Source organism: Myxine glutinosa, chromosome 2, assembly GCF_964187855.1.
Source record: "Myxine glutinosa chromosome 2, kmMyxGlut1.1, whole genome shotgun sequence".
Lineage (NCBI taxonomy): Eukaryota > Metazoa > Chordata > Myxini > Myxiniformes > Myxinidae > Myxine > Myxine glutinosa.
In genome coordinates, this window is record NC_136262.1 from 48,236,559 (window position 1) to 48,308,647 (window position 72,089).

The window sequence follows — 72,089 nt, forward strand, 5'->3', positions numbered from 1 at the left end:
CTTTCCAACTTCATCATCCCACCACCATGTTTCCGAGTGCCTCGGTGGTCCTTTTGTCCATCCACATACCTCACCAACGGCTCCCAACAGACTAGCTTTCATTGACATCCAACCACTTTCAAGCTCAACCACATCATCCTCGACCCTACTCAGCCTCTCTTTTAATGCCTCCCTTACTGTCACCTCTTTCAACCTCCACACCTTCATTCTCGGTTGGTACTTCACCTGCCGATCTCTCCTCGCACCTTTCACCCTTACGTCGCAGACAACCAAGTGGTGCTGTGAAACAGCGTCCTCCCCCGGGATCACCTTTGTGTCCCGGAGGTGCCCCCTATCTCGCCTACGCACCATCAGGTAGTCAACGGTTGTCATCGACCCACCTGACGTGTATGTAACAAGCTTATTATCCTCTTTCTGGAACTGAGTATTACAAATCAACAAATCAGCTCCATCAGCAAACTCCAAAATCCTTTCACCTTCTCCATTTCTCACACCATATCCATAACCCCCATGAACTCCATCAAAACCATCCATACTCCTTCCCACATGTCCATTTAGGTCTCCTCCTACCACAACAACTTCCTCATCTTTCACGTTTTCCATCAGCTTCTCTAACGCACACCAGAACTTGTCCTTCTCTTCATCGCTTCGACCAACCTGCGGAGCATATCCTGAGATGACATTCACCAAGAGCTTTCCAATTATCATTTTCACCATCATCAACCTATCACTCACTCTAGTCACACTCACCACACTGCCTACAAACTCCTCAGAAAACAGGACACCAACACCATTCATGCCCTCCGGGCACCCTTGCCACACAAACTTGTATTTCTGTCCCTGCCTACCCTTCACCATTCTCACACCACTTCCCTTCCATCTCGTCTCTTGCACACAACATATGTCCACTCTTCTTCTGACCAATACTTCCACCACTTCTCCTGATCTCCCTGTCATTGTTCCTACATTCCATGTCCCAAACCTCAGAAACCGATCTCCACTTCGGGCTGTACCCTGCCCACATGTAGTTGTAATTGTCATGGTTCTCTTTTTGAGGCAATGTTTTTATGGCCGGATGCCCTTCCTGACGCCAACCGTCGTAGTCGCCTCTTATGACACGCAGGGATACGGCGTACCTATTCTTATCCAGGGTACACACTGGTAAACACAGGTACACAGGTAACATCATTAAAGGTTAAAGGTTGCACCCCATAGTTAGACCACATGCAACACGTAGGTCACCTTAGAACGTTAGTTATTTCTTAGTATATGTGAGATAAGGCCATTTCCAATAGTTGCATCTGCGTTGTGTAAAACAAATAAGAGTAGGCCCCGTTCATTTTGCAGCCTCCCTCCAACCGACTCCATTGAGCACTATCCAGTCTGCACCCCATTGCCCCCGCAGTTTGTTACGCGTTGGGCCGGTAGCGTTCGCTGCCCATGGGCTTTCGCTCGAACCAGCCCAAATGCCACGAGGTAAGGCCGAAAAAGGGGGTGGAGCGCAAGGGTGGGGGTGTGGCCACGTCAGGCAGTCATCAAGGGCAGAGCCGGTAAGACCCCATCAACCAACCAGGGCTCGGGTGAGATCGCCTGACAGGGTGTGGCTAGAGATTCGAGAGGGTTCGCGAAGCGGTGCTATATAACCGCGAGCGCAAAGCCCTCTGAAGGACTGACGCAACTGCAATCATTGGTGAAAGGACTGCGCGTTGTAAAGGACTGACGCAACTGCAATCATTGGTGAAAGGACTGCAGCGTTGTAAGGGACTGACGCAGCGGCACGCATTACGAAAGGACTCGTGTGAAAGGATTGTCACGTTTGGCATTCGTGCAGAAGAATTGGGAAAGGCGCTTTGGTGACATCATTGTGGGAGTGGCGCATTGTACTGAGCGATACCGGGAGCGCGTATAAGGCGCCGGTACAACTATTACATATGCGAGTATAATCGCCAGCCTACCATACCCCCAGTATAATAGTCCGGTCCGCGCCACTGACACGGGACGATCTCGCCTGCCGTCTACCATCACCAGCTGCTTCGTGGTATGAGTCGGGGACCAGAGCAAGCTGTGGACGCCATCGGTGGACCCTCAACCCGACCATCTACAACCCCGTGTGAGTGAGTCTGAGAGTGAGTCTGAGTGTGCGAACGGGCCCGTGTCCAGGGATAAGTATAAGACTGTATAAGGCTGCCCTGTGTATCTGCTTCTTCCTCTTCATTGTGCATTGCTTTTTCTTCCTCTTCTTTGTACAAAGTGTGTACTTCCCTTCCTTCCCATACAATTGTAAATAAATTACCTGTTCTTCCTATTTTCCTCTTAATTTGACTGTCTTAGTGATTTATCCATTGGGTACGCGTGGCACGATCACAACCGCTCCAATCGGGTTAGTTCCTGATAACGGCCCGAATGGCGGCTCGCTTCGCTCGGCGTGTCCACTGAAACCGTGGTTCGGGTGGGGTTATTTCCTTGCTTTACGGCCGGTGTTAGTACTTAGGTAATAAGACTAATTCGGCTTACAACCCTATTTAACACCGACCGGAAGGAACGTGATAGCCCCGGATCGCGTCGGCTAGTAAAAAGACAAGAGGATTAATCCCCCCTTGATAAGGGGGAGGCCGACGTTTGGAGATCCGCAACAATTGGTGTCAGGAGTGGGATTTGGAACCTGGGACTAAAATTTTTAGACCAAATTTTGGACACCAATTTTGCACATTGGCCGCAACAATTGGTGTCGGGGAGTGGGATTTGACCCGAAGTGCGCCTAACACACTCAAAATTACGAGCGGCCGAAATTGTGTCGGATGCCGGTGGGGGTAGATGAGGAGGAGTTAGAATCGACCCAGGACCCCCAGGAAGAATTGGGACAATTGGGAGAAATGGAAGAAGAAATTGGAGAGGGTGCAGCAGTAGGGGTTGCAGGCGATCAAAATGGCGGCACCTCGCACATGGTGATGAGGGCCGCACCCGCTGCGCAAATGGGGGTGGTCGACATGCAAGCCTTCATGGTGCAATTCATGGCGGAAATGAAAAAAAAGAATGACAGTATTGACAAAATGGGAGAACAATTGGAGCGAATGGAAAACAGAATGGGGGAGCAATTGGGAAACCAAATTGGGGGATTGAAAAATGATATGGGAAATCAAATTGGGGGATTAGAAAGCAAAATTAACGGGGCCTACTCTTATTTGTTTTACACAACGCAGATGCAACTATTGGAAATGGCCTTATCTCACGTATACTAAGAAATAACTAACGTTCTAAGGTGACCTACGTGTTGCATGTGGCCTAACTATGGGGTGCAACCTTTAACCTTTAATGATGTTACCTGTGTGGGTTCTCAAAACTGCAACAATATATATATATATATATATAATATTTATTGGTTTTTTTATTATTAATAATCGTAATACAATTTGCGATATTCTTCTTTGGTATGGCAAATATATTACGAAAATAGGGTAATATGGACCCGTTATTAAGGACTTTTCCCAATTCCAACCTGCCGTGAAGTTGGATATTGTGGCGGACACAAAAGCCCACTGGCGTGGTGACATCATTCCACGCACCAAGTGGGCGGTGGCCACGCCCGAGGGGTAGGCGTGGCCTCATGATATACACCGGGCGACCAGCCCGGAGGAGTTCAGTGTTACAGTGTAGTCTTACAATAAAGACGTTTATATGTTACCGCTTGTCCGCTTCCTCCTTGCTCACAAGCAGCGCGCGTAACGCCGCGCTTTACTGGTGACCCTCGACGTTGGATCTGCTGGAGCGATCCTTCCACACGCGACGCCATCGCCATGGCCGACTTCGTCAAACTTCCGGAATTTTGGGAGGCTCAGGCCGAAGTCTGGTTCGTCCAGGCCGAAGCCCAATTTCAGCTTCGGCACCTCACCGGCGATGACACGCGCTATTGCCATGTTGTCGCCTCCCTCGGGCCCGGCACGGCCGCTCGAGTTGTGTCCGTCCTTCGCCACCCACCGAAAGGCCACAAGTACGAGGCACTCAAGCGGCTACTCCTAGCCACGTTCAGCCTCACGGACGACGCACGGGTCGACCGCCTCCTGGATCTCCCCGAGCTCGGTGAGACGCGCCCGTCGGTCCGAATGGACCATATGCTGTCACTGTTGGGCGACGAAGCTCCCGGTTCGCTATTCCGGGCGCTTTTCCATCGCCAACTTCCAGCGCAGGTTCGCCTCGCGTTGGCCGGGACCGGGCTAACGGAACCCCGAGCATTGGCGGCCGAGGCGGACAAGTACTTCGCCGCTTCGGACACGCGGGCGAGCGTCGGCGTGGCCGTCACGGCCTTCGACGCTGATGTTCAGCAGCATGTTCCACAGCATCATCTTCTACAGCACGCTGATGTTCAGCAGCACGCTGATGTTCAGCAGCATGCTGATACGCACCTCGTGAACGCCGCCACGCCCCGCCCACCGCCGCGGCGAAAACCGCCACCGCGGGGAAACCCGTCGACTCCACCGGCCTGGCGGAGCCAGCCGCGCTCCTCCAGCTCCACCACCTGGTGCTGGTTCCATGCCAAGTTCGGCCACGAAGCTCGGCGGTGTCATCCGCCGTGCTCCTTCAACGGGTCGGGAAACGCCCGGGCCGGCGCTCAATAGTGGCGATGAGCGCCGGCCGTTCGAGCAGCCTGCTGTTCATAACGGACACCTTCTCCGGGCGCCGTTACCTGTGCAACACGGGAGCAAAGGTGAGTGTCATTCCCGCCGGCACGTCAGACAAGCACGCCGCGGGTGGGGGCCCCGCGCTGCTTGCCGCGAACGGGACGCCCATCCGTACGTACGGAAAACGCTGCCTCTCTCTGCGGTTTGGAGGGCAGGTTTTCCGATGGACGTTCGTCACCGCCGACGTGCCCATGGCACTGCTTGGCGCGGACTTCCTGTGCGCTAATGGGCTCCTGGTCGACGTCAAGCGCAGACGGCTTGTCCAGGCCGAGACGTTCAGCTCGCTCGCTTGTGCGTTGCCCAGCTCAACGAGCGGCTTGCCAATCGGCTTGCCGAACGATTCGATTCCGGCCACGTTGGTCTGTACGCTTCCGGCAGCGGACGCATTCACCCGCCTCCTCGCCGGCTTCCCGGCCCTCACGCGGCCCACCTTCTCGGCGGGGGCCGTCAAGCACGGGGTGGCCCATCACATCCCCACCGTCGGGCCACCGGTCTACGCCCGGGCACGCCGCCTTGAGCCGACGAAGCTGGCGGTGGCAAAAGCGGCGTTCGCTACCCTGGAGCGACTCGGCATCGTTCGGCGCTCAGAGAGCGCTTGGGCGTCGCCGCTGCACATCGTGCCGAAGCCCGGCGGGGGATGGCAACCGTGCGGGGACTATCGCCGTCTCAATGACGCCACGACTCCCGACCGCTACCCCGTCCCCCACATTCAGGACTTTTCCGCCCGTTTGGCGGGCAGGTCCTTCTTCTCGAAGGTGGACCTCATACGCGGCTACCATCAGGTCCCCGTCAGGCCGGAGGACGTCCCGAAGACGGCGGTCATCACGCCATTCGGACTCTTCGAGTTCCTGCGCATGCCCTTCGGTCTGAAGAATGCGGCTCAGGCGTTCCAGCGACTGATGGACAGCGTCCTGCGCGACTTGGATTTTGTCTACGTCTACCTGGACGATATCCTCGTCGCCAGCGCGTCCCGCGAAGAGCACCTACGCCACCTCCGCACGCTCTTCGAACGCCTGGGCCAGCATGGCCTGATTGTGAACCCCGCAAAGTGCCGGTTCGGCGCCGCCACAATCGATTTTCTGGGGCACCGTGTCACCAGGCACGGAGCCGTCCCCCTGCCGGCCAAGGTGGAGGCGGTGAAGGGGTTTCCGCGCCCCCGCACGATCAGAGGGCTGCAGGAGTTCATGGGCATGGTGAACTTTTACCATCGGTTCCTGCCCCGTATCGCCCAGCTCCTGCGCCCCCTGCACGAAGCTCTCCGAGGTAAGCCGGGCAAAGGCGACGTTACCTGGACCGAGCAGATGGACACGGCGTTCACGGGCGCGAAGCTCGCCTTGGCTAACGCCACCATGCTCACGCACCCGGCGCCCGATGCACCGATCGCCCTCACCACCGATGCCTCGGACTACGCGGTGGGCGCGGTGCACGAGCAATGGGTGCGTGGAGCTTGGCAACTGCTGGCGTTCTTTAGCCGGCAGCTTCGCCCGCCCGAACGCCGTTACAGTACCTTCGACCGCGAGTTGCTCGGACTTCACTTGGCGGTCAGGCACTTCCGCCATCTGCTCGAGGGCCGGGCGTTCACTGCCTTCGTCGACCACAAGCCGCTGATCTTCACGATGAGCAAGGTCACCGAGCCGTGGTCGGCCCGGCAGCAGCGTCATCTCTCGGCCGTGTCCGAGTACACGACGGACATCCAGCACGTCGCGGGGAAGGACAACCCGGTGGCGGATTGCCTTTCCCGGGCCGTCGCCCACGCAGTCCACCTCGGCATCGACTATGCCCGGATGGCAGCGGACCAGGCCGCTGACCCCGACGTCCAGGCCTTGCGGACCGCCGTCACGGGCCTCCGCGTCACCGAGGTGCCGTTCGACGGCGCGGGCACGGCCCTCTTGTGCGACGTCTCCCTCGGGCGTCCTCGCCCCATTGTGCCCGCGGGCTGGCAGCGCCAGGTGTTTGACGCCATGCACGGCCTGTCCCACCCGGGCGCGAGGGCCTCCCAAAGGTTGATCGCCGACAAGTTCGTCTGGCATGGCCTCCGGAAGGCCGTCCGCGGCTGGGCCAGGACGTGCCTCGCGTGCCAGCGCGCCAAGGTGCACCGGCACACCCAGGCCCCGTTGGCCCCGTTCACGGTGCCGGAACGCCGGTTTGACCACGTCCACGTGGACCTGGTGGGACCTCTGCCCCCCTCGCGGGGTTTCACCTACGTCCTCACCATGGTGGACCGCACCACCCGGTGGCCGGAGGCCGTGCCCTTGGCGTCGACAACGGCGGCCGATGTCGCGCAGGCTTTCATCGCCACCTGGGTCGCCCGGTTCGGCGCCCCCTCAGACATCTCATCCGACCGCGGCCCCCAGTTCACCTCGGAGCTCTGGGGGGCGGTTGCGCAGGGGCTCGGGGTCCGGCTGCACCGAACCACGGCCTACCACCCCCAGGCTAACGGCCTGTGTGAGCGATTTCACCGCTCATTGAAGGCCGCGCTCCGGGCCACCCTCCGCGACGGCGGCTGGGTCGACAGGCTCCCCTGGGTCCTGCTGGGCCTCCGGACGGCGCCCAAGGAGGACCTGCGCGCATCCGCGGCGGAGTTGGTCTTCGGGCAACCGCTGCGGGTGCCGGGCGAGTTCCTCCCCGACTCCACGGCACCATGGTCCGCGGCACAGCAGCGCTCCGCTCTGCAAGAGACCGCCCAGAGGTTCGCCCCGGTGCCAACGGCATGCCATGGGCACCCACCGACGCACGTCGCCCCGGAGCTTCGCACGGCGGAGTACGTCTTCGTCCGCCACGATGCCCATCGGACACCACTGCGGCCCCCGTACGACGGGCCTTTCCGCGTGCTGGAGACCGGGGCGAAGCACTTCACCCTGGACATCGGCGGTACTCCTGACCGCGTTTCGGTAGACCGCCTCAAGCCGGCCCACCTCGATGTGGACCATCCACCGCCAGTGGCCCGACCCCCACGTCGGGGCCGCCCTCCTGCGGGCAGACCCCCGGCACCGCCCAGCCCCGCCGCCACGCCGCCCCCCGGTCCTGCACCCATCCCAGGGGCAGCCAGGGGCATCCCACCTGGCATCCCTGCACCCTGGACGCCGCCGATCGCCAGGGGGCGCTTCGGCCGGGTCATTCGTCTGCCCCGCAAACTGGCCCTCCAGGTGCGCGGGAATTCTGGGGGGGCGCGTGTGGCGGACACAAAAGCCCACTGGCGTGGTGACATCATTCCACGCACCAAGTGGGCGGTGGCCACGCCCGAGGGGTAGGCGTGGCCTCATGATATACACCGGGCGACCAGCCCGGAGGAGTTCAGTGTTACAGTGTAGTCTTACAATAAAGACGTTTATATGTTACCGCTTGTCCGCTTCCTCCTTGCTCACAAGCAGCGCGCGTAACGCCGCGCTTTAATATCAAAATAAAGTACAAGGTGAGTTATAGGTCCCAGAAGTAATAACATATTACAGTAATACAACAATTAAAATACCTCTTATAGACATCGAGTGCATCCGAATGGTGTCTGCCTTTGTCACGGCACAAGATAATTTTTCTCCATGTGCGGTATGAAAACCCAAAGCAAAATTCCATGTATTATGGTGCCAAATGCTTCCTGAATGCGTTGGTGCAGTTCATCAACAGATGCCATCCGATGTTCGGCAACTTTGCGGTAAAACTTTAAAAGAAGGCAAGGCTGAAGGGAAGCATCATTGGCTGAGAGCGCGGCTGTGCTGCTGATGCAATGCCCCCTGCTGGTTAGAACAGGAATTTGTAATTTGGCCAGGGTGCCGGAAATGGCTCTCCGACTCTTCGAGAAGGACACCATGGGATCTTTAACGTCCACACACGGATATTGGCAAATGGGGAATCCATTTAACATCCATCCGAGGGACACACACACATTGATACCTCGCCCTGCGTGGCAAAGTGAACCGGCTGCATCGACCCTGCAGGACCTCGGTCCTCAGACCCGTGGTTAAAGAGCAATTAGGCTACCCATTAAATGATCAAAACACACGTTATGATCTCTCTCTCTCTCTCCCTCTCTCTCACCCTCTTTGTTCCCTCGTTTTCCCTAGTGTTTATACTTACTAAAACTATTATCTATCTATAATTCCACTAATCTCTGTCTGTGTGTGTGTATGCGACCGCTGTTTCTCGACAACTACCGGTCCGATATACTTGAAACTTGCCAGGTATATTGCTGGGGACCCGAGGATGTGCCTTTTCAAGGTTTCATATTAATCGGACAAGTAGTTACCGAGCTATGTCCAAAAAACGATTCAACCAATCAGAGAGCAGCGAGTTATCACGTGTGCCGAACGTGGCGAACAGACTCTGCCTCGGACGGCACATTTGAGAGCGTATTCATTTATTTCACGTTGGCAAACTATGTTGGCGTTAAACTATGTTTTAAAACTAATTAAAACTACTTTGCGATTCATCGTAACTGCGATTCGTAACTGCCGTTCGCTTTGGCTTTGCGAATGGACCAAACCATTTCATGTAAATAGAGGGGGGGGATTGTCACCGGACTCGCAAGCCGTTCGCTTTGGCTTTGCGAATGGACCAAACCATTTCATGTAAATAGAGGGGGGGGATATAATTTTAGATATATATATAGTACGGGCATGCCCTAGTACTTACAACTTACGTTGTTCCCTATGTTCCCCAGTAGGTCCCTCTAATCCCCAGTAATCACTCCAATAGGTCCATCCATCTATCCCCAGTAGGTGGTCCCTGCTGAACGTTCCACTCCAAAGAGGTTCAATGGAAGTCTCTCCGGGATCGCAACGAGTCTTTGAGTTTGATCATTCAATCTAGTGAGGGAACATGAGCAGTAATACTGTAATAGTATTAGTAAGCATCTTCAGTATAATAGTATTGGAAGCATCAAAAGTATAATAGTTTTAGTAAGTATAATAGTATTCGTAAGCATAATAAGTATGATAGTTTTAGTAAGTATAATAGTATTCGCAAGCATCAGACGTAAGCATAATAGTATTCGTATGTGTAACGGTATGAGTAAGCATCGTATGTATAATTTTAGTAAGCATCATAAGTATAATAGTTTTAGCAAGTATAATAGTATTCGTAAGCATCATACATAAGTATAATAGTATTAGTAAGTGTAACGGTATTAGGAAGCACCATACGTATAATAGTTTTAGTAAGCATCAGAAGTATGATAGTGTTAATAAGCATTGTAAGTAAGTATCATAGTGTTGGAAGCATTGCAAGTATAATAGTTTTTGTAAGCATTGCAAATATAATAGTATTCGTAAGCATTGTAAATAAGTATAATTGTATTGGCAGCATCGTAAGTATAACAGTATTAGTAAGCATTGCAAGTATCATAGTATTGGAAGCATCATACGTATAATAGTATTAGTATCATAGCATTAGTAAGCAACGTACCAAATACAATATTATTAGTAAGCATTGTAAGGAATATCATAGTATTGGAAGCATCATAACTATAATAGTTTTCGTAAGTATCATAGCATTAGTAAGCATCATAAGAATAAGTGTTATTAAATATTGGGAGAAATGTAAGTTGTAAGTATTATAGTATTGGTAAGTATTGTCGCGCGAATCCCTCGGTTAACACCATAGGACCGCGGATGACCGAACGGGTTTTACTTGAGGCGATGATCAATGGCGGATTTGACTAACAAGCACGGGCGGAAGAAGGAAGAAGAAGAAGCGGCAAGCACGTACCTGCAGAGGGAATGAACTCAAACGGGAATCTGGGGTAAAATGTACAAAAATAAACACGTTTATTGAACGGAACCCAAGAACAAGGAAACGCGACGATAAAACCGAATTCTAAATTGGGACGTCCCCACACAGACTTCAAATACGACACAAAGGAAATGAATTAATAAAATAAAACGTCCGTCGTGTATTTGTGTGAGATGTGGTGCATCTTAACTGTCCGCAGTGCTGCGTCCATCGTCCAACGCGGCCCCATCCGGCCTCGACGCCAGCGCGAAGAAGCCTCAGTCCGCCTCGTTCGCGCGCTCCGCCAGGCCCTGAGTAACCCGCTCAGCGGCACGCCCCACTCCAAGCTCCTCGTCGGTCGCACACGAGGTCCGTTCGCTTACAGCACCAAAAGCACCGAGCACCAAGAAGGACCAAAAGCACCACAAAGACTCAGGGAAGATACCAACGACCACGCAGGGAAGAAGAACCAAGAGATCTCCAAGAGTCCAGCGCAGAGAGAGCTTCAAGCACGAAGGGTCCAGCGCAGAGCCACACAAGCACGAAGGGGGCGATCTCCAACACGAAGCACGAAGGGTCCAGCGCGAAGGGCGAAATGCCTGCGAACCAGACGTTTCGTCACGCGCGGTGTGACGTCAGTTCTGGCGCATTACCAATCAGAGCCTCGATTCTTCGTGGTGTTTCCGACGTCAGCGGCCCTCTTCCTCCAATTAGCGACCCCCTTCTAAATGGACGTTTGGCGCCTTCCGTGCTGATTGGCTGAAGGTTCGCGCCTTCCGCACCAGCCAATCACACGTTCCCTGGGCGTGGCGATAGCCCGCCTTGCATGATGCTTGATGCCCACGCCGGCGTTGTACGTGGCTGCTTCCTGCTTGTCTTTCTGGTGCGTCTTTTTGTAAGGAAGGGGATTTAATTAATGTGTGCACTAAGGGACATATCTAAGTGTCTAAATGAGTGCGTTGCCATAATGGACACTGGATTGGCGACAGAGGGAACGACAAACAAAGGAATTTTATCCATAATCCCTGTACTAATTAGCATGCCCAGCCCCCCTCACGGCGGGGACACAGATACGACATGTACCGACATCTGGGCTAAACATAGAACTTATTACAGGTAGATTCCCTATCATGAAAGTCGAGTACCTACCTATGCAGATCTATCTGGCTCTAGATATTCCTCTACCCAAATTCATAACAGTATCGTAAGTATAATAGGATTGGTGAGTATTGTAAGTATAGTGTCCGTAAGTATATTTATAATTAGTAAGCATTGCCAATATAATAGTATTAGTAAGTAGAGTATAATTAGTATGCATTGTCAGTATAATAGTGGTAGTGAAGGAGCTGCGCTCCAACGCGAGTCGAAAGAATTGACGCGACCAAAGACGGAATTCGTCCGAGTTGCTTTATTGAAACAAAACAGCTCAGGTATTCTGAAAAGCCCGTTTATCGGGCAGCAATATATATACACATTTATGCCGGGGCGTTTGCCCGGGAAAACCGAGACCGGGCATGCCCGGGTGTCAAGGGCGAGTCCTGGAAAGGCGAGTCTGGACATGCCCGGGCATCCTGGACGTGGCCTGGCAAGTCGAGGCTGGGCGTGCCCGAGCGCTCTGGGCGAGCCCTGGAAAGGCGAGAGCGGGCATGCCCGGACGCTCTGGGCGAGCCCTGGAAAGGCGAGTTTGGACATGCCCGGGCGTCCTGGACGCGGCCTGGCAAGTCGAGGCTGGGCGTGCCCGGGCGCTCTGGGCGAGCCCTGGAAAGGCGAGAGCGGGCATGCCCGGGAAAGTCGAGACCGGGCGTGCCCGGGAGGTTCGGGCATGCCCGGGAACAGCGAGTCCGGGCATGCCCAGGAGAGGCGCGTCTGGGCCCGTCCGGACGAGCCCGGCATGGCGATCGCGCCCTGGCCGCGTCCTGGCAGGTGCAAGGCAATTGTGTACATTCAGCGGGAACCGTTACACACGCCCCTCCAGAATCGACCTGCACCGGCAGGGTCAATTTAAGGGGGGTCCGGATGACCCGGCCGAAGTGACCCCTGGAGGGTCCTGGGGGGGGGGGGTCCGAACCGGTGGTGGGTGGTCGAGCGGGGGGAACTGTGGACGGGGGGCGGCCTCGCCGTGGAGGAAGGGCCAACCGTGGTGGTCGGTCGACGTCCACGTGCGCCGGTTTGAGGCGGTCCACAGAGATCCGGTCCGACCGGCCACCGACGTTGACGACGAAGGACTTGTCGCCCCGTCGCAGGACCCGGAAGGGCCCGTCGTACGGCGGCCGGAGTGGCCCCCGGTGCGCGTCATGACGCACAAAGACGTACTCCGCTGTGCGAAGCGCCGGGGGGACGTAGGACTGGGGGCCACCGTGGCGGGACGTTGGGACGGGGGCAAATCGTCGGGCGGCCTCCTGGAGGTCCGAGCGCTGGTGTGCGGCGGACCAGGGACTGGTAGCATCGGGCACGAACTCGCCCGGGACGCGGAGCGGCTGGCCGTAGACAAGCTCGACGGCGGACGCCCGGAGGTCCTCCTTTGGGGCCGTGCGGAGGCCCAAAAGGACCCACGGCAGCCGGTCGGTCCAACCGTCGTCCTGAAGGCCGGCCATGAGTGCGGCCTTCATGGAGCGGTGAAACCGCTCGCACAACCCGTAGGCTTGGGGGTGGTAGGCCGTGGTGCGGTGCAGCGTGACCCCCAACGAGCGGGCGACCGCGCCCCAAAGTTCGGACGTGAACTGTGGGCCGCGGTCGGACGAGATGTCCGCCGGTGCGCCGAAGCGCGCGACCCAGGTGGCAATGAACGCCTGCGCCACGTCGGCGGTGGTGGTGGAGGTGAGGGGCACGGCCTCCGGCCACCTGGTGGTCCTGTCCACCATGGTGAGCAGGTGGGTGAACCCCCGCGATGGGGGCAGGGGACCCACCAGGTCCACGTGGACGTGGTCGAAACGCTGTGCAGGCACGGTGAAAGATGCTAGCAGGGGCCTGGGTGTGGCGGTGGACCTTGGCCCGCTGGCAGGCCGTGCAGGCGTTGGCCCAGTCGCGGACGTTCCGTCGAAGGCCGTGCCAGACGAAACGCGCCGACACCAGCTTCTGAGAAGCTTTCCGGCCCGGGTGAGAAAGGCCGTGGATGGAGGCGAAGATGCGGCGCTGCCAGGAAACGGGCACGATGGGGCGAGGCTGGCCCTGGGAGACGTCGCAGAGCAGGACGGTGCCCGCGAAGGGGATGTCGGCCAGGCGGAGGCCCGTGTCCGCCGCCCGGAGGGCCTGCACCGAGGTGTCGGTGGTCTGGTCGGCCGCCATGAGCGCGAAGTCCACGCCGAGGTGGACTGCGTTCGCGCTGGCCCGAGAAAGACAGTCGGCCACGGCGTTGTCTTTGCCGGCGACGTGCCGGATGTCCGTGGTGAATTCTGACACGGCGGAGAGGTGGCGCTGCTGGCGGGCCGACCACGGCTCCGTGACTTTGGCCATTGCATAGACCAACGGCTTGTGGTTGACGAAAGCCGTGAACGGGCGGCCCTCCAGGAGGTGTCGGAAATGGCGAACGGCCAGGAATAGACCGAGCAGCTCGCGGTCGAACGTGCTGTATTTTAACTCGTTCGGCCGGAGTTGCCGGCTGAAAAAAGCGAGTGGCTGCCAAACCCCGTCCACCCATTGTTCATGAACGGCGCCCACCGCGTAGTTGGAGGCGTCCGTAGTGAGGGCGATGGGCGCGTTGAGCACCGGGTGAGCCAGCAGCGTTGCGTCGGCGAGGGCCCGTTTTGCGCTCGCGAAGGCCGCGTCCATGGCCGCGGACCAAACGATGTCATGCTTGGCCGGCTTGCCCCGGAGGGCCTCGTAAAGGGGCCGCATGAGCTGAGCAGCGCGGGGCACGAATCGGTGATAAAAATTCACCATGCCGAGGAACTCTTGTAGGGCCTTGATGGAACCGGGACGCGGGAACGTGGTGATGGCCTCGACCTTGGTCGGCAGCGGCACGGCCCCGGTCTTGGTGATGCGGTGGCCCAAAAAGTCAACGGTCGTCGTGCCGAAGTGGCATTTGGCCGGGTTGACAATTGAGCCGTGCTCGCTGAGGCGACCGAACAGTGTTCGGAGGTGGAGGAGGTGCTCGGCATGGGACGTGCTGGCGACGAGGATGTCGTCCAGATAGACGAAAAGAAATGGCAGGTCACGCAGCACGCCGTCCATTAAGCGCTGGAACGCCTGGGCCGCGTTCTTGAGGCCAAACAGCATCCTCAAAAATTCGAACAGGCCGAACGGCGTGATGACGGCCATCTTCGGGACGTCGGCCGCCCGGACAGGTACCTGGTGGTATCCCCGTATCAGGTCAATTTTGGAAAATATGACCCGTCCCGCCAAACGGACGGAAAAGTCCTGGATGTGCGGGATCGGGTACCTGTCGGGGGTGGTAGCGTCGTTGAGGCGGCGGTAGTCGCCACACGGGCGCCATCCGCCCCCCGGCTTTGGCACGATGTGCAGTGGTGAGGCCCACGCGCTATTGGAGCGCCGCACGATGCCGAGGTGCTCCAACGCGTCGAACTCGGCCTTTGCCATGGCGAGCTTGGCCGGGTCGAGGCGGTGGGCCCTGGCATAGACCGGCGGGCCCGTAGTGGGTATGTGGTGCTCGATCCCATGCCGCACTGCGACGGCCGAAAACGTCGGCCGCGTGAGGGCTGGGAATTCTGCGAGCAGGCGAGCGAACTCGTTCGCCGTCGGGAGGGTGCACGCCAGTTCGGTCTGCGCGGAGCTGCTCATCGTGCAAGCCAGGGAGCTGAAGGTCTCGGCATTGACAAGGCGACGTCATTTGACGTCGACCAGCAGCCCGTGCGCGCAGAGGAAGTCGGTGCCCAGCAAAGCCATGGGGACGCAGGCGGTCACAAAGGTCCACTGAAAGCGCTGGCTGCCGAAGCAGAGGGTGACGTCGCGCGGTCCGAAAGTGCGTATGGCCGAGCCATTAGCAGCGACCAAAGAGGGGCCGCAAACGGCGTCCCGCCTGTCCTGATCGGAGGCGGGTATGATGCTCAGTTGGGCGCCAGTGTCACAAAGGAAACGCCGCCCGGACGCTTTGTCCCGAATAAAAAGCAAGTTGCCCGAGTGGCCGGCGCTCATGGCTGGGAATGAACGCCGGCCCGGCCGTTTCCCGACTTGCCGAAAGTGCACGGGGGTCGGCACGTCCGAGCCTTGTGTCCGAACCTGGCGTGGTAATAACACCACGCCCGGTCAGGTGGAGGCCCCGGCCGTCGTGTCGGAAGCGGTCGGCACGGCGTGGCAGCCACCAGTTGCACCGGCAGTTCGGCCTCCAACCGCGCAGGGCGCTCGGGCGTCGCCTCGGACGGCGGCAGGCTCCAGGTAGCCGCGCCGATGTGTTGGCCCGCCGAGGAGATCTTATCGGCTTCCCTGGCGAGGGCGCGGGGATCGGTGTTCGACGTGCCAGCCAGGGCGAGGCGTACCGGGTGAGGCAGCTGGCGAAGGAACAGCTCGCAGAACAGAAAATCCGGAGAGTGCTCACTGAGCAACGAGAGCATATAGTCCATGCGCTCGGACGGGCGCGTGTCGCCGAGCTCGGGCAGGTCGAGCAGGCGCCGTGCGCGTGCCGCCGGTGAGAGGACAAAAGCGTTGAGGAGGAGCGTCTTCAGTTCGTCATACTTGTCGGCAGCCGGCGGGTGCTCGAGGAGGCTCAGGGCACGGCCGCGGTGGCGGAACCGAGCGCTGCCACGACGTGGTGGAAGCGGGTGTCGTCCGCGGTGATGCCACGTAGGGCGAACTGGGAGTCCGCCTGGGCGAACCAAACAGCCGCTTGAGCCTCCCAGAAGGTAGGCAGTTTAAGAGTCACTGCCGTGTCCATGTCGGTAGGTCACCAGTGAAGGAGCTGCGCTCCAACGCGAGTCAAAAGAATTGACGCGACCAAAGACGGAATTCGTCCGAGTTGCTTTATTGAAACAAAACAGCTCAGGTATTCTGAAAAGCCCGTTTATCGGGCAGCAATATATATACACATTTATGCCGGGGCGTTTGCCCGGGAAAACCGAGACCGGGCATGCCCGGGTGTCAAGGGCGAGTCCTAGAAAGGCGAGTCTGGACATGCCCTGGCGTCCTGGACGCGGCCTGGCAAGTCGAGGCTGGGCGTGCCCGAGCGCTCTGGGCGAGCCCTGGAAAGGCGAGAGCGGGCATGCCCGGACGCTCTGGGTGAGCCCTGGAAAGGCGAGTCTGGACATGCCCGGGCGTCCTGGACGCGGCCTGGCAAGTCGAGGATGGGCGTGCCCGGGCGCTCTGGGCGAGCCCTGGAAAGGCGAGAGCGGGCATGCCCGGGAAAGACGAGACCGGGCATGCCCGGGAGGTTCGGGCATGCCCGGGAACAGCGAGTCCGGGCATGCCCAGGAGAGGCGCGTCTGGGCCCGTCCGGACGAGCCCGGCATGGCGATCGCGCCCTGGCCGCGTCCTGGCAGGTGCAAGGCGATTGTGTACATTCAGCGGGAACCGCTACAGTAGCACATATATTATAGTTAGTACACATCGTAAGTATGATAGTGTTAGTAAGTATATCATTAGTAAGCTTTTTGAGCATAATAATGTTGGTAAGCATATCATAATTAGTAAGTATTGTGAGCATAAGTGTTCATCAGTATAGTATACTTAGTAAGCACTGTAATTATAACAGTTAGTATGCATATTATAACTTGTAAGCACCATAAGTATAATAGTGTCAGTAAGCATAGTATAATTAGTAAGCATTGCAATTATACCAGTGTTAGTAAGTATTGTTACAGACGTGGCTTAGATGTTAGTTTACCGAGCGGTTTTGGTATGACCACGTCTGCACAAGTTACCGATTATACTCGACGTTGACGAAGCCGCGCCACGCTGGCTCAATAAGAAAAAGAAGACACCCGGCTGGGTTATAAAATGACGACACCAGGGATACGGTTCTCAAGACCTCCGGAGGAGATTATATTCGTTACGGAAGGTCAGATTACAGGGACGAGAGGTACAACATAGAAAGACAAGCACTTAGACACAATCTTATATTATTCCCCAACAGACGACAGGCAAACGGGACAACGGCTGACTCACACGGGGGTTGATGGAAAGGACAGGCGGGTAGCGATGGCTCCAGGTGCACCTGTGCTCAAAGGTTAGAATCGACCCGGTCCGGTCCAGAGATGCGGGAGGTTTCACAGCGCTCGGAGGGGACGTTCTTTCACAGGCGGGCCTTTCTCTCTCAGCGCTCGCAGGTCCTTCTTTCTCCAGCTCGGGGCGCATCTCTCGTCACATCCGGCGCGGGGCCGCGTATATCCGGCGGGGAGTGACACGCCCTCGGCTCGTTAGCGCCGCCCCAGATGGAATCGGCACGTTGCTTCTCATTGGGTGCGTGCGGGGGGGTTTACCAGGCTCCGCCCTTGACGAGGAGCTGACAAGGAGCCCCTTCGTGGTAACCCCGTGGAGCGCGTGGTCAATGGCGCTAATCGAGCCGGTGTGAGGACGCATCCTCCCCCGCTCCGCCGCCATCTCCTCTGTTGTTGTTGTAATTGTTGGGGAAGAAGATGGAAGGAGGTATGGGAAAGGTCCTAAACTCACTACTGATGCCATATAATCACATTCTGGTGCAACGAAGAGTCATAATTAATGGAGACGAGGCCTTAACTGACATAGACTAAGAATAACTAGGAAGATGTCCGAAAGTTGTCTACGTGTGGTGCGGTGGACCTGGGCACGACATTTAATGGGGGAATAAGGGGAAGGTCGGCTCTACTGATTGTTATTTACATGCAATGGGACTAGGGAATGGGGGATTGGGGAAAGTTGGGGAGTATTGGAGAAAATAGGGGAATATTTACAAGCGGATATGGAGGCCAAATTCCATATTCGCAACAGTATATTATAATTAGAAAGCATTGTAAGTATAATAGTGTTAGTAAGTATATTATGATTAGATAGCATCAGAAGTATAAAAGTGTTAGTAGGTATATTATAATTAGTAAGCATTGTAAGTATAATAGTGCGAGTAAGTATATTATAATTAGTAAGCATTATAAGTATGATAGTGCAGGTATGCATATTATAATTAGTAAGCATCGTAAGTATCGTGTAAGCATCGTGAGTATAATAGTGTAAGCATCATAAGCATTGTAGGTATAATAGCTTTGGTAAGTATAATAGTATTACTATAAGTAAGCATCACAAGTTTAATACTAATAGTATTAGTAAGCATCAACAATTCTTATACCACAGTATTAATAAGTACTGGAAGTATAATAGTATTAGTAAGCATCATCAGTACATATAACAGTATTAATAAGTACTGGAAGCATAATAGTATTCGCAAGCATCATCAGTACGTATAACACAGTATTAATAGGTACTGGAACAATAATAGTATTGGTAAGCATCAGCAGTACGTATAACACAGTATTAATAAGTACTGTAAGTATAATAGTTTTAGTAAGCATCATCAGTACTTATAACACAGTATTAATAAGTACTGTAAGTATAATAGTATTCGTAAGCAGCATCAGTATGTATAACACAGTATTAATAAGTACTGCAAGTATAATAGTATTAGTAAGCATCATCAGTATGTATAACACAGTATTAATAAGTACTGGAAGTATAATAGTATTAGTAAGCATCATCAGTACGTATAACACAGTATTAATAGGTACTGGAAGCATAATAGTATTAGTAAGCATCAGCAGTATGTATAACACAGTATTAATAAGTACTGTAAGTATAATAGTTTTAGTAAGCATCATCAGTACTTATAACACAGCATTAATAAGTACTGTAAGTATAATAGTATTCGTAAGCATCATCAGTATGTATAACACAGTATTAATAAGTACTGTAAGTATAATAGTATTAGTAAGCATCATCAGTATGTATAACACAGTATTAATAAGTACTGTAAGTATAATAGTATTAGTAAGCATCATCAGTATGTATAACAGTATTAATAAGTACTGTAAGTATAATCGTTTTAGTAAGCATCATCAGTACTTATAACAGTATTAATAAGTACTGTAAGTATAATAGTATTCGTAAGCATCATCATTACTTATAACACAGTATTAATAAGTACTGTAAGTATAATAGTATTAGTAAGCATCATCAGTATGTATAACACAGTATTAATAAGTACTGTAAGCATAATATTATTAGTAAGCATCATCGGTATGTATAACACAGTATTAATAAGTACTGTAAGTATAATAGTGTTAGTAAGCATCATCAGTACTTACAACACAGTATTAATAAGTAGGGCCTACTGTAAGTTTAATATTATTAGTAAGCATCAGTATGTATAACAGTATTAATAAGTACTGAAAGTATAATATTATTAGTAAGCATCATCAGTATGTATAACACAGTATTAATAAGTACTGTAAGCATAATATTATTAGTAAGCATCATCAGTATGTATAACACAGTATTAATAAGTACTGTAAGTATAATATTATTAGTAAGCATCATCTGTATGTATAACACAGTATTAATAAGTACTGTAAGTATAATATTATTAGTAAGCATCAGCAGTATGTATAACACAGTATTAATAAGTACTGTAAGTATAATATTATTAGTAAGCATCATCAGTATGTATAACACAGTATTAATAAGTACTGGAAGTATAATAGTATTCGTAAGCAACATCAGTATGTATAACACAGTATTAATAAGTACTGGAAGTATAATAGTATTCGTAAGCATCATCAGTACTTATAACAGTATTAATATGTACTGTAAGTATAATAGTATTAGTAAGCATCATCATTACTTATAACAGTATTAATATGTACTGTAAGTATAATAGTATTAGTAAGCATCATCAGTACTTATAACACAGTATTAATATGTTGTGGTGCTGTGCACACACGACTCGTTTGCCAGAAAGGCAGTCCACAACGCATGGATACAAACGAAAGCACTTTAATACAAGCTCGCACATCAGCACTGGGCGGGCTCGACCTTAGAGCCCGCATATATATCCCGAGGCCACGCCTTGCCCCCGGGCGTGGCCGAACGGCCGAAAGGCGGGGCATGTATCTCAGTTCCACGCCGGACGCTCGTGCCACCCACTGGTGCACGGAATTATTGACCATTGTGCCCGCCACACGCGCCCCCCCAGAATTCCCGCGCGCCTGAAGGGTGAGCTTACGGGGAATCCGGATGACCCGGCCAAAACGCCCCCTGGTGATGCGTGCAGGGCTGAGGGGTAGCGGGACAGTGGGGCTGGGGGGTCCTGGGGGCCTGACCGCCGGGGGGCCGCCTCGACGCGGAGGCAGAGCTGCTTGCGGGGGGTGGTCCAGATCGAGGTGGGCCGGCTTGAGGCGGTCCACGGAGATACGATCCGGGGCACCGCCGATGTCCACAGTGAAATGTTTGTCCCCGGTCTCCAGCACGCGGAAGGGCCCGTCGTACGGGGACCGCAGCGGTGCCCGGTGGGCGTCGTGCCGGACGAAAACGTACTCCGCCGTGCGAAGCTCCGGGGCGACGTGGGAGGACGGGCAAACGTGGTGTGCCATCGGCACCGGGGCGAACCTCCTGGCGGTCTCCTGCAGGGTGGAGCGCTGTTGCGCCGCGGACCAAGGAACCGTGAAGTCGGGGATAAATTCGCCCGGCACCCGCAGCGGTTGTCCGAAGACCAGCTCCGCCGAGGACGCGTGCAGGTCATCCTTGGGCGCTGTCCTGAGGCCCAGCAGGACCCAGGGGAGCCTGTCGGCCCAGCTGCCATCGCGGAGGCTGGCCCGGAGCGTGGCCTTCATCGAGCGATGAAAGCGCTCGCACAGGCCGTTGGCCTGGGGGTGGTAGGTCGTGGTGCGGTGCAATTTGATGCCGAGCCCTTGCACCACCGCTCCCCAGAGCTCCGAGGTGAACTGGGGGCCGCGGTCGGACGAGATGTCCGAGGGGGCACCGAACCGGGCAACCCACGTGGCGATGAAGGCTTGCGCGACGTCAGCCGCAGTGGTCCCCGCCAATGGCACAGCCTCCGGCCACAGGGTGGTGCGGTCCACCATGGTGAGGAGGTGGGTGAACCCCCGCGAGGGGGGCAGAGGTCCCACCAAGTCGACGTGAACATGGTCGAACCGACGCTCGGGCACCGTAAATGGGGCCAACGGGGCCTGGGTGTGGGGGTAGACCTTTGCGCGCTGGCACGCGAGGCACGTCCTGGCCCAGTCGCGGACGTTCCTCCTGAGGCCATGCCAGACGAACTTCGCCGCGACGAGCTTATGGGAGGCCTTCGTGCCCGGGTGGGACAGGCCGTGGATGGCGTCGAAAACCGGGCGCTGCCAGCCAGTGGGCACGATGGGGCGAGGCCGGCCGAGGGAGACGTCGCACAAGAGGGCCGTGCCCACGACGTCGAACGGCACCTCGGTGACGCGGAGGCCCGTGACGGCGGTCCGCAAGGCCTGGACATCGGGGTCAGCGGTCTGGTCCTCCACCATCCGGGCATAGTCGATCCCGAGGTGGACCGCATGTGCGACGGACCGGGAAAGGCAATCCGCCACCGGGTTGGCTTTACCCGCGACGTGACGGATGTCCGTCGTATACTCGGACACGGCAGAGAGCTGACGCTGCTGCCGGGCCGACCATGGCTCGGCAACCTTGGCCATCGCGAACACAAGGGGCTTGTGATCGACGAAAGCCGTGAACGGACGGCCCTCAAGCAGATGGCGGAAGTGCCGGACCGCCAGGTGGAGTCCGAGCAGCTCGTGGTCGAAGGTGCTGTAGCGGCGTTCGTGCGGGCGAAGCTGCCGGCTAAAAAACGCCAGCGGCTGCCAAGCACCACGCACACACTGCTCGTGCACCGCGCCCACCGCGTGGTCCGACACGTCGGTGGTGAGGGCGATTGGTGCATCGGGCGCCGGGTGCGCCAGCATGGTGGCGTTGGCCAAGGCCAGGTTTGCACCCGCAAACACCATGTCCATCGGCTCCGTCCAGGCGATGTCACCTTTGCCCGGCTTCCCCCGGAGGGCCTCGTGCAAGGGGCGCAGGAGCTGGGCGACGCGGGGCACGAAGCGGTGGTAAAAATTCACCATGCCCAGGAATTCCTGGAGCCCCTTGATCGTGCGGGGGTGCTGGAAACTCTTGACGGCCTCCATCTTGGCCGGTAAAGGGATGGCCCCGTGCCTGGTGATGCGGTGCCCCAAGTAGTCGATGGCGGTGACGCCGAAACGGCACTTCGCGGGGTCGATGATCAGGCCATGCTGGCCCAGGCATTCGAAGAGCGTGTGGAGGTGGAGCAGGTGCTCCTCCCGGGACGCGCTCGCGACTAGGATGTCGACCAGGTAGACGTAGATGAAAGGTAAGTCGCGCAAGACGCTGTCCATGAGCCGCTGGAATGCCTGGGCCGCATTCTTCAACCCAAAAGGCATCCGCAGGAACTCAAAGAGGCCGAAAGGGGTGATAACGGCCGTCTTTGGGACATCGTCCGGTTGTACGGGGACCTGGTGGTAGCCCCGGATGAGGTCCACCTTAGAGAAAACGGTCGTGTTTGCCAACCGGGCGGAAAAGTCTTGAATATGCGGGACCGGGTAGCGGTCGGGGGTGGTGGCATCGTTGAGCCGGCGGTAGTCACCACACGGCCGCCATCCGCCACTGGGCTTGGGCACAATGTGCAGAGGAGAGGCCCAAGCGCTGTTGGAGCGCCGTATGATGCCCAGCCGTTCCAGCATGGTGAACTCCGCTTTGGCCACGGTGAGCTTCGTGGGGTCGAGGCAGCGCGCCCGGGCGTAGACCGGTGGGCCGACGGTGGGGATATGGTGCTCCACCCCGTGTTTGACGGCCACCGCTGAGAAGGTGGGCCGCGTGAGTGCCGGGAAACTGGCGAGGAGGCGGGTAAACTCGTCCGCTGCCAGAAGCGTACAAACTAATCTCGCCGGGACGGATCCACTCAGCAAGCCGCTTGGCAAGCCGCTCGGTGAGCCGCTCAGCGAACAAGCGAGCGAGCTGAAGGTTTCGGCCTGGATGAGACGTCGACGCTTAACGTCCACCAACAGCCCATTCGCACAAAGGAAGTCCGCACCGAGCAGGGCCATTGGCACGCTGGCGGTGACGAACGACCATTTGAAAAGCTGCCCTCCAAACCGCAGTGAGATGAACAGACAAGGTGTCCGTGATGAACAGGAGGCTGCCGGAATGGCCGATGCTCATGGCCGCAAGTGAGCGCCGGCCCGGTCGTTTCCCGACCCGTCAAAAGAACACGGCGGGCGGCACGTTCTAGCCTTGCGGCCGAACCTGGCATGGTAGTAGCACCAGGTTTGCGGCGGCGGCGGCGGTAGTGGGCGGGGCGTAGCAGCGGCCACAAGGGGAGTAGGGGGCGCTGGAGCCTCCGCACCGGGATCCACTACGGCAGCACCGTACACCGACCGCGTGTCGCAGGCCGGGAAAAATTTGTCGGCCTCTCCGGCCAGGGTGCGGGGTTCCATTATTTTGGAACCGGCCAGCGCGAGGCGCACCTGTACAGGTAGCTGGCGGAGGAAAAGTGCTCAGAACAAGAAATCCGGGCGCTGGTCTCCAAGCAGGGACAGCATAAAATCCATCCGGACAGATGGTCGTGTGTCGCCGAGGGCGGGAAGGTCCAGGAGGCGGTCGGCGCGTTCGACCTCCGTGAGCCCGAACGTGGCGAGGAGGAGACGTTTGAGCGCCTCGTACTTGTGGTCGCCCGGCGGGCGCCGAAGGATGGACACGACGCGGGCGGCAGTGCCGGGCCCGAGGGCGGCGACCATGTGGTAGTACCTGGTATGGTCCGCCGTGATGCCCCGGAGTTGGAATTGAGCTTCGGCCTGCACAAACCAAACGTCGGCTTGCGCTTCCCAGAACTCCGGGAGTTTGATGGCGACGGCGTTGATAGCCATGGCGCGTTCGGGGGTCAGCAACGGCTGAACCAGTCGGGGTCACTAGTGTGGTGCTGTGCACACACGACTCGATTGCCAGAAAGGCAGGCCACAACGCGTAGTTACAAACGAAAGCACTTTAATACAAGCTCGCACATCAGCACTGGGCGGGCTCGACCTTAGAGCCCGCATATATATCCTATCCCGAGGCCAAGCCTTGCCCCCGGGCGTGGCCGAACGGCCGAAAGGCGGGGCATGTATCTCAGTTCCACGCCCTTACGCTCGCGCCACCCACTGGTGCGCGGAATTATTGACCATTGTGCCCGCCACAATGTACTGTAACTCGTAAGTATAATCGTATTAGTAAGCATCATCAGTATGTATAACACAGTATTAACATGTACTGTAAGTATAATAGTATTAGTAAGCATCATCAGTACTTATAACAGTATTATTAGTATTAATATGTACTGTAAGTATAATAGTATTAGTAAGCATCATCAGTATGTATAACACAGTATTAATAAGTACTATAAGTATAGGCCTAATAGTATTAGTAAGCATCATCAGTACTTATAACAGTATTAATAAGTGCAGTAAGTATATTATCATGAGTAAGCATCTACAGTATGTATAACAGAGTATTAATAAGTACTGTATGTATAATAATAGTAAGTGTTGTTGGCGGAAGTACAAGGCGAAGTTCCCGCCAATACGCGACTCGAAGCGCCCTCTAGGGACCGGAAGTGGCACACGAGGTGGTGACGCGCCCATGCTGATTGTTGAGTGGAAGCTGCGAGGGAAGGACGAACACGCGGGCACGCGCGCATCGGCGACACCGACAGTACAGACACGACGCGGCAGCCATGGGTGTGGAGGTAGAGACGATCGTTGCTGGAGACGGTAAATGGCTTCGGCGGATTGTGGGGTCCCTGGGTATCGACGACTCGTGTTCGGAATGTTTGTGAATTTCTTCCTGATGCTCCGGTCTCTCCGCAGGAAAACACTTCCCGAAGAAAGGCCAAAAGTGCACTGTGCATTATGTCGGTGAGGTCTCCTCGTGTTTCTTAGGCCTTAAAGCCTCCATTTTATTCATCATTCTCTCTTCGTACTCAGACCATATAAATCGAGTCTTGTCCCTCCACCCTCGTTGCTTTTCCATCCCCACCATTGGATTGTTAATCATCACATCCTCCACTTCCACTATCCATTGCAAAGTTAATCTTTCAATCCCCCACCCTACCCTGCCGGGCTCTTAAACCCCCACCCCACCCTGCCGGGCTCTTAAACCCCCACCCCACCCTGCCGGGCTCTTAAACCCCCACCCCACCCTGCCGGGCTCTTAAACCCCCACCCCACCCTGCCGGGCTCTTAAACCCCCACCCCACCCTGCCGGGCTCTTAAACCCCCACCCCACCCTGCCGGGCTCTTAAACCCCCACCCTGCCGGGCTCTTAAACCCCCACCCCACCCTGCCGGGCTCTTAAACCCCCACCCCACCCTGCCGGGCTCTTAAACCCCCACCCTACCCTGCCGGGCTTTTAAACCCCCACCCCACCCTGCCGGGCTCTTAAACCCCCACCCCACCCTGCCGGGCTCTTAAACCCCCACCCCACCCTGCCGGGCTCTTAAACCCCTGCCCCACCCTGCCGGGCTCTTAAACCCCCGCTCCACCCTGCCGGGCTTTTAAACCCCCGCTCCACCCTGCCGGGCTTTTAAACCCCCGCTCCACCCTGCCGGGCTTTTAAACCCCCGCTCCACCCTGCCGGGATTTTAAGCCCCCGCTCCACCCTGCCGGGCTTTTAACCCCCGCTCCACCCTGCCGGGCTTTTAAACCCCCGCTCCACCCTGCCGGGCTTTTAAACCCCCGCTCCACCCTGCCGGGCTTTTAAACCCCCGCTCGACCCTGCCGGGCTTTTAAACCCCCGCTCCACCCTGCCGGGCTTTTAAACCCCCGCTCCACCCTGCCGGGCTTTTAAACCCCCGCTCCACTCTGCCGGCCTTTTGATCCCCTACCCCACCCTGCCCGGCTCTTAATCCTCCCCCCTCCCCCTGCCCTTAAATCCCCCCTCCACCACCCTGCCCCTCTTAAACCCCACCCTGTCCCTACTAAACCCCAGTTAACCCCTTTAACAACCCATGCTCTAGCTTTCCCCTTCTTCTCGAGCACCGTTTCATTTTCGTTTTATTTTGTCCTGTTTCATACCCACTTGTTTCGTTTCATCTCCACCACTAATCCACACACGTCATCATAACCATAATCCATTACTTTTGACATGGGGTTGTACTAATAATTTGTAAACTGTTATAATACGAGGAATTGTACATCCGATTGTGATGAACTCACAGTTTTAACCAAAGACGATCCGGTTCTTATCAATTGCGCTCTTGTACAATGTCGGTCCATTCATTAATCGATCTCAAGTCAAAACTTTTCTCTTTTTTTTATTTTATCCTAATCAATTATATTCTCAATCCATCTCGGGTTTTCCTTTCAAAGGCTTTTGTCGTTACTTAGCAAATTTATTCCATGTTTTTTAATTTTTCTGCCCCTTTTCACCCCCATGCCTCTTGACCACACCCTTATACCTTCCATCTCATGCAATTCCAGGTCATTCCATGCATTCCTGTTTCAGCGAAACATGAATGGGCCACGCACCATGTGCGGCGCAATTTTGTATTTCTGGATTCGGTTGGCACGGCTTGGCAGACAAACACGTGATTGATGTGTTCGAGCTCTGTTTAATGACCGTACTGGAAGTGATCTCCCTCCGAGTGAGCCTTGGGAAGACAGCTGTAGGATTCATCGCCGCGAGACGCAGGATCATTGGTTGCATCTCAAATTACGATTACCCAAGTTGTACAGCTTTTCTGTTTTGTTTTGCGTTGGGGTTGTCGTACTCGATCTCGCTTTTAAAATTACAAACCATTGGCATCAAATGATCACCACGCTACTCGAGACCTATTGTTGCCCGTCCGAATGGAATGTCGGGATGGAAGTGAAGCCCATTGAAGCTTTGGTGCATTTCAAAGCGGTATGGTTTCCTGTCTTTCACCTCCCGGTGCCTTCGGCCCCGACAAGGATATGTGGGGGCTGTTGGATTGCCACACCCTGTAAAATAACAGTGAATCCACAGCTTCAGGAAAAATAGGACCATTGCACTTGGGCTCACCTGGTAGAAGCAGGTAAGCACGAGTCGGCGTGCATGACCCATGAAATATGAAAATTACCCAGTGTTTTGAACAAACTTGTGAAACCGCCATGTCGAGATTATTCCTACCAAGTTGCATCTAAATCGGGTGAATGCTTCTTGCGACGGTCAAAAGTAGCGATCCCGGAATCGTAATGACTTTTGACCTTCAAATTGACCCACTTAAAATGCAACTTTTTGTGGGATTTGCAACGTATCGGGAACCTTGGTACTCAGAAGTTCTTTGCTGTTTGCTGAAAATAGGACGATTCATCCTAGCATTACAGGTGATGAAGTTTCATCGAAATCGTGTGTGTAGTTGTGGAGAAGATCAGAGTGTTTACATACTGACTGACTTACTATCAACAGTAAATTTCCTGTTTGGAATGATTTTTAATTTTGTTTGACTGCTAGACAGGCAGACAGAGTAAAATAAAAATCGCACCGTGTCCGAAGGAAGCGTTCAATTTGGCATTTTAAATATGAAATAGGCAAAGCCTAGAAATGAACAAAACCCATTAGAATACCCTTAAGAACACTTTAGAATTACCCGTTAGAATTACCCTTTAGAATTACCCTTTAGAATTGCCCTTTAGAATTGCCCTTTAGAATTGCCCTTTAGAATTGCCCTTTAGAATTGCCCTTTAGAATTGCCCTTTAGAATTGCCCTTTGGAATTGCCCTTTGGAATTGCCCTTTAGAATTGCCCTTTAGAATTACCCTTTAGAATTACCCTTTAGAATTACCCTTTAGAATTACCCTTTAGAATTACCCTTTAGAATTACCCTTTAGAATTACCCTTTAGAATTACCCTTTAGAATTACCCTTTAGAATTACCCTTTAGAATTACCCTTTAGAATTACCCTTTAGAATTACCCTTTAGAATTACCCTTTAGAATTACCCTTTAGAATTACCCTTTAGAATTACCCTTTAGAATTACCCTTTAGAATTACCCTTTAGAATTACCCTTTAGAATTACCCTTTGGAATTACCCTTTGGAATTGCCCTTTGGAATTGCCCTTTGGAATTGCCCTTAAAACCCATTAGAATTACCCTTAAAACCAATTAGAATTACCCTTAAAACCCATTAGAATTACCCTTAAAACCCATTAGAATTACCCTTAAAACCCATTAGAATTACCCTTAAAACCCATTAGAATTACCCTTAAAACCCATTAGAATTACCCTTAAAACCCATTAGAATTACCCTTAAAACCCATTAGAATTACCCTTAAAACACATTAAAATTACCTTTAACACCCATTAGAATTACCCTTAAAACCCATTAGAATTACCCTTAAAACCCATTAGAATTACCTTTAAAACCCATTAGAATTACCCTTAAAACCCATTACAATTACTCTTAAACCCCATTAGAATTACCCTTGAGAACCCTTTTGAATTAAACATGTTGGGTTAGAAAGGTTCTTCCTCTTCATTTTAGGTGGATGGATGGAAGCAAAGACAGCTAAATATTGAAGTGGCTTCACTACTTAAAATTATCTCACTCCTCTCTGCAAATGTGCGGTCGGACAAATTTGGAGACAAAATACTGTTCAATGACAGATTTTTTTTGGATCCACGTTCCGATTCATGTTCCGATTTAAAACATTAAACTTAAATGAAGTTGTTCCTCGTTCATAAACTGACATTTACAGACAGACAGATGAAAAATCACTCGTAGAGCGACACTTGGCAAAACGGAACAAAGTAGAATGGCACTCAGTAGAGCATCCTTTTGACCTCAAAAAATAATTAGTGGTTGAATTCAGTGACCTGATATGCAAATCGTCTTCAAAGTTTAAGTTTATCTGATGAAAATTGACTTTTAGAAATTTGGCCTATGTTGACCTCAAAAATAGTTAGTGGTTGGTTTCAGTAAGCTGATATGCAAATCCTATTCAGATTTCAAGTCAATCGGATTGAGGATTTTAGTAATTTCAAAAAAGTGGTTGACCTTTGGCCTATGTTGACCTTTTGACCTCAAATATATAGGATTTTGTCGGACCACGAACTCGACCATTTGGTGAAGTTTCGTGAAGATCGGTTTAAAATTGTGACCTGCAGGCAAGTATAAGTGAGCGGACACACAAATGAAAAATCGCTCGAAGAGCGACACTTGGCAAAAGAGAACAAAGTATACACAAAGAATTAAGTTAAGCACCCCCTAATATATATTCTTTGTGTATATGTATACATTGGCATATATTCTAAGGTATGTGAGATCAAATAATGATTGGTATGACATTAGTTATTGACGTTATTGACGTTATTGACGTCACTTACACGTTATTGACATTACACGTTATTGACGTTATTGACGCAAAGATCGCTAGAGGTCTTCTCAGAACAATGACTGTACGTTAGAAAACATAAACGTCATCCACACTGTCCGTGATGGACCTATAGCTCCATACTTAAATTGAGGTGAAAATATGCCTAAAATTCCCAAAAAATTTCACCTTAAATTATTCAGAATAAAATATTGAAAACGGCATGATTGTTATGTTTTTATGTGACCATAATATCACTTCTCCAGAAAATATAGCAATATCATGGGTATATTACACTGTTTTGACGACAACAAACTTGTAATGTGCGAGGTTGTAAAAAAACGGGGGGGGTGCTTAACTTAATTCTTTGTGTATATAATGGCACTCAGTAGAGCATCCTTTTGACTCCAAAAACAATTAGTGGTTGAATTCAGTGACAAGATATGCAAATCGTCTTCAATTTTTTAGTTAATCGGATGAAAATTGACAGTTTTAGAAATTTGGCCTATGTTGACCTCAAAAAATAGTTTGTGGTTGAATTCAGTTAGCTGATATGACGATCCTATTCAAATTTCAAGTCAATCAGATGAAAATTGAAGATTTTAGGAATTCGAAAAAAGGTTGTGACCTTCGGCCTGTGTTTACCTTTTAGCCTGTGTTGATCTCTAAAATAGTTTGTGGTTGAATTCAGTTAGCTGATATGTGAATCCCATTCAAATTTCAAGTGAATCGGATGAAAATTGAGGATTTTAGAAATTTGAAATTGCTGTTGACCTTTGGCCTATGTTGACCTTTTGGCGTATGTTGATCTCAAAAATAGTTGGTGGTTGAATTCAGTTCGCCGTTATGTAAATCCTATTCGCATTTCAAGTCAATCAGATGAAAATTGAGGATTTTAGAAATTTTGAAAAAAGTGGTTGACCATTGGCCTATGTTGACCTTTTGACATCAAAAATATATAGGATTTTGTCGGACCATGAACTCTACCATTTGGTGAAGTTTCGTGAAGATCATTTTAAAATTGTGACCTGTAGGCAGGTATAAGTGAGTGGACAGAAACACAAACCGGAGTGATCAACATACTTGAAAAATATATATATATTTTGCGAAGTAACAAACCAACGGACGGTCATGAACCGAATTGCTTAACCCCGCATTTCACTTCGCGTGTGTGGTGTAAATAGAACAGCACTCGGTAGAGCGCATACCTCCGCCAGGCTGAACAGTTTGTTTTGTATCCCACTGATAGGCTGAATCTGGATCCGGACCTGAACCAAAATCGAATCGGCGTATTCTTGTCACCGAACCAACTCGTCCACCAAGTTTTGTCATAATCCGTCCATAACTTTTTGAAATATCATGTTGTATATCATTTTTGGCCACATTTCTCAATGGTGACAAATAACTTTATAAGTTAAAAAAAATTATCTTATCCGGATCGTCACCAAAATCTCATCAATTTGTCCTTTCCACCAAGTTTTGTCGGAATCATATAATGGTGGGGATGCCGAACATCTCTCGGTCTTTCATCAGAACCGTGTCCTCCTGTATGATTGCAATAGGTCGCAAAATGGCATCCACTGGGAAATAGCAGAATCTGACATTGGGTGTTTTCCTCGATCATGGATTTTCAATTCTCCACCAGTGTTCCAATGCACGAGTGAGACATGAACGACGACAACGGTGTCTGCAGAAGGAACAATACCACTTTTATTGTGGTTAAACCTGTCAGAACTGCCATCTAAAGTTTATCAAACCTACCACCGCCAATGTATGTGCGCACATTGATGTCTCACCGTGTCTGTGAAACACCAGGCTGACAGTTTATAGGTGAGCAGGAATACGACCCAGACTAGACGTTTCATCGATAAATTGTCAGATAAAGTCGGTGTTCTGAATAAAACAATTATCAAAATGGTTGTGTTTAAGTTTCTTGTGTTGTTATCTTTCTTGCACAGGCACCCTGTTGAACGGGGAAGTATTTGACTCATCCCGTAAAAGACAGAAGCCCTTTTGCTTCACCGTCGGTCAGAATGAGGTCATCAGGGGTTGGGATGAAGGCGTGGTTCAGGTACACACAGTGTCTACGAGTATGACCGGTTTGGGCGAGAAATGCCATTCTCGGATGTCTTGCGTGTTATTTGTAAATGATGTCAAGGTAAATATCCAGGTACTTGAAGGAATGTTAAGTTTTTTAAAAATCAAGTGTAAAGTTTTATTTTTGTACTTTAGGCTATTTTTGTACTTTGAATGAATGAATGATCGTTTTAAGGCCATTTTCCCCGCTAGAGCAGGGGTTAGCCTTGCGGGCCCCATGACAATCGTGGTTCCCTGTTTGTGGCAATGTTTTTATGGCCGGATGCCCTTCCTGACGCCAACCCTTAGTCGCCTCTTACGATGTGCAGGGATACGGTGTACCTATTCTAAATCGGGGTACACACCGGGATCATTCATCTCAGCAAGCTGGTACTCAATTTGCCGACCTCGGAAGGATGACAGGCTGAGTCAACCCCCCTGGTGTTAATTCAGCGATCGACCGGGATTCGAACCCAGGATCCTAGGATCCCAAGCCGGCACCCTAACCGCTAAGCCAACACCAACTTTGTACTTTGTTCCCCCATTATCCCTCCTCCCCACCTTTTCCCATCCATTTGTAAAATAACATATGTCTCTTTAGGGATTTGTGCTTTGTGAGGAGGAGTTGGAGTTGGAGTTGGAGTTGGAGTTGGAGGAGTAGTAGTAGTAGGAGGGGGAGGAGTTGGAGGAGGAGGAGGAGTGTTAGTAGTAGTAGGAGGAGGAGGAGTTGGAGGAGGAGGAGTAGTAGTAGTAGTTGGAGGAGTAGTAGTTGGAGGAGTAGTAGTAGTAGTAGTTGGATGAGGAGGAGTTGGAGGAGTAGTAGTATGAGTTGGAGGAAGGAGTAGTAGTTGGAGGAGTAGGAGGAGGAGGAGGAGACTGCATTCAATTCATCATTCTAATGTAAATAAAGGAAAATGGATGGGTCTGGTGGAATTCTGTTACTCACCTTTATTCGTCCAAAACAGGACTTATGGATTGTGTCTCGTCAGTCCGTAACCATATCTCAGAGATGTATGGACAGATATTGTTCATACTTGCCACAAAGATGATGCATGATAACATACATCTGCACATCCTTTTGTTTCGCGATGCGATCAAAGATGGCCGACTGGTGGCCATTTTGGTTGTAAAAATAAATAAATAAATAAACCCTGATATTGAACACGTCCTCAACCATTTCTCGGACATGCTTTTGCTGGTCTTGTTCAAACTTGGCATGCAGATAATGAATGATTGCTTACTTATGCTCGTCATTTCGTTTCGAGATCAGATCCAAGCTGGCCGACTGGCGGCCATTTTGTTATTTAAACGTGTCCTCAACCATCTTTTGAACATGCATGGTCCGATTTTGTTAAAATTTGGCACAAACACAGCACATGACGGCATACACATGCACCTCACTTTATTTTGCGATATGATTAAAGATGGCCATCTTGTAGACTGGGACATTTTCGTTGTAAAAAGCCCGATATTGAACACGTCCTCAACCGTTTCTCCAACATGCATTTACTGATCTTGTTCAAACATGGCACACAGAAAATGAATGAGGGGTTACATATGCCCATCATTTTTTCCCGACATTTGATCCAAGATGGCCGACTGGCTGCCATTTTGTTACTTAAACGTGCCCCCAACCATTTATTTACATGCATGGACCGATTTTGTTCAAACTTAGCACAAAGACATTACATCAGAGTATATGTATGCAGAAGATTTTGTTTTGTAATCCCACCAAAGATGGCCGACTGACAGCGTTTAGCTCCGTACAGCAACATTATTAAACCTCGCGGGCCATGACATGTTATGTCTTTTTCTTGTTTTTTTGTTTTTTTCATTCTGCAGATGAGCAAAGGGCAACGGGCCAAGCTGACCTGCTCCCCAGATTTTGCTTATGGCAAAGAAGGCTGTGCTGGTGTCATCCCTCCAAACGCCACCCTCACCTTCGATGTAGAGCTTATTGACATGGTTTGAACCTGAGTACAGAACATTTATCAAACTGATAAAATCTCACCGGTGTTGTCGGCCATTTTTTTTTTCTTTCACAATTTCTTAAAATGATATTCTCACTTCGCATTACATTGAATTTTCTCATCGACTGTAGTAATTTGAATTGTCCTGTGATGGTTTCTTTGGTGGGTTTGTATTCTGGATAATCATTTAATTTACGCAAACATCTTTGCCGAGGTATGTGAAGTGAGTAAGTTTTCATACGCATTTTGAATACCTTGTCCATTTTGTAAGGAACTCCTCTTTGGCTGTGGTCTTCTGAATACACTGAATGGAAATGATAATTATTATGATGACTCTGTTCCATAAAAAAACCTCCACATCCAAGGAAAGACGTTGCTGGTGATAGCATACTTAACATAAATCCATATGTAGAATGGCACTCCCCAGTGGGTGGGGTTTCACTTTACTCCCTTCCATCCACCCTCCACACCCCATAGGGTGTAGTTAAGCATTCTGAACACCCTGGCGGCCATCAGTCAGGTTGGTTCATGTCTGGCAATCGCACTGTGGGTGGAGGACCGATGGAGTATGTCATAGCTGTAAACTCTATGCAAGGTAATTAGCACTTCTTGATCTTGATTTTGAGTGATATACAAAATCCATCCATGAGCAAGATAAACAAGAATCCTAATCCTAGCCCAACAGCAAATGAGGCAATGACAGTTAACCAGCAGAATGTTGTGGTGGTAACACGAGATAACTGGTCTGCCAGTCACCACAATTAGCCAGTAGGCATGTGCTCCACAGGTTGAGAGAAATAGCCAGCATAATGCAGTGACCCTTTATGTAGTGGAGGACCATCAGGTGGATCTTGTCAGCAATGACTTGATCAATTTAGAACATCAGATAACACCCAGCAACCCATGAAAGTTTGCACTAAATCCCAAGCAAGCATTCAAACATTCCTCTCTCATGCCGACTCTTTCCTCAACAATATGGCTGCACTAGACATGAACGTTGATGCAGAAGATCTAGATATTGCGATTGTAGAAATCTCATCCAAATCAAGCAAAGCAAGAACAATATTAGTATGCATGGGTACAAGGTGTTCTTAAATTTGGACAGGGAAGTAAGTACAAGGTAAAAATGCGGGGGGTTGCCATCTATATAATGTGATATCAATGCTACGGAGGTTAAATTGATACTGAATTTGAAGAATTTGGTTCATGCACGGTAAAACTGGGAAGAAATGTCCACCCACTGGTGGGTTGAGTTTACCATATCCCATCCAGTGATCAGAGATATTGTGAATTTTAAACCTCATTCATCGAGCAGGTGTCTGCCACCAACAACCAACAGATCTTAGTTGGTGACTTCAACTACCCAGAGATTAATTGGGCATACGGGCATGTTGGCTCTGCTACCGACCACCCAGCTCAACGTTTTCTAACTCGATTTCTTCCTACATCAGTATGCCAGCAGCTGTACAAGACAGAGTGGGGCAGGACCCGAGTCTCCTTGACCTTATCTCCTACGAACCCGAATCTATATCGGATATAGACGTTAGTCCTCCCATTGGACGAAGTGACCACTGCTGTCTGAATATTAGTGTCAATATGAACTAGAAAGCATCTCGAGACACAAAGTCCACGTCTGCTTTGTACTGAAACTAAACCTCATGAAAACGACAGCTAAAAATCATATTTGAAAAAAAAATTGGACATTTTATTTCGTTAGTGTTCTCCATATTATCATAATAATGGTTTGTTGAAAATTTTATGCCAAAAGCTCGAATGGTAAAAATGTTATGGCCTGGACACGCACTGAAGATCAATGGTAAATAAATATAGAAACACAGAAGCGATTTTTTAATTTTTTTTGAAAATCTCCATCTCGCACATCACAATAGCGGATGGGCAGATAAGACTTGTTTCTACTCGCTGTGACTTTTCCCTTTGACATTTTGACCCAATTATTAATTGGTCTTCTCCATATTCTAATAATACTGCAAAGGTTGAAAAATGTATGTCAAAAGCTCAAATGATAAAGTTATGCACCGGACACACACACACACACACACACACACACACACACACACACACACACACACACACACACACACACACACACACACACACACACACACACACAGACACACACAACACACACACTGTAAAACCCTTTCTCCTGCTGCAGTCGGACGGGCTAATAAAAGCAAGTCCAAAGCCAGCTAAAATAAATCGATGCAACTATAACAAAGGAAGGCACAAGAACATTAACGCTCATCTTATGAGCATTAACTGTGAAGGGAAGATAGCCATCTGTAACTCTATTCAAGCCTGGGACCTCTTCAAAAATGAGCCAAAGTGTACAACATTGCTGTTCATCTCACCGAAACCTGGTGTTGGCTTGACGTTTGAGGTGGCTGGACTATATCTTAGGGTCTTGGGTTTGTGCTCCTGCCATGCTATTAAATAACACCAGGTGGGTTGACTCGGCCTACCATATGACTCGGCCTGTCCTGAGGTCAGCAAAATGAGTACCAGCTTACTGGAAGCAGGCCGCACTGCATCAGCAGCATAGCTGCGCTCCCAGTAATGATGCACCAGCAGCCACAGGCCACATATGAAATAATATAACCCTACAGAAAGTCAATAAGCCGTGTGGGGAGTTGGCCATGGATGCCATAGCCAGAGCATTTGGAGAGCAAGGGGGATGCCCGACTGTGTCAAGAGCACGAAATATGTCCCGAGAAACGGCCCTGATCTCATGTCTGACATTGAGCACCTCCACCAATTGTTGGAACAATAGAAGCAGCATGTCCAAGGGAGAGTGACCTGGTCTGACACCAAGTCAGTGATCTGAGATGATGTTGGCTAAGAGGAACGATTTCATATCAACTGAGATGATGAATTCCATGACCTTTCTGATGATTGGAAGTAAGCCGATAGGTCTGTAGTTAAGGGGATCAGTTTTTGCACCTTTTTAAGTGGTGCAGTGATGTTGGTTGTCCATGGGCAGTTAGGTACGACAGGGAAGGATGGATACCGAGAGTGGTGGTTGGGTACACAATATTTGGAAGCAAACAGAACTCATGAGTGGAGTCGGCTGTGGTGCCATTTGAAAAGAGGGAAGGGATGGAAGTGAGGAGGAGGAGGGGGGGATACCCCAGAGACAGACTTAACAAGGGCCACCAGGTTTTAGAGAAGGTAGACAAGTTTGAAAGTTCATTCTTGAGGTTGGACAAATTTATGGTCGAGTCAGGGCGGAAGCTTGGTACCGTTGAGCCTCACCCATTTATAAAGAGAAGAAGAAGAACTGCAGAATGTAGTCGTAAACAACTCGAAATCAGACGACAAAAGTACGGAGTGGAATCCCGTAAGTCAGCATGCTCGGACCTACTCTTTTCCTGTTTATCAATGATCTTCCTGCCGTGATCACGAACAAAGTACAGATCTGTTGCAATTATACTAAAACCTATGACCCAACAAAATGACCGTCACGACTCTTCGTCCATTTAGGATAACCTGGACAACGTAGTAAGTGGAATGGTCTCGGCGATGGTAACGTGGCACTGCAGTTCAAATCTCTGGTCCGACCCATCTTGGAGTATGGAAATTTGTCATGGTGTCCCAAATATACAGCAGACAAACAAATTGGAGAAGGAACAGTGTTACGTGGTCCCCTCGGTGACTACCTGGTCTCGGTGACCCCCGGACCGTGAGAGGAACTTCGCCAGAAAGTTGTATCACATATGCGCTTTCGCCACGCAATCCATATGAATTCCACCCAAGAGAAAACTGAGTTTCAAGGATATATTTCAAGGGTAATGATACCATACAATTTCAATGCTACAATCAAGGATATTTTCCCCGAGCAATCCACCATCAACAATTCACAATCCACAATCAATCCCCTAGATGATTAAGATGGCCATCTTATATATGTGTGTCCCCTTTTGTACTCACGACCCCCTTTTGTACTCACGACCCCCTTTTGGTCTCTGTCCCTCACAATGTCTCTGGGCCCCTCCTGACCAAGATGATGGTCGGCTTCGCCACACTCGGGCGGTTGAACGAACCCCGGGTGGACGTTTTTCCACCGGGCAGGTATCGTACCGGGGACCACGGCTGCAGCCCCCTCGTGGCCACGCGAAGCGGGTACTGTAAAGCAAGCAAAAGCCCCACGCCGCTTGCAACGCGTGTTAGGCCCCAACGTGCGACCCGTACGCGTCTTTGTAGACGGTGCCGCGAACGGTGCCAGACGCGGGGTCGGTGCACGGCAACTTGACGTCTCCACCGGGTAGGTACACGTCCCGGTAACTCCTCTCGCCAGACGGGCTTGGGAACGCCGCTTTTCCACGCGGCGCAAGGTCGATCCCACCTTTCGTCGGAGCGGGGTGAGGAAGAAGACTCCTCGTCGCTTCTCCCGACCTCGTGTCTTGTCTTCTTCCGGTTCCGGTCTCTTTTTCCAGAAGGGCTCCTGACCCTCCAACCACAACAACCCTTAATCGACTACACATTAATAAGCAAAGACCTGAATCGTAATTCACATACATTCCCATAAATATGTAACACTCCCCCCCTTCAAGAAAGAAAGTTTGAACCCAGCGAAAACTTTCTTTGCCGGCCAACTTGGATAAACAAACCAGATAACTCAACCCCCCCCCCCCCCCCCCCACATTCTCAGTTCCCCCCGGGCACAGTTATCACTTAAAAATAAAGCAACAAAATTTCACACCACCCCCCAGAGATTTTCAAAGGTAATTCACTCTGGACAAAGCACCAGCAACGACATTGTCCCTGCCCTTTACATGTTCAATTTCCCGTTGGACTCCTGCCAAGCCAAACTCCATCTCATGACCCTCTGACTTTGACTGTCAGTTTCTTGTGAATGAAGGTTAAGGGGTTGATCAAAGATCCAAAGTTAAGCAACTCGATAGCACTTTTTCCGGGAGGCCAAGCCGAGTATTCACTACATGGATGCCTTTAGGAACGTGGAGTTCACAGTTAGTCCGTGCAGGAAAGTTCTCTACATGGGCGCCTTGAGGAACGTGGAGTTCACGGTTAGTCCGTGCATGAAAGTTCACTACATGGACGCCTTTAGGAACGTGGCGTTCACGGTTAATCCGTGTAGGAATCTTGGCTCGGCGGCTCCGCCGCATTCAGTGCTTCAGCTTTTCAGAACTTCCCTAATAATTATGGTGGGACCGCTTGTCACTGTAGTCCCATGAATAGCGGTCTCCTTCTCGGCCCCTACTTTGACAATCCTTCCTTCGGGAGCTGCCGTAACTCAGGGAGCCTCCATAATAATATTGATTGCGGCCCCCACCAAAACTACCGCCCAGTTGTACTCTCCTGTAGACCTCTCGACGCCTACGAAATGCCTTCCCTACTGTTATGGTCTGACCCTCCAAATCCTTGCCATTCCAATTCTTCTCTGCCTCTCTGGCATCTTTTGTGCTTGCAAACGTGACAAAGCCGAACCCTCTTGACTGTTGCGTTTCCCTGTCTCTTACCAACCGCACTTCCACCAGCGGCCCATATCTGTTGAAGACAGAGGTCAGAACTTCTTCCTCTGTTTTGAAGTTCAGTCCCCCTACAAATAACTTGGTACTTTTGTCGCCATCCCGAGCTGGTGTGGTGTTATTTTCCCTGCTGGGCTCTTTACCAACCCTCAGGTTATCATAAACTTGACCCCCGGCCAAATCATTCCCGATAACCACAGATACACCCTCTACAGGAAGTGTGGCTTGTAAACCGACGGTGACCGGTCCTGACACCAAATCGGACTCCAAATGGATGACATGAAGTGGAGCACTAACACCGCCCCCGATCCCCTGTAAACGAACACTATCCCCCGTTGCCGTCTCCTCGGACCATGGCAAAATGCCTTCAAGCATTAAAGATTGATGTGCTCCTGTGTCCCTCAATATCCTAACCGGTCTCCGGTTAGTCAAGGCTCCATCCAGTGACACAAACCCCTCTGAAATAAATGGTTGGTAACCCTTTTGATGGCGATTTCTCACAATGGCCATTGCATTTGGAGTCGTAATAGTCGGACTCCGCTCTGGGTCTTCCCTTTTCATGCGGTAACAACTGGACATCGTGTCCAGGTTTCTTGCAAAAAGCGCAAGTAGGCCCGGAGGAAAAACTCGTGGTCTGCCTTGGGCCCCCTGAAATATAAGTTTGTCTTGGGCCCGCATCCCTCTGATTTTGAACAGGTGGGGTATCCGCGTTGTCCCCATAATCCTCTCGAGGTCGCCGCCATGTATTGTCGTTCTCCGCACCTGCTGTTCCCCACCTCCCCTGCGGAGATCTAGGCGAGGAGTTAGGTTCGTGGACCCCTATTCGGTGGGTTAAGGCATAATCATCTGCCATGGGGGCTGCGTCCCACAACTTTGGTACTTTCTTTTCCTGCAGGTACACTTTGATGTCCTCGTGGACACACTGCTGAAATTCCTCCACCAGGATCAAGTCACGCAATGTTTCGAAGTCTTTCCCGACTCCTTTTGACTCACACCACCGATCAAACATGTTTTCTTTCACTCGGGCAAACTCCACATGGGTCTCACTCTCCCTCTTCCTGGCATTCCTGAATTTTTGCCTGTAAGCTTCCGGAACCAACTCATAGGCTTTGAGGATGTGCTTCTTCAGTACCTCATAATCTGCACATTGGTCCATTGGTAGCGCCGAATAAATCTCTTGAGCTTTTCCCACCAGCACACTTTGCACGAGTATGGTCCAAGCCTCCTCCGGCCAGTTTAATTGTCGAGCCACTTTCTCAGTGTGGAAAAAATTTCGCGACTTCCTTTTCACTGAACGGTGGAACCAGCCTCACATGTCTGCCCACATCCCAGGTTTTCTGGTAAGGTGTCGACCCCGTCAGCAAGGGTGGTGCCTCTCCCCGTTCTCTCATTAACTCCAGCTCCTTGAATTTAATTTCTTGCTGAAGCTCCAGGTCACGTTCCTTTAATTCCCTTTCCGCTTTTCTCTCCTCTGCTTCGAGTTCCCTTGTTTTCATCCTTTCTAACCTTTCCTGGAGTTCTCGTTCCACTCTCCTTTCTTCTTCTGCTCTTTCCTTTTCTGCTTTCCTTTCTTCTTCTGCTAACCTTTCCTGGAGTTCTCGTTCCACTCTCCTTTCCTCTGCTTGTTTCTCTTCTCTCCTCTCTTCTGCTTTCCTTTCTTCTTCTTTGATCCGTTCCTGGCTCTGTAATTGCAACTCCAGTTTCCGGAGCTCAACGTCTTCTGGTTCTTCGGGTAGCCACTCCCAGGCTAACTCGTCCCATGTTCCTAATCCCACCATAGATTGTATCACCGTGGCCTGCAACTCTGCCTTCCTCAAATTAGTTCGGACCTCCAAGTTAAAATGTTTGGCCAATTTCAAGAGGTCCGACTTTAGTAACGCTCGGAACTGTGCCTCACTCGGTGTTACCGCAAAGTTCTGTGCCACAAACGCCATGGTGACTATCGTTAACACCTGTTAACCTTCACCCAAGACATTACCCCAATTTCCCCCAAAAATTTACCAATTAATACTTAATTAATAAATTTTAATTAATAAAAATATTATTTTATTATTTTATACAAATACAATTTTAGATCCCGGACGTAGACCCAATTGCGAATCCGCAAATCGTAATTTGGACGAGCCCCCAATTCTGTTACGTGGTCCCCTCGGTGACTACCTGGTCTCGGTGACCCCCGGACCGTGAGAGGAACTTCGCCAGAAAGTTGTATCACATATGCGCTTTCGCCACGCAATCCATATGAATTCCACCCAAGAGAAAACTGAGTTTCAAGGATATATTTCAAGGGTAATGATACCATACAATTTCAATGCTACAATCAAGGATATTTTCCCCGAGCAATCCACCATCAACAATTCACAATCCACAATCAATCCCCTAGATGATTAAGATGGCCATCTTATATATGTGTGTCCCCTTTTGTACTCACGACCCCCTTTTGGTCTCTGTCCCTCACAATGTCTCTGGGCCCCTCCTGACCAAGATGACGGTCGGCTTCGCCACACTCGGGCGGTTGAACGAACCCCGGGTGGACGTTTTTCCACCGGGCAGGTATCGTACCGGGGACCACGGCTGCAGCCCCCTCGTGGCCACGCGAAGCGGGTACTGTAAAGCAAGCAAAAGCCCCACGCCGCTAGCAACGCGTGTTAGGCCCCAACGTGCGACCCGTACGCGTCTTTGTAGACGGTGCCGCGAACGGTGCCAGACGCGGGGTCGGTGCACGGCCCCACGGCAACTTGACGTCTCCACCGGGTAGGTACACGTCCCGGTAACTCCTCTCGCCAGACGGGCTTGGGAACGCCGCTTTTCCACGCGGCGCAAGGTCGATCCCACCTTTCGTCGGAGCGGGGCGAGGAAGAAGACTCCTCGTCGCTTCTCCCGACCTCGTGTCTTGTCTTCTTCCGTTTCCGGTCTCTTTTTCCAGAAGGGCTCCTGACCCTCCAACCACAACAACCCTTAATCGACTACACATTAATAATCAAAGACCTGAATCGTAATTCACATACATTCCCATAAATATGTAACAACAGATTCAGAGAAGGGTGTCCAAATTAGTCCCTACCATATGCCATCTCCCCCGCCAAGACAGACTGAGACACCTGAATATATACTCTAAGTCACAGATGCAGACCAGGTAACATGATACAGGTTCTCTGGATTATATCAACCCCCACCACTTCTTCACACCTGCATCTACCATCTCCACCAGCAGACATCCCTGAAGGTGTTCAAGGCCAGCTGTAGGCTAATTCTCAGATGAATATTTGATTGCCTGGACTTTGTGATAAATCAGGTGCATAGTTCAGTTGCACAGGGAATTACCTGAACGCAAAGGGTAGACCGTTTCAAACACCAAGGCGGTATGGTAAATAATTAGCCATTTCCAAAAATTTATGTATTTCAGAAACTTCACTTGCTATAATTCAGTTGGGCAAGCAGCAGCTGATCATATATTTTGAACTGTCAGAATGCAAAAGTGTAAGCTCAACACAAAATTATCCGCACAGAACAGTTATTGCATTGTTAAGACTAGAGCGCCACTCAATAGAGAGCATACCTCTGCCAGGTGAACAGTTTACGTTTTGTATCCTATAGTAGACCCTGGTGTTGGGCTAGCGGCTAGGGTGCCGGCTTAGGATTCCAAGGATCCTGGGTTCGAATCCCGGTCGATTGCTGAATTAACGCCAGGGGGGTTGACTCAGCCTGTCATACCTTCCGAGGTCGGCTAATTGAGTACCAGTTCACTGGTAATTCCCTGTTTGTCGTTGAAGGCGGCAAAAAGGGTTGGCGTCAGGAAGGGCATCCGGCCGTAAAACATTGCTTCAAAAAGGGGACCGAAAAACAACAACAACCACGGTTCCCGAAAAAGGCCAACCCCCGCTTTGCGGGGAAAAATGGCCTCTAAAGGTGGTTAGTTGACCAGAAAATCACAATACAGAATCGCATTTAATCAAAATAATCTGTCCACAACTTTTTGAGAAATCCTGCTTTGTATCGTTTTTGGCCCTATCTCCCAAAGGTGAAGAATAAACTTAAAACACTATACGAGTGGGATACGAATCCTCACCAAAATTGAATCGATTCTTCCTTGTCACACACACACAACCTGTCCAAGTTTCGTCCAAATCCGTCCATAACGTTTTGAGATATCCTGCTAAATGTTGGTTTTACCCTAACACTCAATCACTTGAAATCACTCAACAAAAAACTTAAAATCACAAATCACTTAAAAATTAAATAATTATCATATCCGAATCCATATTCAGATCTTCACCAAAATTGAATCGATTAGTCCTTGTCAGACACCCAATCGGTCCACCAAGTTTTGTCCAAATTCGTCCACACCTTTTGGGATATCCTGTGATGTATCGTTTTTGGCCCTATCTCCCATTGGTGAAGAATCATTTTAAAATTCTAGTGGCCGGATCCGAATCCGGATCTCCACCAAAATCTAATCATTTCGTCCTTGTCACATACGCTACATCTCTGCCAAATTTCGTCCAAATCTGTCTTCAAGTTTTTGAGATATCCTGCTATGTATAATCAGGGATTAGAGTCTAGACTCTCGACCTAGAGCATCATCAGAAGGTATGTTCAAAATTAAATAATTTACTTTTCTTACATATTACTTCTTTATCATTCATTGAGACAACTTACAAATGTAGTTACGTAATCAAGGTGGTAGGAGGTTCAAAGTTGAACTGAAGAACTAGTTTTTCTTGGGAAGGCTAGTGTAGATGTATGTTGGTGGGCAGACAGGTCGGCATGGAATCAACAGAACGTGGATGGATGTATACTAACTGCCGTGGGAAGGAAGTTGACGTTTTGCAATAACCCTTCGTTGGAGCAAAAACAGGACTCTGCTCTTTTGCACCGATGAAGGGTGGATGGTTCGTGTGCAGCCACCCTGCTGTTGGTTGCATCATTTTTCTGTGGGCACTTCTGCTGCTGATGCACCTCTATAACCAGTTATCTGGTACTCATTTTGCCAACCCCACCTGGCGTTAATTCAACGGGATTCTAACTCAGGACCTTAGGATCCCAAGCCCACCGCCCTAACCATTAGGCCAACACCATGTATGATGAAGGGTGACTTCATCAAATGGACGAGAATTGGTAAGTTATCTTACACACTCACCTGCAACAGCAACGACTACCTTCATTCAAGCAAACATTAAATGTGTTGATGAAGTATAATTTTGGGAGAATTTCCGGATTCCAGAAGAATTGTTTGTCAGTGTTGGATGTGTGGAAACAATCATTCATTCACGCTGGAAGTTGATTAATATTTGTGCAAGGTGGGAACCAAAGGACCTTACGTTTGATTGAAAGTTCATTTGAGCGGCCATTGGAGCAGACAGAGCTCCTTGAATGCTACCGGATGTTTCTGGAAGAAGAATGTAACTTGATTTCTTCAATATCGGTCTCCACCACCAACATATTCAAGGTTGAGCCAACCAGCCAGAAAGATTATGGCGTTATCGTGGTTTTAGAACTTAAAAGGAGAACCCACACCAAATTTGATTTGCAAAATTTATGAAATCCTCATTTTCTATTTTAAAATGTAAAAAAAAAATTTTTTTTACCTGCAATGTGTGGCAGGTTGACAAAAGTTCCACTTGGTTGTTGTTGGGGATTGATATTTTGAAATGTACACCTATTGGTCAGACAGCTGCCAGACCCCACCCACGTTTATCACTTGACTCCACCCACCATAACACTCAGGCAAAATAATATGGCCGCCATATTGGTTTTCTTGTGGGCCTACGACATCAGGCCTGTAGGCCTTTGCTGATTATACACTGCCCGGGTTTGTTGTGTCACATTTCCTTTGGCTTTGGGTCGAGTATTATTCATCACGAGGGACCCTGAAAAATCGAATCGTATGTCGAATAAAAATTATTAGTACTGTTGAACCAAGCATGTCAGCAGGCATGTTATTCGACTGCCGAAAAACGTAGCGTTAAATAATTTTTTGAACGGCTCCACCTTAGGGTTAAACAATTCGTGACCATATGACGAATCAGCTCGTTCTGATATAATTGAGTGGAGGGTGACATGAATGAGAGGTGTCGAGTTAATATTTTAATGGTGCATTAAATGCGCGTTTCCCAATCGGCCCGTTACCGGATTTTGTCACAGGATGTGACCACAGTGCGGTCATTCTTGTTACGACTCTGTTTGGCCTTAACATGTGGTTATCCTGCTATGTATAATCATTCCCTTATCTTGGTAAATATTTAACCAATTGTGTTCAAGTTTGGCTCAAATTAAATGGAACAAGCGTTACGCCTAGGTCCCCCGTCGGTGAAGTGATGTGAGTTGACAAAGTGGAAGACGCAAGGCGGTCATCTTGGGTTTTGACGTGGCGACCCAATTTTCAATAGCTTTCTTCCTTATGCCTAGATACACCCACACACCAGATTAGAAGTTGGTACTTCGCTATTTTTCAAGATATTCCGCTCACAAGGTTCAGACATACATGGCGGTGGCCATCTTGGATGTCGACGTGGCGACCCAATTTTCAATAGCGTTCTTCCTTATGCATAGATACACCCACACACCAGATTAGAAGTTGGTACTTCGATTATTTTTCAAGATATTCCGCTCACAAGGTTCAGACATACATGGCGGTGGCCATCTTGGATTTTGACGTGGCGACCCAATTTTCAATAGCGTTCTTCCTTACGAGTAGATACACCCACACACCAGATTAGAAGTTAGTACGTTTATTTTTCAAGATATTTCGCTCACAAGGTTCAGGCATATATATGGTGGCGGTCATCTTGGATTTTCACGTGGCGCCACAATTTTCAATAGCGTTCTTCCTTATGCGTAGATACACCCACACACCAGATTAGAAGTTAGTAGTTCGTTTATTTTTCAAGATATTCCGCTCACAAGGTTCAGACATACATGGCGGTGGCCATCTTGGATTTTGACGTGGCGACCCAATTTTCAAAAGGGTTCTTCCTTATGCCTCGATACACCCACACACCAGATTAGACGTTGGTACTTCGCTTATTTTTCAAGATATTTCGCTCACAAGGTTCAGACATATATATGGTGGCGGCCATATTGGATTTTGACGTGGCGACCCAATTTTCAATAGCGTTCTTCCTTATGCCTAGATACACCCACACACCAGATTAGAAGTTGGTACTTCACTTATTTTTCAAGATATTCCACTCGAGGTTCAGACATACATGGCGGTGGCCATCTTGGATTTTGACGTGGGTTGCACCCACACCAAATTCGAATGCGGTCCTTCGCTTACGCATGCATGCACGCACGCCCGTACGGACAGACGGACGGACGGACACAAGGACGGAGGGGAAAACCATAGTCCCTCTTTCGCTCCGTGGTGCGACGGGGGACAAAAACATGCTCTTTCATTTTGAGTAGGTTACACCTTGCCCATTTCTGCCTTGTCTCTCTGCATGGTGTATATCCATGTAAGGAGTGTTCCGTGGTACCTCATTTCATACCAGAAAGCGAGCCAGCATTGAGTGGAGCCCACGGAATTGAAAAAGACATCGAAGGAACATAAACACTGCGAGGCTGAAGCCACTGTGTCGCTATCTTAGTATGTCCGTACGTAGGTACGTGCCTGCATTTTAAGAGCGCACATCGAAAACCATTCAATGGAGGGAATTTAAACTTTACCACATGTTACATGAACTTTCGACATAGCACATACTGAGCGTACATCAAAAACCAATTTTTTTTTTAGGTAAACCTAGGCCAAATGGTCAACACAGGCCGAAATTTTTAAAATCCTCAATTTTCATCCGATTGACTTTGAATTAAGTGACCTGGTATGCAAATCCTCTTCAAATTCCGCCATCAATTATTTTTGAGGTCGACATAGATCTAATGGTCAACATAGGCCAAAATTTCTAAAATTGTCAATTTTCATCCATTGACTTGGAATATGAACAGGATTTTCATATCAGGTCACTTAATTCAACCACCAATATATTTTTAAGGTCAACATAGGCAAATATTGAGCATACATCAAAAACCGTCAATGGAGGAAATTTAAACTTTGGCACATGTTACGTGACCATTTGATACAGCGCATATTGAGAGTACATCGAAAATCGTTCAACGAAGGAAATTTAAACTTTGCCACATGTTACGTGACCATTTGATACAGCGCATATTGAGAGTACATCGAAAACCGTTCAATGGAGGAAATTTAAACTTTGCCACATGTTACGTGACCATTTGATACAGCGCATATTGAGAGTACATCGAAAACCGTTCAAAGGAGGGAATTTAAACATTGCCACATGTTACGTGACCATTTGATACAGCGCATATTGAGAGTACATCAAAAACCGTTCAACGGAGGGAATTTAAACTTTGGCACATGTTACGTGATCATTTGATACAGCGCATATTGAGTACATCAAAAACCGTTCAGTAGAGGAAATTAAAACTTTGGCACATGTTACGTGACCATTTGATACAGCGCATAGTGAGAGTACATCGAAAACCGTTCAACGGAGGAAATTTAAACTTTGCCACATGTTACGTGACCATTTGATACAGTGCATATTGAGAGCACGTCAAAAACCGTTCAACGGAGGGGATTTAAACTTTGCCACATATTACATGATCATTTGATACAGCACATGTTGCTCGGGAATTTTACTCTGAAATTTCACTGCAGTAATCGCAGCTTTCGTCCGACATTCATCACATGGATTGTACTGCCACGCACGTAAAATGCTGCAGGGAAGGGTCATAAAACGTTCAAATTCCATGACATATTGTATGAAGCACTTTTATGTGGAGAAAATGGATGAAAATTGTTTCCTCTCGAATAAAATGTACCTTGATATTAAATATTATTGGGTCATTCTTCAGTTTATTACGTAATCAATAAAACAAGACTGCCTACACATGCGATATTACTGCAGTGATAATTCGGCAATATCACGTACGTGTGAGGTCTTACCTCACAAAATGAAAGCATGTTTTTCCATTTAATTTGAGCCAAACTTGAACACAATTGGTTAAATATTTACCAAGATAAGGGAATTTATAAAGTACTTCGTGCAGCGCTCAGGTAACACTTTGCTGGAGAACTCACCTGTCATACCGTGTGCGTGTGCACTGTGTATGGTGTACGGGTTGGATGGTTGGGAGTGCGTGTGTATATAAAACTTTATTCTGAAAATGAAAGGATAAGGAAAAGTGTAATAGTTACTATAAGGTTCACAATGTCTCCTAAACTCCCCCCCTTGCCCCTCCACTCCTAAACTCCCCCCTTGCCCCTCCCCTCCTAAACTCCCCCCTCACTCCTCCCCTTCAAAACTCCCCCCCAACCCCTCCCATTCAAATCTCCCCCCATACCATTCCTCTCTTCCTCTCCAATTCTCCCTCCTCCCCCCTCCTCCTCAAAGCTGCCTCCTCCACACTTCGTCTCCCTTCTATCTCATACCTCCACCCCCCCCCCCAACCTTCTACTTTCCTCTGCCCCCCCCCCCTCAAACAACCCCTCACTGTGCCTCATCCCTTCACCATCAAACCTTTCATCCTCCTCATCCTTCCCTTTCTTGGAACTCTTCTGTAATCTCTGACACACGATCAACTGCTTTTCCTACCTCCCCCTCTCATCCTTCATCTTACCCTACTCCTCCCCTCCCCTGTCCTGTACCCGATGCTCCCCCTCTCTCTTCATTAACGGTATGGACCTCAAACATCCGGGGCCTTCGCTCAAACCTGACTGATCTCTCCATACAGGTTGCTTCTGACAATCCAGATTTGATCTGCTTAACAGAGACTTTCCTCCTTCAAGATGTCTCTGATTCCTTAATATCTCTTCCTGGTTACTCCCTCCTACGGTATGATAGACCTGAGCCTCGTCCTGGTGGTGGGGTGGCTATCTTTATCAAAAACTCTCTTCCTCACTCTCCTTGCACTGCCCTCTCTCCTCCTCACCCCCAGGAGTACCTCTGGCTAAGGCTCCCTCTCCGCTCCCACCTTTTGTTCATATGTGTTCTGTACCGTCCTCCAAACAGTGATGACTCCATTTACATTTCACTGTCTGACAACATGGACCAACTTCTATCCACTCATCCCAACTCTCTCTTCCTCATATGTGGTGACTTCAACTGTCATCATGCCACCTGGTTGGGTGTGGGTTCCTCTCTCACCAGTCATGGCACCTCAGCAAAGGACTTCTGTGACTCACTGGGATTGACACAATCTGTCAATTTCCCGACCCGGATCTCAGCCAATGGAGTATCTTCTCTTCTCGGCTTGGTTATGACAAACTTCCCTGCTAATGTCTGCTGCTCTTCTTCTGCTCCAATCGGTTCTTCTGATCATGTGCTTGTCAAAGTGGACATCTCTCTGGCCATTCTCAGAGAACCTCCGCAGCATCGACGAGTTTGGCATTTCACTCAGGCCGACTGGGACGGTCTTCAAGCAGCCATCAATCGTCTGGATTGGTCTCCCATCTCCACTGCCTCTGACATCAATTCTTCCTGGGAATTCTTCCAAAGCAAACTGCTCTCTCTCATGCACAGATTTATCCCATCTCGTCTTCAGTTGTCTTACCCTTCCTCCCGTCCATGGTACACTGAATCTTGTGGTGAGGCAGTTGCCCTGAAACAACTTGCCTTTGCGTCTTGGAAGGCTAACCCAACTGAAGGCAATCTCAGTTCCTTCCACCAAGCTCGGAACAAGTGTGTGTCTACCCTCAGGAGTGCCAGGAAGCACTATCTCTCCACACTCAAGAATGAACTCTCAAACCTGTCTCCTTCCTCCAAATCCTGGTCAAATCCGTTTCTGGTGTTTGTTCCCCCTCCATCCCCTCCCTTACCTCAAATGGCCACACAGTTGACATCGCACGTGACAAAGCTGATTGCCTCAACTCTGTGTTTGCCTCAAAATATTTAGTCCCAAACCCATCTCTCTCTGTTCCCACCTTTCCCAGTCGAACCCAACTGCTCCTGGACTCTGTGTCCTTCTCTCCTGACAAGGTGGTGGAGTTTTTGTCTAACCTCGACTCTGATTCCGCAACTGGACCAGACGGCATCAGCCCACGGGTCCTAAAATCCTGCTCTGCCACTCTATCTCACCCTCTCTCTGTTCTTTTCACCCTCTCTTTTGCTCAAGGTCATCTGCCAGCATCCTGGAAATCAGCAAACATTACCGCTTTGCACAAAAAAGGTGCAAAAACAGATCATTGCAACTACAGACCAATCAGCCTGCTCCCAATTATCAGCAAAGTCATGGAATCCATCATTGCTTCGGATATGAAATCTTTCCTCTTCTCCAATGGCTTGATCTCTGATCATCAATTTGGTTTCAGACCAGGTCACTCTACTCTGGACATGCTGCTTCTGCTGTCTCAACAATGGATGGAGGTCCTCAATGCCAAACAGGAAATCAGAGCTGTCTCCCTTGACATATCACGTGCCTTCGATACGGTCTGGCACCCAGCTCTGCTCACCAAACTCTCCTCCTATGGTATCCATGGAAATCTCCATGCATGGCTTGCGGACTTCCTCTCTGGTCATAGTCAACGTGTGGCCCTGAATGGATTTCTCTCATCTCCCCTTCCTGTTCAGGCTGGAGTTCCCCAAGGCAGTGTTCTGGGCCCTGTGCTTTTTCTGGTCTTTATCAATGATCTCTCCGACTCTCTGGAAAATCCTCTCTATCTCTTTGCTGATGACTCCATTCTCTGCCGCTCCATTCCTCTTCCCTCAGATCGGCAGTCTGCAGCCTCCTCACTCTCTGAAGACTTGGACAAAATCACAGACTGGTCAAACAAGTGGAACATGTCTTTCAATCCTGACAAATCTCACACTCTTACTATGTCTCTCCGAAAAGATCGACTGGACAACCCTCCCATCTACTTTCTCAACAATCCTCCAAGAAGTTCTGTCGCTCAAGCTTTTGGGTCTCACTATCTGCCATGATCTTTCTTGGGAAAACCACATTTCCAAGCTGGCCTCCAAAGCCAGTCGCCGACTGGGCATCCTCCGTCGTGCGAAGTCCTTCCTTGGCACATCTGAGCTCCTCACCACATACAAGGCTTTCATCCGCAGCTCAATGGAATACTGTTCTCCCCTTTGGGCCGGTGCTCCTGCCTCATACCTAGCTCGGCTTCACGCTGTTGAAACCAAAGCTTTCAGAATTATTGGAATCTCCCGCGATGAAGCTATCTCTGAGGGCCTTTCACTCACTCACCGCAGGCAGGTAGGTGGTCTTTCTGTCTTCTACCGACTCCTCTCCGGCCTTGCACCCCCAGCTCTCTCTGTGCTCTGTCCCTCAAATATTCCTACAGGTCGCACAAGATCTGCCAGCAACCCTCTGATGGTTAAACTGCCGAAATCTCGGCTCTCTGCTCACCTTCACTCTTTCATTCCTCTTTTCTCCCGCCTCTGGAACAAACTCCCTCACTCCCTTCAAGCCCACCCCTCCCTCCAGGTCTTTAAAACAGCTGTTCACCACCATTTCTTATCTTCCCCCATCCAAAACCTTGATCTTTTCTACCCCCGCTTAATTCACCCCAGATCCACCTTGTTTGAAATTCCAACTTCTTTCCTGGAAGTCCTGGCAGTGTCCATATGTTTTATACCTCTCCCTACCCCCCCCCCCCTTCCCATGCCCCGCCCCCAAAGCCCTCTCCCTCTCACAGATCTCTCGATGTCTCCATGTCTCTCGGTCCCTGCTCTCAAATGTTGTTTGTGTCCTTCCCCCTCTCTCCCCATCTTGTCTACCGCTCCCGTTGTTATATGCTTTATCTGTCGGTTTGTCTTCCTGTGATTAATGTTCGCTCTTTCACGAGCCTCGATCTTGTGTACAAAAAAAAAAAAAAAAAAATGTCGGGGGCTTCAAAGTATGAAGTTTGACCAACAACTCGAGGAACACGTGCTGAGACATTCTCAAACATTCCACTGATGTGTCCGAAAGATGAAGAGACAAAGTGAAGAAAGAACAATTCTGTTATCCGTATACACATCACATGGATCTACTCGGAATTTTCCATTGCAATTCCAGTAACTACGTACAGATGGCGTTGCGATCAGCAATTGGTCATATAAACAGGTGGGTGATTGAGGTGTGCTCCCCTCCGGGGGAAGGAAGAAGCTCACATTTCTGGCGTTAACCCTTCGTTTGAGCAAAAGGCGATTAACCAGCAGAGAGATGACCTTAGGACACCTGCGGGGACCGCAAAACGTTTCGCAGGTGACCGTTTTGGGGTCAGCTGGTGTCCTATGGCAGGTGAGAGGTTTCATAATTTTCTCGATATAATTATGATTTTGACTTTGGAACAGTACAAAATGTTTTGTATCCGCCCTTTCTCAGTGGCAGATTCGTCTATATTGATTATCACGTATGATCGGAGTGGCTACATATTCGTTGACCTCACGAGTGTTTGTAACATAGTATTTTGTTACATTAATGGTATAGTATTAATTTGTGATTGGAATGATGCTGTTTGTCATGAAAATATAGAGAGATTGAGTTTAAAGAGGAATGTGGAAATGATGTGAGGATTTCCACCAGTGACATTTATGGATTCGCCATTTACCGTTTCGCCATTGACCGCATGTTGAAACATTCACCTGCAGTAAGTGTTTTGCCCAAGTCCTTCACGAACCGGCTGTCATGCCTGACTTTGTAGGTGGCACAGTAATGTGCAATTTATTGGGGCAAAATTATTTTCCTGAGACCTCTGCCTCCCTCCCGTGGGTAGCATTCGTACCTCGCTAGTTTTCAGTACATTCAGAAAGTATTCAGACCCCATTCACTTTTTTCACATTTTGTTATGTTGCAGCCTTGTGCTGAAATCGTTTAAATTCATTTTTTCCCTCATCAATGTACACTCAATACCCCATAATGACAAAGAGAAAACAGGATTTTAGAAAGTTTTGCAAATTTATTAAAAAGAAAAAACTGAAATATCACATTGACATAAGTATTCATACCCTTTGCTTTGACTCTTGAGATTTATCTCAGGTGCTTCCCATTTCTCTTGATCATCTTTGAGATGTTTCTATACCTTCATTGGATTCCACCTGTGGTAAATTCAATTGATTGGACATGATTTGGAAAAGCACGCACCTGTCTATAGAAGGTCTCACAGCTGACAATGCATATCAGAGCAAAAACCAAGCCATGCGGTCGAAGGAACTGCCTGCAGAGCTCAGAGACAGGATTGTGTCGAGGCACAGATCTGGGGAAGCCTACAAAAAACTTTCTGCTGCATTGAAGGTTCCCAAGAGCACGATCGGGGAAGCGGTTTCATAGAAGGGATTTTTTTTAAATATCAGCTTTCAAGCCAATGAAATGGCTGTCGCACCACATGACATATGACCTTAAAAGTGTACACTCTGCGTATGTAGGAGATCATGTTTGAGAAGTTTCGTATTGATCGGATAAGGTTCGTTTTTCTATCCAAGATGGTTGCCAAACTACATGACCTACAATGTCATCATTTTCAAACTATATGCAACAATGGTGTAAGATGATATTTGTAAAATTTCACATCGATAGGGTAAGAGGTTTCAGAGATATAATTATTTAATATTTTCCTTCAATCCAATATGGCTGACACACCATGTGACCAATGATATTTTTGTGATCAACTGTTAATCGCTATGCCGAGTCAATGACACGTAAAGTTTCGAGTCGATCGATTTGGTGGTTTGGGAGAAGATGATTTTTTTATGGTTTTTGGTTAAATCCAATATGGCTGCCAAACCATGTGACCTATGATGTCATAAATTTAATATTTCAATACAAATGGGTCATAGATCATGTGCATGCAATTTCCGATTTTTAGGATAAGGAATTTGTTTAAAACATTTTAAAATGTACTTTTGTTTACACGATATTTCAAAAACCGTTCGACATTAAGCTTTTATATTGCAGATATATATATATTGTCCACATAACGTTATCTCAACCTGATGAGATCACAGCTGTGATTGTCTGAATTTGTTGCCAGGGCAACCATCTCGATAACCTGGTTTGTGTACGCGATATTTCAAAAAGCGTTCAAGATTTCGCTTTCACATTACACAGATGTATTCCCCATTCCACCCAAAATATGGGGGACCTGGAGTATCAGATCTTCCTTATGCCGAGATACACCCACACACCAAATTAGAAGTTGGTACTTCGCTTATTTTTCAAGATATTTCGCTCACAAGGTTCAGACATACATGGAGGCGGCCATCTTGGATTTTGACATAGCGACCCAATTTTCAATAGCGTTCTTCCTTATGCCTAGATACACCCACACACCAAATTAGAAGTTGGTACTTCGCTTATTTTTCAAGATATTCCACTCACAAGGTTCAGACATATATATGGTGGCGGCCATCTTGGATTTTGACGTGGCGACCCAATTTTAAATAGCGTTCTTCCTTATGCCTAGATACACCCACACACCAGATTAGAAGTTGGTACTTCGCTTATTTTTTCAAGATATTCCACTCACAAGGTTCAGACATATATATGGTGGCGGCCAGCTTGGATTTTGACGTGGCGACTCAATTTTCAATAGCGTTCGTCCTTATGCCTAGATACACCCACACACCAAATTAGAAGTTGGTACTTCGCTTATTTTTCAAGATATTTCGCTCACAAGGTTCAGACATACATGGAGGCGGCCATCTTGGATTTTGACATAGCGACCCAATTTTCAATAGCGTTCTTCCTTATGCCTAGATACACCCACACACCAAATTAGAAGTTGGTACTTCACTTATTTTTCAAGATATTTCCCTCACAAGGTTCAGACATACATGGCGTCAGACATACATGGCGGCGGCCATCTTGGATTTTGACGTGGGTTGCACCCACACACCAAATTAGAATTCGGTCCTTTGCTTACGCACGTCCGCACGCACACATGCACGGATGGACGGACGCACGGACGGAGGGGAAAGCCATAGTCCCCCTTTCGCTCCGCGGTGCGACGGGGGACAAAAACCTTAATCTGTGGATGGGTCTTGGAAATACTGCAGGTAGGTGGGAAATATCAAGGACGAATGTTTTTTTCCCCATGCTCACCTTTGTGAGTGCACAACATGAAATGTGACCTTTTGAAAATTTATTCTCGGAAAATATTGACGAACAATAACTGACGTGCCTATAAAAATCATTTGGTGGATAATGTTTTGTCGGAACGCAGAAACCATTGGAATGCATTTTCACAAAGCAAAACATGGCGGTTTTAACCACGAGATCTCTTGTGATAAATAAGTGACGATTAGCTGGAACTGATGGCAAGGTTATTCCAGCTCTTTCCCAAGAATTTCGCCAGTGACACCAGTGAAACCATAACATGGATGTAGCCGAGACATTATCAAGTGAATAAATGCTGGTGGTTGGTTATGTCATTACCTCCACCTCCGAAGGTGGGCTGAGGTTGTGTTTTCACCGCTGTTTGTCTGTCTCCCTGTCTGTCTGTGAATAGGATATCTCAAAAGGTTATGGACGGATTCGGACAAACCTTGGTGGGCAGGTTGTGTGAGTGACGAGGAATAACTGATTCGATTTCGGCGAAGATCCGGATCTGAATCCGGATACGAGAATGTTATATATTTTTCAAGTGATTCTTCACCATTGGAAGACATGGCCAAAACTATGTGCAGCTTGATATTTCAAAATGTTGCGGACAAGTTATGGCCAAACTCGGTGGATGAGTTAGGTCGGTGACAAGAACAAGCCAATTCACTTTTGGTTCAGGTGTGGATCGAGATCTGGCCCATCAGTGGGATACAAAACATAAACTGTTTAGCCTGGCGAAGGTTTGCTCCCGACCAAGTAATGTTCTAGTTTCTATTGTGAAGGGTTACATATCTGGCTGTTTGGAAAACTTTCTGTCTTCTACCGACTCCTCTCCGGCCTTGCTCCTCCAGCTCTCTCTCTGGGCTCTGTCCCCCAAATATTCCTACAGGTCGCGCAAGATCTGCCAGGAACCCTCTTATGGTTAAGCTGGTTAAACTGGTTAAAATATAACTGGCACAGAAGTGGATGAAGCGCTCTGATGAATCGCCCTTCCTCTGAAACACATGGGGGACAGTTTATACCTGGGCCGATATTCGAATCAAGGTTGGATGGCTCAGAGGTGTGTGCATATACCTCTAGGCCATCCTGCCAGCCCTACTCACATGGCAGAGTACAAAGGTACTTTACTTTTATTTGTTAATATGCGAGTGTTCACCAATTGTTTTCCTCTTCCATCATGGACTTTTGGGTTCTGACAAAGAAAATAGTATTGTCTTCTAAAAATCTCCTCAGATGAATCATGAGATCTTATTCGAAGAAACACCTGTTGAGAATCCAAGACTCCTGCGTGATGTATTGCAGAGTCCATATAATTTACCTCTGACCTTGCATAGCCTTCAAATCCTAAGAAACGTGCTCCTTGATGTCCTGTTTGGCACAAATTACATTCCACACCAATGAACTGTTAACGACAATTTTGCTGGTAAAGGGAACTTGACCATATCGAGCCAAGATCTATCTGCGGTGATAGTCCTGCAACTTATCGATAGTCCTGCAACCTATCGATAGTCCTGCAAACTATCGATAGTCCTGCAACCTATCGATAGTCCTGCAACCTATCGATAGTCCTGCAACCTATCGATAGTCCTGCAACCTATCGATAGTCCTGCAACCTATCGATAGTCCTGCAACCTATCGATAGTCCTGCAACCTATCGATAGTCCTGCAACCTATCGATAGTCCTGCAACCTATCGATAGTCCTGCAACCTATCGATAGTCCTGCAACCTATCGATAGTCCTGCAACCTATCGATAGTCCTGCAACCTATCGATAGTCCTGCAACCTATCGATAGTCCTGCAACCTATCGATAGTCCTGCAACCTATCGATAGTCCTGCAACCTATCGATAGTCCTGCAACCTATCGATAGTCCTGCAACCTATCGATAGTCCTGCAACCTATCGATAGTCCTGCAAACTATCGATAGTCCTGCAACCTATCGATAGTGCTGCAACCTATCGATAGTCCTGCAACCTATCGATAGTCCTGCAACCTATCGATAGTCCTGCAACCTATCGATAGTCCTGCAAGCCTTTCCACCCCAACCTCTCCCTGAAAAACCTGGATGCTATCCCACATTTCCACATTCTTACGTGTCCCAGGGCCCTGCGCTCATACCTCAGATAGCCCTTTCGGGTGTGGTGGCTTGTGCTACACAAAGCCGACAGCATGAAGGTCTCATTATCAAGATTCTGGACTCTGAATGCCCATTGTTTAACAATCACCCGAGAAGCATGAACTCTCCACGTTTGGGGAAACGAGGCGGAATAAGTTGCGTCACCTTCTACAGCCTGAAAAGATTCCTTTTCTTATCCATTTTGACGATGCCAGGCAGTATACAGATCGACAGAGGGTCATGAATGTGTGCAGTCAACAGGTATTGCAAAAATTTCCACATCACAACCTGTTACAGCTGAGCAGGTCATCAACAACTTTCCCAAACTAGAAGGGCACTAGGTGGAGCGCATACCTCCACCAGGTTAAACTGTTTACGTTTTGTATTCTACCGATAGGCCAGATCTGAACCAAAACATTATCAGCTTCTTCTTGACACCGACCCAACTCATCCACAAAGTTTTGGCGTAACTTACCCACAACTTTTTAAAATATCATGTTGTACATCATTTTTGGCCATACCTCTCAATGGTGAAGAATCACTTAAAAATTACCAAGGTGACAGTTCATAGTTGGGCCAAGATTCCAACCCAGGGTAGACAACTTAGAAGCAAGTATGCATGTATCTCTAGGCCATCCTGCCAGATACCCATAAGTAATATAACTGTGTGAAGACTGTATTCTGCTTGCAGGGACAAACAATTCAAGTGAGTATGACAATCCTTGCGCTAACTCAGTTGTCCCATCTTCTGCAGACGGGGTCATCATGGACAAGCAGCCCCCCATGAGCATTCACGTAAGAAGTCGTGGTGACGACGGGGTTTTGAAGAGAGTAAGGGGTTAATCGAGTCGTGCAAATCTGTGTATGAAGCGATTGATGGGCACAGCTTGTACTCATGGCTGGCCTATTCCTCCTCGATTGGCAGTGTTGATAGATTCTGACGGCAGATGTCTTTGAACAGCCAGAAAAATAAACAATGCTCCAGCTGGGTCTGTCTATTACAAAGACACTCGTTTTTATTCATTATCCAGAAGACTAACGAGTCATCAATTACTCGAGATACCTCGTGGTCACATTGCAAATGCAATTAAGTGGTGGTTGTTTTAGTATCTGTGTTTTGAATTGTATCTCTGTGGTCATGTACACCTGTTTTACAAGGTGCTAAGAGGACATATGAAAGGGAAACGTATTTGCAGCAGACACATAAATAGCATATCTATTAACGAGGTAAGCCAATACTGTTTCGTGCAATTGTGACACCCACCCCCAAACTGAACCCCATCCCCGCCCATGGGTATACTCTATAATTGCACCTCTTCCCTCACCTCCCCCCCCCCCCCCCGCCCTCCCACCTTACTGTTACTGCTATTTCCTCTGAAATGTATCTCCCCTTCTCTGTCCCCCCCAATCTCTCTCTCTTTCTGGACCCCTCTTTCTCTCCTCCTCCTCTCCCCCCCCCCCCCCTCGCCACCCCCGCCACTCCTCTATCTCCCCATTCCCATTCTAATTCTCTCCCAACGTCTTTGCCTCCATGCCTGATTGTATGGCCTTTCAGAAACGACAAATATTGAGGACCTCCTGTTCAGAGAGGTTCTGGGTTGAAAGGTGGAAACCTTGATGATGGATGACTCCCAGCTGATGATGCGGATGGCCATTGAAATGAGCGGTCATCAAATTAAAGGAATTCTTCAGATCTCCCTTTATACACAACCTAGGTTATGGAGCAGCTGTTCAGAGGTTCTGGGTTTGAAGGATCAAAATCCAACTGATGATCCAGATCGTTATTAAATCAGTCATTCAATTACTCGGTCAGTCATTAAACTGGTTTGAATGTAATACATATTGTTTTTTAAAATCTATATACAGCCACGTGAAAAAGTAAGTACACCCCATGTAAAGTTTTGACTTTTTCAACATATTTCAACATACAGCTATTTGATCTTCATTTCAACAATATTGATAGATAAAGGTGATATAATATAACAAATATCATGAAACATTTACATTTTGTAGTCCATTGTATAATTTAAATAAACATAAATGCAAATTTCGCATGTGGAAAAAGTAAGTACACCCTTAGCTCTAATAGGTGGTATTGCCCCCTTTGGCAGAAACAACCTCAAGTAGGCGTTTCTTATAACTGTCTACCAGTCTCTGACATCGACAGGGAGAAATTTTTTCCCACTCCTCCATGCAGAATTCTTTCAGCTGTGCGATGTTTGAGGGGTTTCTTGCATGCACAGCTCGTTTCAAATCCCCCCACAACATCTCGATGGGATTTAGATCCGGGCTTTGACTTGGCCATTCCAGAACCCTCCATTTCTTCCTTTTCAGCCATTCCTTGGTGGATTTACTGGTATGTTTAGGGTCATTGTCATGTTGCAAGGTCCACCTTCGGTTGAGCTTCAACTTTCCGACAGATGGCCTCACATTATCCTCAAGCACCCTCTGGTACAATGAAGAATTCATAGTGGATTCCATGATGGTGAGCTGCCCAGGCCCTGATGCAGCAAAGCTGCCCCAAACCATAATATTTCCACCACCATGCTTTGCAGTTGGTATCAGGTTCTTGTGGTCAAATGCTGTCCTTGGTTTTCGCCAAACATGTATTCTGGTACTGTGGCCAAATAACTCTACCTTTGACTCATCTGTCCAGAGCACATTGTTCCAGAAGTGCTGGTCTTTGCGTCAGTGTTCATTGGCAAACTTTAGTCTTGCCCTGATGTTCTTTCTGGACAGCAAAGGTTTCCTCCTGGCACACCTCCCATGTAGATCAAATTTGTGCAGCCTCTTTCTTATGGTAGACTCGTGCACTTTGACATCAACAGTGGCAAAAGCTACCTGTAGGTCCCATGATGACAATTTGGGGTTCTTAGAGACTTCTTTCAGCATCTTGCAGTCTGCTCTTGGGCTGAACTAGTTGGGGCGGCCTGGCCTGAACAAGTTGGCAGTTGTTGGAATCTTCTCCACTTGTAGATGATCTTCCGGACAGTCGAATGATTGATTTCAAATTGTTTGGAGATCTTTTTAAATCCCATCACAGACTCGTAGGCATCTATAACATTCCTTCTGAAGGCCTCAGAGAGCTCTTTTGATCTCGGCATGGTGACGCCGCACACTTCAACAACAAAGAGCAAACCAAACTAAATGTCTGAGGTTTAAACAAGCATTCTGAGTATTGCGCTGCAATACATGTCCCCTACCTGCAGTCTGTCGTCCGGAAAACTGTTGGGGAAATTACCAAGGGTTATTTACCCACAGGTTCTGAATCGTTCCCAATCGCTAATTACCTCAGGACGGGCTCACCTGTGATTCGCACTCAGGACTTCGATTTATACACCTTGCAGACAGGTCAGCAGAAGCACGAGAAAATAAGTTGTTGATAAAGAACCTTTCGAGTCGCTAAATATCAGTAATTTATTATATTTTCCGGTTCACGATCAATGATCGATGTGTATATATATATATGTTGTTCGGCTTGGCTCCGCCCCTCCGGAAAGCGCGCGCTGTGTCGCGCTGTTGATGTTCGCAGATGAGGCTGAGGGCACGCGGTGCGGCTTGAGGAGAACTCTAGAATAAACAAGAGATATCCATTAAAAAAAAAAAAATTTCGTTTAATTAACGATATCTGCCAAACCACGTGCCCTATCGCAAATTCCAAAAGGACATTTTAGTAGATTGATATGCTGAACATATCTGTGAAGTTTCCCATCGATTGGATCAAAAATGAGGGAGGAGCTCGGTTTTAAAGGTTCATGCTTAAAAACGTCATAAGTCTGAAACCATGTGATGCATGACGTCATGCTCGCTGACTTTTTTGTTCATCATGGGTATGCAATTCTGCCTGCAAAGTTTGGCCTTGATCTGTTCAGTCGTTGCAGAGAAAAAGGGATTTTCGTGCTTTCACAAAAAAACAATATGGCGGCCGAACCACGTGACCTGTGACGTCATAACTACCATTAAAATATTCTACAGACCGAGTCCCTCCTATGGTGAAAATTTGATCTCAATCGGTCCAATTATTGCAGAGAAAATCTTTTTTAAAGGAAATTAAAACTTAAAATGGCACTGAGTTAAGGATCATCAGAATTATCAGAATCACCAAACTTCAAAGTGCCATAACTTTGTCAAAAATGATCGAAACGTCGTGAAGTTAGAACTTGATCTGTAACTTATGAGGAAACCATGTACCAAGTTTGAAATCATTGGCATTAAGAGTTTAGAAAATAAAGTCCAGAAAACTGTTCTTTGCGTGACGGACTGACGGACGGAGGGACGGCATGCAAACCTATAGTCCCCTCCGGTGTACACTGGTAGAGGACTAATAAGACAGGTTCCTCCAAGATCCTCTCCAACGATGTTCTAATCATTTGCACCTGAGCTGGTGCACCTGATTCAAATTTTAGGTATTTGAAGTAGTGATAAATGTAGGGGTGTACTTACTTTTTCCACATGCGAAATTTGCATTTATGTTTATTTAAATTATACAATGGACTACAAAATGTAAATGTTTCATGATATTTGTTATATTATATCACCTTTATCAATCAATATTGTCGAAATGAAGATCAAATAGCTGTATGTTGAAATACAGACTGGCATTTAATATGGATTTTTTTTTTTTCTTGACTTGGGTTTACTTTCTTAACTCAGCATATCAATCTGGTGAGTTTCTTTTACACTTTGGTGATTTATTTGTTAAAAGAACCATGTCACTGATTGTCTGTCGCAGCAAGAAGTCAACAACAGGATTATATCACAGGTGGCGTGGCAAAATGTACGGACAGGTGCATTTGATGATTGGCTTCACAGTCGGGTATACAAGGGTTGTTGCGTTCTGTATTAGTGGAAAACAACTGCTGCACGTCTCCAAAAGTTATTGCCGCTTCCTCTGGAGATGGTCCGTCAACTCGACAATGCTGTTTGTCATGGAGTGGTGGCTTTACGAAATAACGGCATGAAACAGCGTGCTTTTGCTCGGCAGTATGGCATCACTCAAGATCAGGTGTCAAAGATCCTGAAACGAAATGCTCAGAGGGGTGTCCCTACTCCAATCCCGAGGCCAGGACGTCCCTGCAGAACCACAAGGAGGGATGATCGCCAGCTGCACCGGTTAGACCGCAATGGCCGTATCAAGTCAGCTAATCGGCTTAGGGCTGAGTGGCAGCAACTGACAAATGTGCCTGTATCCAGAAGGGTAGTCAACCAACGACTGGTTCAAGCAGGCTATCGTGCCAGGCGTCCCCTGAGAAAGCCATGCCTGACCAGACAACACCGCCAGCGCCGATTGCAGTGGGCCAGAGAGCAGCGTCAATGGCAGCCAGGACACTGGAATCACGTGACCTTCAGTGACCAGTCTAGATTTCTGGTCTATCGTCAAGATGGCCGCGTCCGAGTGCGCAGACAAGTGCATGAAGCCTACAACAAAGATTGTATAGTGCCAAGAGTCCAAGCTGGAGGTGGTAGGGTGACTGTTTGGGCTGCTTTTCATGCAGGGGGCAAAATTGACCTGGTTGTTCTGAATGGAAACCTGAACCAGTTCAAGTACAGGGCCATTCTGGAAGAAACATTGCTTCCATTTGCTCGCGCAGCCTTTGGAGGAAACTTTGTCTTCCAAGATGACAATGCTCGGCCACATTGTGCTCGCATGATCCAACACTTTCTTGCTGACTGTGGTGCAGAGCATATGGAGTGGCCTGCCATGTCCCTGGATATGAATCCGATAGAGAACTTGTGGGCAGAATTAACGCGTCAAATCGACCACTTGGACCAGCAGCCGACCTCTGTGCGTGAATTGCAGCAGGCTATTGTCACTGCATGGCAAGGGATTCCTGTCCAAACCTTGGCAAATCTCGTGAACAGCATGCCTCAACGTGAACGTGCTCTCCTGAATGCTCGTGGGGTTTACACGAAGTACTGAACTGTAATTTTACTGTCCTTAATCCCAGTCGTAATTTAAGTTTTGTTTTTGTTAAAAAAAAATTTGGCTAATGTGCAAAATAAAGAGATACTTCTGGAAAACGTACCGAAGTTTAACACAGCACTGTCCATGAATTGAGTTCGATATCAGTTTCCATCACTTTCAAGGATCAATTTATTTGTTTCGAAATGTCAAATGTGGTTTTTGTTTCTTTTAAAGGTCACATTAACAAAATCTAGAATAATTTCAACATAATTCCAATGAACTTTTGGTTCTAAGACATCTTGAAAAGTAAGTTCACCCCCACAAAAAAAAAATTCCATATTAAATGCCAAGTCTGTATGTTGAAAAAGTCAAAACTTTCCATGGGTGCCCTGAGAGTATATCATGGTAGTTTGGATATTCATCTGTCTTGTTTGTGTTTTGACCATAGTCGTGGCCAAAAATATTGGCACCCTTGCACTTTTTTCAAATAATGCACCATTTCTTCCATAAAATTGTTGAAATTAAAAAATATTTTGGCATCCACATATTTATTTCTTTGGTTTGCAGTGGAACAAAATTACTAAATCCACACAAAAATCGCTTATTCCACACATAAATCCTAAAATGGCCCGGACAGTATCATTGGCACCTTTTAGAAGTTGTTAGAAATAATTGGATTTCAAGCAGATGGATTCTCCTTTACTTTGGAATTGAACTCACCTATGGTGAGTTGCAGGTGCCTGCAATATACAAATCACTCATTCAACCAGTTTGAATCGAGAAAAGGAGTCATTCTGCTGTTTTGTGTCGCCGTGTGTACCGCAATGAGAATGGAGAAAAGAAAGAAAACTCGAGAAATGTCTGAGGAGGTCAAACAATATCGTAGCCAAGCATGGACAATCTCAAGGCTACAAGTCTATCTCCAGAGACCTTGATGTTCCTGTGTCCAACGTACGCAATGTTATCAGGAAGTTTAAGGTCCATGGTACTGTTGCCAACCTCCCTGGACATGGCTGCAAGAGAAAACCTGATCAAAGATTGCAGCAAAGGATTGTTCAAATGGTAGAGGAAAGTACCTCAATCAACTGCCAAACAGATTCAAACTGACCTTCAGACACAAGGTACGACAGTTTAAACTTGCACCATCCGTCCCCAACTCAATGAAAGGGGGTTCTACGGTAGGAGACACAGGAGGACCCCACTGCTGAGAAAGCCCGACTGGAGTTTTCCAAAAAACACCTGAACAAGCCAAAATCCTTCTGGGAGAATGTGTTGTGGACAGAGGAGAACAAATTAGAGCTTTTTGGTGAAGCACATCATCTATATGTTTACAGTAAGCAAAATGAAGCCTTCAAAGAAAAGAACATCTTCCCTACAGTCAAACATGGAGGAGCTTCAGTGATGTTTTGGGGTTGCTGTGCTGCCTCTGGCACTGGGTGCCTTGAATGTGTGCATGGCATCATGAAATCAGGAGATAACCAAGGAATTTTGGAGCGCAATGTTCAACCCAGTTTCAGAAAGCTGGGTCTCTGTCGAAGGTCATGGGTCTTGGAGCAGGACTATGACACCAAACACACTTCAAAAAGCACCCAGGAATGGTTCAAGACAAAACACTGGACTGTTCTGAAGCGGCCAGCAATGAGTCCAGATCTAAATCCCATTGAACACCTGTTGGGGAGATCTGAAAACAGCAGTTGGGAGAAGGCACCCTTCAAATCTGGGAGAACTGGAGCAGTTTGCACAAGAAGAGTGGGACAAACTTCCAGTAGAGAGGTGTAGGAAGCTCATTCTTGGCTATCGGAAGCGCTTGACTTATTTTGTCAAAAGGCTGTGGTACCAAATATTAAGTCTGGGGTGTCAATAATTTTGTCAATGCCATTTCTTTTTATTTCCTGATTTAAAAGGATATATTAAGTTCTGAATCAAAAACACAGGTTCTGTAATATTAACAGTGAAATAAAGAATTGTGGAGACCAAATACTTTTGTCAATTTCACCTTCTTTTTCGAGAAAATTGTTGAGTTATTTCAAAAACGTGCAAGGGTCCCAATATTTTTGGCCACGACTGTATAGTATAAACTGAAGGATTTATTAATGCCTCTCCCTCAATTTTATCATTGTAATCTGCCGCCAATGTTTATGCAATCAATTGATGGCCCCAAAGGCGATTTTGCTTACTGAATAAATTGCTATCAATTCTAAATAATATATTTTCATTACAATCTACAACTAGAAGCTAAATGGAGTTGTACGTGAAATGGAGTATTGGATGTTGGAATGGGAATCGATTCCAAGATCTTTAGGAGTACAATAATATGTGGATGATCTCCATGTCTTTTATTCTTAAAATAATCATCGTTGTTGTAAATAAATAAATTTCGCTGCAAATGAAGGCAAAAATTCCAAGAACTAAGGTAAAAATAATATAAGCCCAGTCTTTAAAGTTAGCGGACCATCACCTGATAAGGAACCCATAGAATGTGTGGAGCACACCGGTACCAAATAGATACCGATATAACTTGGGCCATCAGGTAAATGCGATTTCAAATTTTGGGTTGAGGACAAAAAGGTTTTGGAATCACTGCCTTAGAACCAAACATATATATTGTCGTGTCCCCGGGGTTAAGACCCCAAGAGGATGAATGGCCAAAACGAGCTTTAACTCCGAGGCGTATACCCAACTTGGCGATAGTGACACGCACTGGAAGGTTCGAGGTCTTACATGATCGGGAACACGCAGGGGTTATCTGGTCCCCACAGATACTGGACAGCAAAATCCACAATACCAGAAAAGTACAATTCGACAAATAATGATTTAATGAAAATAAATGCAAGTAACAATGAAAGGTGAGGTAAACTAAAATTCCTAAATGAGGGAGCCTCCATTCAGACTAGTATACAAACAAGGGGAAAACGAAATTAAGATTAAAATCCCTTTTAAAATTGGCCAAACTAAGCTTTGCATCCCCAAATGGCTGGTAAGGCTGCTGGTCATCGCCTTGAACCACCACGCGGGAAACGCACAAAATGGCGCGGAATCGCAACCGCAGCCAGCCCCGACGACGTGAGACAAGCATGCAGGATCCCTCTTTGTTTTGCTCGCGACCCTCTCCTTCTCTGCAGAACACCAACGTCAACCAACACCAACTCCTTCCACATTGCAAAAAGTCCCAAAGCCCCTACACGTCTCCTCACCAACGCGCCTGAAACCACAGCGTCCACTCGCGATGAGAACTAGAACGAGAGAGAGAGAGAAAGATGGCGAGATGCGTCTTTTTGCCTTCTCCCGAATGTTCCATGCTCATGTCACACTCTCTGTCCAATCACCGAGCGTTACTCAATCACGAAGGTTGGGGTCGTGGCCTCCCCGTTACGATACATCGGGGGATGGAGGGGGGTGGGCGGAGTCTAATCTCTCTTCGGGAATGTTCAGATGATGTCAAAGGCTGTGAGGCTGGGCTTGGGTGCCGATCAGCAAATGTGCTGGGTGTTGGTTAGCCCTGACGGCATTGTGAGCGAATGAGTCCATTTACAGTGTGATCGTTGTAGTTGTTGTGGCAGCCCTTTGTGATGCAATAACAACTAGAAAGATCATCAGAGATTGCAGACCCTTGCCAGGATGTGTTTTCAGTGGTTTTTCAGGCTTTTGTGTTAAAACAAATATGGCGGCCGAACCACATGACCGATGACATCATTATTTTTTTTCTCCACCAATTTATCCCTAGATGATGCTCAAGAAATTTCATCTTAATCGGATGAAGTTTTGTACATGTCAAATTATGATGTCATAATGGAGGCACCTATGACATCATCAGTAACAGATATTATTCCACATGGAGAGTTATTTACAATGAGCCATGTCTCAATTTTTCTATTCAGTGCTTTCGGAGATATAGAGGTGCAAAGTTTTTCGGTTTTTCCAATATGGCGGCCAAACCACATGACCTATGACATCATAATTATCATTAAAAAATTATACAGGTGGAGTTGCTCCTATGGTGAGAAATTCCTGTCAATCGGACCAACGGTTGCAGAGAAAATCATATTTATTCAGACAAACAGGCAGACAGACAAACGGACTCAAATGCAATACCCTCTCCTCAGGCGAGGGTAACTAGGAAAAATCACAGGGCAATTACACACTGGGATTCCTTAAGGACCCTATATAAATAGCATAGCTCCACCACTCATATACGATCTTACCCGAACAGTCGGCCGAGCTTAATTTACATTGAGGTGGGTTCTTCTTCGCGACACTTGGAGCATTATAAACCTACAGGATTATATCTCGACGAAGGTATTTCATCCCTACCCAAAAACATAACAATATATTATCGTGTTCCTGGTGTTACGGATTCGTTGCTTCCGTTGTTGTGGTTCTCATCCACTGTAAACATTTTTGGTTGCATGTACTACTATTGTTGTCGTTTAAGTGAAATAGAGATTACTATTTTCAAAAGGTAAAAAAAGTTAATGTTTTAGAAGGAACCGGACGATGAAGACGAAGAGGAAGAAGAGGAAAAGGAGGCGGAGCGAGTGAGTCGGACAAGAAGCCGAGCTGCTTCGAGGTCTTGAGCAAACGTTGGCGAACGAGGGTCACGAGTGAACTTCGGGTTTCCCGGGAAAGGGATTCCTGCGACAGAGTTGTTATCGCTGTGAAAGATCAACCTGCATGTCAGGTTTTGCGGTTGATTCTGAAGAGAATCGTTGTTTGAGGGCAGTTGCGCCTCGAGAAGAGGCCCATTGGCCGTTTTTGTCTCGCGCCTGATTTCGCATCACTCTGGGCTCTTGGCCTCACTTCAACCATTTCACCGCATCCAGAAGTTAAGCTGGTGTGTGTGTGTGTAATGTGGATTTTGAGTGGAAATTTGCGGTTAGCCGTAAAAGGAGCCGTTGAACGTCTATATCCAAAGGGGTGATTTCCCAGTCGCCTTGAGGGCACCTTTACGCATCTTTGGCAGCGTGACTGTCACTGTCAACCGAACGGGATTCTGGTCTCAATTCGACATCGTTCTGACTATCACTGGAGCGTGGATCAACTTTGGCTTGAAGCTGGGATAGAGACATTGGGAATGTTATTTTCGCTCACTTGGAGCACAGTGAGTTATATTGTACGAAACTGATGGTACCATCATAGGAATGATATATTTGTTGTACAATTGATTGCTCTTGTTTTTTGTACTGTTATTCTTGTGTGATCTTAATACAATACTTGTTTCTTGGTAACAATTGGTGTGGTTTCACCATTGATCTTTGACATACAGAATAACACATCTTTCTGCCGTGACTCCTTTCGGGGCTCGGAGGTACACCGTGACCGGGGTTTGGGGAGGAGCACGTAACACTGGCGATTAAAATCTTTCCAAGGAACGGATAGCCGAACAAGCTGTTACTCCGAAGCGTTCAGTTCAATATGTGGCGGAGTTAATACACGCGGTTAGGGGGTGGGGGAAAAGGGAGGAGGAGGAGGAGGATGCTGAAGAGCACTTACCTGCACGGACCCCACTGGCAGTCCTCAAACCTGTGGAAAATAACTCGCACGAAACGGATTTAAAATGTCCAAAAATACCGGCTTTATCTATCTATAATTCCAGTAATCTCTGTGTGTATGTCTGTGTGTCTGTGTGTCTGTGACCGCTGTTTCTCGACAACCACGGGTCCGATATACTTTAAACTTGCCAGGTATATTGCTGGGGACCCGCGGATGTGCCTTTTCAAGGTTTCATATTAATTGGAGAAGTAGTTACCGAGCTATGGCGATTTATTTACCAAACTCCGCAAGCCGTTCGCTTTGGACCAAACCATTTCATGTAAATAGAGGGGGGGGGATTGTCACCGTACTCGCAAGCCGTTCGCTTTGGACCAAACCATTTCATGTAAATAGAGGGGGGGGGGATATAATTTTAGATATATATATAGTACGGGCATGCCCTAGTCTATCTATAATTCCAGTAATCTCTGTGTGTATGTGTGTCTGTGTGTCTGTGACCGCTGTTTCTCGACAACCACGGGTCCGATATACTTGAAACTTGCCAGGTATATTGCTGGGGACCCGAGGATGTGCCTTTTCAAGGTTTCATATTAATCGGACAAGTAGTTACCGAGCTATGGCGATTTAGCCGTTCGCCGTTCGCTTTGGCTTTGCGAATGGACCAAACCATTTCATATAAATAGAGGGGGGGGGGGGGTTCTGTGGTCGTTGCGAATGGACCAAACCATTTCATGTAAATAGAGGGGGGGGGTTCTGTGGTCGTTACTGCCACGTGGTTTCAAAGTTTTTTTTTGTTGTTGTTGTTTGCACGCATGTTTTTTTGCACGCACGTACGGGCACCCACGTACGGGCACGTCCTAGTCTATCTATAATTCCAGTAATCTCTGTGTGTATGTGTGTGTGTCTGTTTGTCTGTGACCGCTGTTTCTCGACAACCACGGGTCCGATATACTTGAAACTTGCCAGGTATATTGCTGGGGACCCGAGGATGTGCCTTTTCAAGGTTTGAAATTAATCGGACAAGTGGTTCCCAAGGTATGGTCACCGTACTCGCAAGCCGTTCGCTTTGGCTTTGCGAATGGACCAAACCATTTCATGTAAATAGAGGGGGGGGGGGGTTCTACCGTACTCGCAAGCCGTTCGCTTTGGCTTTGCGAATGGACCAAACCATTTCATGTAAATAGAGGGGGGGGGGGTTCTGTGGTCGTTACTGCCACGTGGTTTCAAAGTTTTTTTTTGTTGTTGTTGTTTGCACGCATGTTTTTTTGCACCCACGTACGGGCACGCCCTAGTTAAAATAAATGCCAGTAATACAAAATAAAACACTGTCAAATTAATTCCTAAATTGGGACGTCCCCACAACAGACTTGAAACACGGACACAGGGAAAGATAACTGAAAAGAATGTGTGTGTGGGTCTTAACTCTGCTCACTGGTGGGGTCTCGTCAGGGGTCGTCAAAATCGTCCGGGGCGTTGGCGGGAACCGCTGGGTCGTTGGCAGGAACCGCTTGCTCCCACGCTGCTAGGCCTCCGTACCCTCATTCACCTGATTAAGGCGCACAACAGGCCCTCCACGTGAATCAAATGGGCCGTGTGCAGCTCGTTCCTCCAGCCATGCCTGTCTTCATCGTCTTTGGTGGGAAACTGCAGTCCTCGGTCCGAGGCCCTGCCGCTGCACGTGTCTATCAGTGGTGTCTCCGAACAAGGTCGGTCTGATCGCTTCCTGGAGCCTGTCGTCCAAGCACAATCATTCGTTTATTGTCCAGAACGAGAGAGATAAATGTCTACTGCCGTGATCCAGACCAGACGCAGAGAGCAGAGAGAAGCGAAGAGCAGAGCAAAGCGAAGAAGAAGAGAGACGAAGCAGAAGAGACAAAATGTCCGCGAGCACGTTCTTTTATCACCCAGGCTCTTACGTCATTTGTCCTCCCCGCCAATCAGCGAGTTGCTTCTTACCAGTCCTCCTGTCAATCAAGAACCCTAACAAATCACGACTCCTTGGGGCGTGGCCCCGACCTTCCCTTTCCTGCGCGCTTCCAAAGTCAATGTCATTAGTGGCAGCGCTCAATGTCCTGGCTTCCGGGGGTTTTATTTAATGAGTGCCATTAAATGCGCCATTCTAGCTCTACGTGTCTTTGGTGCGGGGCCAAAAGAGAGAAAGGAATAGATACAGAGGTAACAACGTACAAGGGATATTTTACCCATACGGATGTACCCCGGTGATCCCGGTGTGTACTCCGGTTGAGAATAGGTACACCGTATCCCTGCGCATCGTAAGAGGTGACTAAGGGTTGGCGCCAGGAAGGGCATCCGGCCATAAAAACATTGCCTCAAACAGGGAACCATGATTGTCATGGGGCCCGCAAGGCTAACCCCTGCTCTAGCGGGGAAATGGCCTTAAAACCATCATTCATTCAATCCCTGAGCTAATTAGCACAAGAGCCACCCTTCGTATGGCCACATGTCACACTGAATCCAAACACACGACCTACCGAATCCCTACTTATTACATGGTAGTTCTTCTTCTTCATGACAATCGGAGCACACTGACCACCTTTAGAGGCCATTTTTCCCCGCAGAGCAGGGGTTGGTCTTTTTCGGGCACCGTGGTTCCCTTTTTGAAACAATGTTTATGGCCAGATGCCCTTCCTGCCACCAACCCTGTTAGTTGCCTTTTGCGACAAACAGGGAATTACCAGTGAAATGGTACTCAATTTGCCGACCTCGGAAGGATGACAGGCTGAGTTAACCCCCCTGGCGTTACGACCTCGGAAGGATGACAGGCTGAGTCAACCCCCCTGGCGTTAATTCAGCGATCGACCAGGATTCGAACCCACGATCCTAGGATCCCAAGCCGGCATCCCAACTGCTAAGCCAACACCAGGCTCTAATCGGAGCACACTAATCTATACAAATCTATCTGGTCTAAAGTAATCACTGCCTACCCCCTACATATATAACAATATATATATATATATATATATATATATATATATATATATATTGTTGCGAATATGGAATTTGGCCTCCATATCCGCTTGTAAATATTCCCCTATTTTCTCCAATACTCCCCAACTTTCCCCAATCCCCCATTCCCTAGTCCCATTGCATGTAAATAACAATCAGTAGAGCCGACCTTCCCCTTATTCCCCCATTAAATGTCGTGCCCAGGTCCACCGCACCACACGTAGACAACTTTCGGACATCTTCCTAGTTATTCTTATTCTATGTCAGTTAAGGCCTCGTCTCCATTAATTATGACTCTTCGTTGCACCAGAATGTGATTATATGGCATCAGTAGTGAGTTTAGGACCTTTCC

General features: G+C 48.4%; 1 protein-coding gene across 1 annotated transcript; it reads left to right on the forward strand.

Moving 5' to 3' along the window:
• Window positions 1-24,827: 24,827 nt before the first annotated feature.
• LOC137421835 (peptidyl-prolyl cis-trans isomerase FKBP1A) lies at window positions 24,828-34,023 on the forward strand. The gene is made up of 4 exons (XM_068108283.2): window positions 24,828-25,096; window positions 25,193-25,240; window positions 31,615-31,727; window positions 33,575-34,023. The coding sequence occupies exons 1-4, from the start codon at window positions 25,060-25,062 to the stop codon at window positions 33,701-33,703; spliced, it is 327 nt and encodes a 108-aa protein (XP_067964384.1). The 5' UTR covers window positions 24,828-25,059; the 3' UTR covers window positions 33,704-34,023.
• The last annotated feature ends 38,066 nt before the right edge of the window (window positions 34,024-72,089 follow it).

What these genes read in the sequence shown, in the direction of transcription:
- LOC137421835 (XM_068108283.2), top strand. Translation starts at nt 25,060, where the DNA reads ATGGGTGTGGAGGTAGAGACGATCGTTGCTGGAGACG. An exon ending in GACGATCGTTGCTGGAGACG is followed by an intron (nt 25,097 to 25,192) that starts GTAAATGGCTTC and finishes GTCTCTCCGCAG; the next exon opens with GAAAACACTTCCCGAAGAAA. An exon ending in GGGATGAAGGCGTGGTTCAG is followed by an intron (nt 31,728 to 33,574) that starts GTACACACAGTG and finishes TTCATTCTGCAG; the next exon opens with ATGAGCAAAGGGCAACGGGC.